This window comes from Vombatus ursinus, unplaced genomic scaffold, assembly GCF_900497805.2.
Source record: "Vombatus ursinus unplaced genomic scaffold, bare-nosed wombat genome assembly UNPS02014820.1, whole genome shotgun sequence".
In the NCBI taxonomy this organism is placed as follows: domain Eukaryota; kingdom Metazoa; phylum Chordata; class Mammalia; order Diprotodontia; family Vombatidae; genus Vombatus; species Vombatus ursinus.
The window spans coordinates 25,726,901-25,797,929 of NW_020954598.1; the positions used below are offsets into that span (position 1 = coordinate 25,726,901).

General features: G+C 43.8%; 2 protein-coding genes across 3 annotated transcripts; both read left to right on the forward strand.

The window, feature by feature from the left end:
• Positions 1–9,607: 9,607 nt before the first annotated feature.
• Positions 9,608–39,213, forward strand: SLC26A6 (solute carrier family 26 member 6). Of its 2 annotated transcripts, none has more exons than XR_003566866.1 (21): positions 9,608–9,718; positions 26,272–26,454; positions 26,800–26,939; positions 27,156–27,266; positions 27,646–27,812; positions 28,056–28,220; positions 28,360–28,512; positions 29,264–29,346; positions 29,582–29,729; positions 30,122–30,235; positions 30,649–30,726; positions 30,909–31,004; positions 31,256–31,362; positions 31,607–31,676; positions 34,313–34,405; positions 34,579–34,683; positions 35,642–35,728; positions 36,784–36,872; positions 38,018–38,176; positions 38,403–38,457; positions 38,595–38,632. XR_003566866.1 is itself a non-coding variant. In XM_027836936.1 (21 exons), the coding sequence occupies exons 1-21, from the start codon at positions 9,696–9,698 to the stop codon at positions 38,916–38,918; spliced, it is 2,289 nt and encodes a 762-aa protein (XP_027692737.1). In that variant the 5' UTR covers positions 9,608–9,695; the 3' UTR covers positions 38,919–39,213. The 2 variants fall into 2 exon arrangements, 1 of the variants encoding a protein (XP_027692737.1); XM_027836936.1 differs by lacking the exon at positions 36,784–36,872 and adding an exon at positions 38,904–39,213 and having other exon boundaries at positions 38,595–38,731.
• A 7,647-nt stretch (positions 39,214–46,860) lies between these two features.
• TMEM89 (transmembrane protein 89) lies at positions 46,861–59,436 on the forward strand. Its single transcript, XM_027836903.1, has 5 exons — positions 46,861–46,900; positions 46,931–47,014; positions 47,448–47,687; positions 58,528–58,844; positions 59,224–59,436. Exons 1-5 carry the CDS (start codon positions 46,861–46,863, stop codon positions 59,434–59,436), a joined length of 894 nt encoding a protein of 297 aa, XP_027692704.1.
• Positions 59,437–71,029: the final 11,593 nt, after the last annotated feature.

A 71,029-nucleotide genomic window follows, 5' to 3' on the forward strand; every position in this document is an offset into this window, starting at 1 on the left:
AACAAAGGGCCTCCAATGGTACTGCCCTGCTCAAGTCAGTCTCTCCCTCTTGAGTTAGGGTGAAGTCATTTCATTCAGCTCCCATTTCCAGTTTCAATACCTCCTGAATCTTGGGGACATTAAAAGGATATTCCATTTGCCTTTACACTACTGTCTGTTTTTGGGACAGCTGGCTAGGCCATACAAATTGGCCTGGAACAGTTTCAAGAAAGAACTGGAAAAGAGAGAAGGGAACCTCATTCAAAATCGTTTTAATGGTCTATAGGTACATTGCGGTCCTAAGATAGCTCTCAAACTTCCTCCTTTGCTGAGGGCCTAGGAAACTTGGGTTATAATGACATGTTCATAGTTTCATCACTGGGGAAAATAATCTTTTTTTTTTTTTTTTTTTGCATTCTTCCTCAGGATGAACTATCAAGACAAGGGCAGCAAATTGCTTTTCCAGCCCTGTACTTCCCTCAGTCTCTCTCTAGCCCAATGGGCAATATTTCTCTATACCTGCCACATTTAAAAATGCTAGGGAGAGTGGCATCTCCCTCAGAAAGCCCCTTTTCCTTGCCCATGATTTCATTTTCAGTATTTTGGAGTGACTTAGCCAGTAACCTTAATTAGCAGTTTTTCCTGTAATTGACATCACTTGAAAATTATAGGAATATAAAATGTCTGTGAGAATAAGAGCAATGCAAATAATGTTACTGTCAAATTTTAGATGGATTCCTCGGATAATTAACTGTGACTAAATATAATCCTGGCCCTGTTGAGAAGGTAGGGGAGAGAGTCTGTGTCTTGAGTCTGTAATACGACATTGTAGTCAAAAAAATCTAAGGTTGGATCAAATGAAGTGTGGAGACCTGGGGTGGCCAAGGTTGGAGTCCTGCTGTTTTGTGCTTTAGCCAGATCACTGGAATATCACATTCTGTTCTGGGTGCCCCATTTTAGGAAGGAAATTACCAAATTTGAGCTTGTGCAGAACAGGGTGGCCAGGATGGGGTTGGGGGTTGGACTGAAGATCCTGTAGAAGGATCCATTGAAAGACTGGGTTGTTTATGCTGAAGAGAAGACTGGTGTGACAAGATAGTTATCTTCAAATACTTGAAGGGTTGGTTCTGGGGAATAGGAATCTGGCTACTTCTACTCTGCCCTAGACAGATTCTGCCTCATTAGAAGGAAGCACTTTCTAACGAAAGCTTTCTCAACAATGGAAGATGTGGTGTTGCTAAGTAGTGAACATTCTTTGCAGAAGGCCCTTCCTAGTTCCCTTTAGCTTGTGCCTTCCCCTTGGAGATTACCTCCTATCTACTCCATGTATATCTTGTATATACCTTGTTATTTACATACTTTATTCTCTATTAAAATGTAAGCTACTTTAGGACAGGGAACATATAAAGACTTCTTGCACATAGTAAATATAGTAAATACTTTTTCTTCGATTGGTTGATTTGACATGTTCAAGCTTAGGCTAGGTAGACATTTAGATATCTTTGAAGGTTTAGGGAGTGACAGGGTTCTGTTTGAGATCCCTTCCAATTCAGATGTTTTGGTTTCTCCAGTCCTGGGATCTCAAAACAAGTTTGAAAGATGAAGTCTTTGATTAGCTGAAGAGCTCTTTGTCTTCCTCTTACCCCTGCAGTACCCCTGGGTACCCTAACCTCTTCCTCCAACTAGTTCTGTGAAGGCTGATTTTCCCTCAGCCTTGCCGTCTAATATCACTCCCCTCTCTACATACAGGGGTTAGTGCTAAGAGGCTAAATATTGTGTGCCCAGCTGTTGAGGTTTAGGGGTGTTGGGACCCCAAAATCACAACATGCAGGCCCTGCCTGAAAGAATTTGACCCAAGCCTTTCAGCCAAAGACAAGGTTTATTAGAACATCTGTCATAGTGGGCAGACTCTTTTTTTTTTTTTTTGGCTAGGCAATGGGGTTAAGTGACTTGCCCAGGGTCACACAGCTAGTAAGTGTTATGTGGCTGAGGACGGATTTGAACTCAGGTCCTCCTGACTCCAGGGCCAGTGCTCTATCCACTGCCACTTAGCTGCACCTGGGCAGACTCTCAAGGAGTCTGAATGTTAGTAAGCTAGTGGCTAGATTATAAGAATCTGAGCAGTGGCTAGATTGTAAGAATTTGAGCACCTTAATGGAGACAAGATGGACCTTATATACAGAAAGACTGTGGGAGGGATCTAGGAGTGGCCAAGTAGTTTGGGGTGACTGGAGGAGGGGTTCTAAGGAAGATCTGGATGGGAGTGGCCAATAAGCTGGGGTGAACTGAACTCCTGGGACCTGGACCACATGGCCAAGGGAGAACGGAGCCCAGCTAGGATTAAGGGTAGGAAACGGCCTGGGGCCATAGGGAGGTAAGACAATGGAGGGCTAGGCTAGGTTAAGGGTAAGAGAGAATTGGGAGACTGGGTGTAGCCACAAGGAAAGGCCAGTTGATGGGATTATAGCCTCAGACAAAAGCCAGAGATTTGGCCATGTGGGAAAGTCCAGGGTTTTTCCTTTTTGGGGCCTAGATCCCATCCTCATCATTCCCCCCTCAAATAAATGGGACCCAAATTCTTTTGGGGTAAGGGGCAAAGGTCTAGGCTTCTGAAACTGCTTCCTGCTGGCAAGGGGCATAGAGCTGTTCCTGCCTCAAGGGGTCCCAAAGAGGAGGTTGACTGGCACTTAGCATAGGCTGCATCTAGGGAACAATGGGGGGACATTGGCTAGTATTCACTGTTTGCTATCAATTGCAGGTGAATGGCCTGTAGTCTGGAAGACACAAATCTGACAGAAAAGACTGCAGGGCCCAGATATGACAAGATAAAACATCCTTAGCTCTGTTTGGATTCAGATAATTCAGTTTTCCAACCATGCGGTATCAAATCCACCTCATAGCCAGACTCAGGAATAGCCAGGTGGGTAACATTCCTTTTCAAAGGAACATAATGGGGAAACTGAGCCAGGAGGATCCCATCTTAGACTGAGGCTAAAATTGTCCTCTCAGCTTTTCTTGACCCTGACTTCTAACCAGTATCACATTCTCTGAGTAGCTTGTGGCATTTCTCTCAGATGGTGGATTACTGATTATCAGTGGATTATTATGATCCATTAGACAACTCAAAATAAAATCCTATGAGCTTTTACCTCATGCAGCAAGTGTCACTAATCACAGCTTAGGAAAAACTTTTCCAGGATTTATATCTCAAACTTAAATTTGTCCTGGTATAAAAAGCCAATCATTAGAGATTTCTATACACTTGCAAATTCTCAGCAAGCCATAACCCAAAAAAGCTTTTTGGCAAGTTTACACATTAAAACAATAACCAACAATAGCCAAATTATTTTAGTGGTAATCAAATTATGAAAAGTTGCCTGACATAACTGATACAAAAACTTCACCAATTTGAAACTTGAAACAAACCCATTACCAATCAGGTGACTTCAGTTTTGTTAAATGCACTTCCAAATTACTTAACACAGAGAATCAACATTTCATCATTAACAGTTAAAACTACAAATTTAAAAGAGTGTGCTTACCCAAGTTCAGAGGCCAGCTTCTTTACCTTGAGCAGGATGTGCTGAACCTGGGTGATGCTTCCAGGCAAAGATTGCCTCAGGACCCAAGGCCATTGCCCGGGGGCCCATACTGTAGCTGCTGCCACTCCCCCCTCCTACCTTTCCCAAGGTGGGGAGGGCGAAATCAAAGGTGAGGGGTAAAGGGTGAAACTCTCTTCCTATGAGAGGGGTTAACAGATACCCTCTTGACTCAAGGGAAGGGAGTGGGAGAAAGGAGTGACCAGGGTTGTAAGGAGGAGTTTCAAAACTCCTTAATGATCAATCACAAAACCTCCAGAATCTGCCAAGATATTTTTAGCTGTTCTAACTTTTCCCTGTAATCTCCATGAAGGAGGATTCAGGGGTGTAGAGGGAAGGGAGTAAGCAAGCCTCAGGGAACTAAAAAGCAACTGCAGTTTTCCCCAATTCCCTAGCACTGAGAGAATTGACAGAATTGCGCATACACTTCCTGATAGGGCATCAGTCCTTGTCCTCTATGCTGCTGAAGGTCTACCCACGTCCATGGCCTCAAACTGACCTGGTGGACCAAGAGCCTGAGAGCCTCGTAACTGTATGCATGAGAAGCACCTCCAAGCCTTGGTGCTTGGAGAGTGACCCTAACTGCAGAGCAAGAAAAGGGGTGGAGAGCTTACATACCTTCCAGTCTTGGCTGGAGAAGAACTTGGGGTTAGGCAGTTTCCCTGTACGGGCCACCAAAATGTTAAAGTTTAGGGGTTTAGGGGTGCTGGGACACCAAAATCACAACACGGGGATCCTGCCTGAAAGAATTCGACTCAAGCCTTCTTTCAGCCAAAGACAAGGTTTATTAGAACATCCGTCATATTGGACAGGCTCTTAAGGAGTCTGAACATTAGTAAACTATTAGCTAGATTGTAAGAATTTGAGTACCTTAATGGAGACAAGATGGACCTTATATATAGAAAGACTGTGCGAGGGATCTAGGAGTGGCCAAGTAGTTTGGGGTGACTGGAGGAGGGGTCTAAAGAGGATCTGGATGGGAGTGGCCAGTAAGCTGGGGTGAACAGAACTCCTTGGTCCTGGACCTCATGGCCAAGGGAGAATGGAGCCTAGCTAGGATTAAGGGTAGAAAATGGCCTGGGGCCATAGGGAGGTAAGACAATGGAGGGCTGGGCTAGGTTAAGGGTTAAGAGAGAACTGGGAGATTGGGTGTAACAATGAAAGGCCAGTTGATGGGATTATAGCCTCAGACAAAAGCCAGAGATTTGGCCATGTGGGAAAGTCCAGGGTTTTTCCTTTTTGCGGTCTAGATCCCATCCTCATCACAGCCACTGGATAAAAGCAAGAGGGGGAGGGGACCTGTTGAAAGCATTAAAAGGAGGAAAGTGTGGGTATCCCAAGTCCCTAAAATCACAAATTTATACCCTGTCTCTGCTTCTAGGCATAGTGCCCAAGGGCAGAAGTCAAGGAGTATGGCCAGAGGGCTTGGGGCCTGGCTGAGACATAACACTGAATTCCATAACCATGACTGACCTTTCCTTTACTCCCTTAGCTCTCCAAGCCAAACCAAATCACCCCCTGGCCCTTTGCCTTTCCTTTCTCTTCCTAGGGCAACTCTGGTCTGAATTCCCACCTCTAGAGGCACCAGCTCTTGGAGGTCTAGGGCTCCTTCCCCGATCAGGTTTGGCCCTGAAGCTTCTACTCTGATCTGACTGTAATTATAAGTAGTCCCAGTGCAAAGTCTGATGGTGACCCACTGACTACCTAGCTCCATGCTTCACCTGACTGGCAAAGTTTGGCCTGGGAATGGTCTCTTCAGCCTCCCTATAGCCAAAGACTCATGGAATTGTGGGGCAAAGGGGTAGAAGAGGGCTGCCTCTAACCAGAGTTATAGAATTTCAGAATTAGAAAGGATCCTAAAGATAATCTAGGCAGCTACTCCTTTACAGAAGACACTAATGCAGTGTCTGGGGGCACCTCCCACCATTGCTCACAGGGAAATCTGATGGATATTCCAGGTTCTTGGTACTACTAGCCCCTGAAACTAATTAACTCCCACTGATGTGTTTACCTAGGCAGGCAGCTAGGCGGCATAGTGAGTCGACTGCTGGATCTGGAGTCAGAAAGACCTCAGTTCAGACCTGGCATGAGACCCTTAAAGAGCTGTGTGACCCTAGGCAAGTCACTCAATAGTGGGCAAATAACCTCTGTCTGCCTCACTTTCCTCATCTGTAAAATACGGCTAACAATAGCATCTACCTCCCAGGGTTGTTGTGAGGAGAAAACGTGAAAATATTTGGAAAGCCCTTTGCAAATAGCTTTTATTATTATCATCCCAGACATTAATGCATTAGCTAGAGGACAAAATTAATTCAAAACCAAGATGTTTCATGAAAATGCATACCAAGGAAAGTCAACAACAAAATATTTCTCCCATAAACCAAGAGGCACGTAATACACATTGCATCAATGAGAAGAACGCACACCCATGGGGAATACTTCACAAAGGGAATGGGGGTGAGGGTGGTGGGAGGGTATAGGTAGGGACAATAAGGCCAAGGTCCGCTTGCTCCCAGCCCTCTACCAGTGCCCAGGGCCCCTGACGTCCACCAGGGGTGTTGCTGCTCTATTCCCACAAGGCAGCTGCTGGTCTCTGGTCTCAGCTGGACACAGGATCTCTGCCAGCTACTGTCCTGTTGGACTGTGGTGTATTATTTTTTTCACAGGGAGAGTGGGCGCTGTCCTACTTTCTTAGTTTAAAGCTTAAAGGGGAGGCTTTTCTCTGGCTCTTTTAGAAAAGGCAGAACTTTTGTCCCAGAGCTGGCAGAACGCCTCCCCTGTTTTCTTCCCTGAGTCTTGGCTACTGAGGCCTTTCACCTTCCTGGCAGGAGAACCTCAGACACAAACTGCTGAGCTGTAGCAAAAAACTCTTTGAACTTCTCTTCCCAGGACTTGAGGCCCTCATCAAGGTTCCGTATACTAGTTAATAGTGAGTAGTTCATATATTTCACAATTTTCATGGTAAGCCCAGTAATTACCAAATTACCAGAGCTCTTAAATTGGAAAGCCCTGTTTTTTTCAAACCCTTATTCTCTTCTTCCAAACAGATAAGTGAGTAGAGAAAAGCCCAGAGAGAAGTCATCTACCCCAGGGGGCAATTGTCTCTGCAACAGCCTTAGGTACCAGCTAAGCTACGTTCCTAGCCTAGCCTCCTTCTATGTTGCAACAGACAAAATGTGAAAAGGACATTTTCCAAGGTTATTCAGCTGACCAATGACAATCTGGACCAGAACTCAGAGCCCCAGACAAAGTGTTTCCATTGGTGGCTTTTCCTTTCCCAGTTCCTCTGTCACTTGCCCCATCTTGGGCTCCCAGGAGCAACCATAGCCTGTGTTCTCTAGGAGACGGATTCCTGGGAAAGACTGACATATTTCTAATCATTGGTAGGTATATGTAGATATAGAGTTGGGGGGGGAGGGAGAAGGGGCAAGGGGTCCTGTTTTGTGCTCTGAAGGGGAATGAAAGGGGTGGGTGATTAATCAGACTGAAAGTTGGACATAAGGGAGGCACCCTTATGGAGTCCCCCTTTTTCCAGCTATCTACCTTCCCAGGCCTCTCTTCCAGACATCTATGGATAACTGATGTAGGCTTGAGCCCAATCTGCATTTTTCTTTGAGGTTTTGCTTACAGATGTTTTCAAATCATTGTCTTCTTATGTATTTGTGTCTTGAGCTTCCCTTTCACCTTACTAGCTCTTTATGGCCAAATTCTTTACTTTCTCCCTCATTTTCCATCCTCATTCTTGTATTTTTTTTTTGTTACATATTTTATTTTTTTCTAATTACATGTAAACCCATTCCTGCTCTGAGTACTAGTTTAGGTATCCTTTTCAGTTTCTTTCAGTCCCAGTGCTTCCTGCTCTGGTGTTTTCAGTTCCTTTTCAGTTCTGAGTGCAGCAATGTTTCCAGCCCTGCTGCTGCCACTATCACTACTGGGGTCCTGGTCAGCACCCATTGCTCTCCGGCTGTCTTCCCAAACTGTTCTGGACTGGATAAAATGACTCACTGTGACTTTTTCTTGGTTTTCCTAATCAGAATTTGATCTGGCACATTTGTCTAGGTTGTTATGGAGGTGTGTTGGGAGAGCTAGGCAAAAATGCTGACTCTTTTTCCTAGGTAATTGATTTAGAGCAAGGGTTCTTATTATTGTTTTGGCACTTCAGTTGTGTTGACTCTTTATGACCCCATTTGGGATTTTCTTGGCAAAGATACTGGAGTAGTCTGCCATTTCCTTCTCCAGCTCATTTTACAGATAAGAAAACTGAGGCAAACCAGGTTAAATGATTTGCCCAGGGTCACACAGCTAGTAAGTATTTGAAGTAGGATTTGAACTGAGGAAGATGAGTCTTTCAGACTTCAGGTCGGGCGCTCTATCTGATGAGGTCTAGAGGTTTAGGGGTGCTGGGACCCTGAGATCACGACACATGGCGGGTCCTGCCTGAAAGAATTTGACCCAAATTTTTCAGTCAGAGACAGAGTTTATCACAGATAAACCATACAGGCCAGACTCTTAAGGAATCTTAATTAACTCTTAAGGAATCACATTAGTGATAGGACGAGTGGGCTTGAGAAAAATCTCAGCGTTTAAATGAGGGCCAGGGTGGATCTTATATACATTCAAATAATTTTGGGTGTTTAGAGAAGGAGCTAGGAGAAAGATCCTGAAGTGGAGGTGACTTTAGGGGGAATTCTGATTGGAATGTCTGGGAGGTTGAATAGACAAAGGGAATAGATAATGAAAGGAACTGGAAGGAAGAGGTTTGAATCCAGTCTGGATAAGATCAAAGTTGGCAAATATACTAGGGCTTCCTTAGATTTTCAAGAGAGATAGGGAGAGTGGATAAGGAAAAGCCATTGAGTGTAATATAGCCTCAGGTAACCGTATGAGACCAGAGTGAGTTTAAGGGTTTTCTGGGGTTCCTAGACAAATGAGACCCAAATTCTTTTTGGGGCAAGGGGCCAAGGTCTCAGCTTGGGCCCCTACCCCATCATATCCATTATCTCACCTAACTGCCCCATAGGGGTTCTTCCTTCCTTCTATTCCCACTGACACCACTGACAGTCTGGTGAACCCTAAGGACCCTAGCTCACATTAATGTTTCCAAGTGTTAGAAAGAAAACCAATATATATATGGAAATATGGTTGTTAAAGTATTTTTAAAAATCAAGTCCACACTGATGCTGAGTGAAGGGAGCAGAACCAGGAGAACGTTGCACACGGTAACAGCCACATTGCTCCATGACTAACATTGATAGACTTAACCCTTCTCAGCAATGCAAGGATCTAGGACATCTCCAAAGGCCTCATGATGGAAAATGCTATCCACATCCAAGGAAAGAACTATGGAGTTTGAATGCAGATCGAAGCACACTATTTGCTGTTTTTGTCTTCTGTTTTGTTTTGTTTTCTCTGTCTTATGGTTCCTCCTATTGGTTCTAATTCTTCCTTACAACAGCACTAATGTGAAAATATCATTAATAGGAACGTATATGTATAGCCTATATCAGATTGCGTGCTGTCTTGGCAAGGGCGGTGGGGAGGAAGGGGAAGAAAAATTTAAAACTCAAAAGCTTATGGAAGTGATTGTTGATAAATTAAAATAAATTAATAAAAAAAATCAAGTCCACAGGTATCTGCGTTAAGGACCCTCACACCAGGGTCTGAGAAGAAGCAAGGGATGCGGATGGCTACCCTGAGGCAAAAGCGTGCTTGGTAAGGAGCACGTGATGGGACCGCAGGCGTCCCACCGCTACGGGTCTCTGGGAGGGACAAATTAGGGCGACCACTGCCTGGGCTGGAAGGAGCCCGGAGCTGTTGCCCGGACTCCTGACCTCCCTGTCAGCCCCTCACCTTTACCCAAAGAGGGTCTCTGGAGAGGAAGGAGTTAAAGCTCCCCTTTGTCAGCCCCGCCTTCCCATTACGTCACGGAACCCGCCCCAGACCTGAGCTCTGATTCGTAGACGTCCTACCGTGAGGTGCGTTGATTGGCCATTGGGAGGGCGCAAAGCACACCGCCGGGTCCCGCCCTCTCCGTGGCCGCCAAGGAGCCCAAGTGAAACGAGGCCGGGTAGAGCCCAGGAGGCCACTCTGAACCTTGGACTCAGACTCCGCCCAGCCATGGGGCCGCAGGAGCCGCCCGGGTGAGTGGTACTTGCGGCGCCGGTGCAGCCCCTGGCCCTGCGGGTCCGACTGGACTGATCTTTCCGGCTCCGACTCCGACTCCAATGTGACTTGGCTTCTCACCCGCGAACCCGGGTCACCCTAAACTTGAACTTTGACCCCCGAGCCGGCAAAAGCCCCTCCCCCACCCGCTTGGACCCCCAGTCGCTTCCTACTCTTCTCCCCAGAACTAGTTATCAGATCTCTGACCCCAGCTGATCCCAACCTTATTCTCTGTATTTTTTTTGACCTCTGATTCCCAACCTTGATAACCCAATCTTTGCCTATGACCCACAACCCTAGTTTCAGACCCTGGCCTGACCTTTGACCCCCGCCCGCTTATCGGATCCCCATCCTAACCTTTGATCCCAGCCCTCTTCTCGGGGTGTTAGTGTCCCCATTCGGACCTTTGACCTTAAGCCTGACCTTTGACCGCACCGAAAAATTTTTTTTAATTTTGATTTTGTTGTTTTTTTTTTTTTCCGGGCTTACCCAAACTCCTTCTTCGAGTGTTTCCTATGGTTCTCTTTCCCCTCCCCCCAAGTCTGTTGTTCTGGTTTGGTGTATCTCATGTGGGAGGCAGGTCCCATCCAGACCTAGAGATGTTCAGGCTTGTGTGGATTGTCAGTGGTAGGGGAACCTTGTTGCAGGGTGGAGAGGGACAGAGACAAGAGAACAGGGACCCCATGCTGATAGAGTCTCCTTGAGGAGACACAGGAGGGTGAGTCCCCACCCTCACACCCTCCTCCTCCTTCCTTGTACCTGACCTAAGTGTCTCCTAGGCTCTGCCCTCTGCCCTGGATTACCTTTGCCCCCTCCCCTGACCTCCAGGATCACCTTCCTAACCCCTAGCCCTTAGCATAGTGCTTTTCACATATGTCCTAAGACTTGAATAAATGTGAATTTGAAGCTTTGTCCCATGGAAAGGGGATTAGACCTGCTCTGCTTGGCCCTGGAGGACAGAGTTAGGATCAGTGGGAGGAGGCTTCAGAGAAGCACATTTTTTTTACCCCAAAGTGGACTGGGCTGCCTCAGTAGGTGGTAGGTTCCCCGTCACTTTGAGATCCACAGGCAGAGGCCAGATGGCCACTGCTAGGACGTACAGTAGGTAATAGGGGATTCCTGGTCAGGGAACAGGTTGGACTCGATAATTCTGTGATTTTGTCCCTCACCTGTCTCTGGGCCCATCTTTGATGGACCTTTAGTCCATCCTTGATCTGTCTTTGGGTTCCTCCAGAGCCTTTTCCCATGTTCTTTGTTGGGAATCTCGGCCCTTTCCTCACCAGCTGTATAGTACTAGAAGCCACCAGATAATTTTAAGCCAGATCATCAGCATGTGGCCAGTGAGCTATGCCCACCTAGTTTCTTTTTCTCTCCCTGGGGTCCTGTCTTGATGACAGAACTCTTACAGGATCAAGGAAGAATCAGTTAAGGACTGATGCTGAGCCATAGACTAAGGACTCAAGAGGCTCAGGAGAGAAGAGAGCACTGGGGGCTCGAGGAATGCAGTTCAATTTTTGGAAACGTTATTCTTTACTAAGTATCTACTGTGTGCAAGGCACTGTGCTAGACATTGGAGATATACAGACAAAAAAAGTAAACAGTTCTTGCCCACAAGGAGCTTACATTTGGGGAGAAGGGATACATCATAGCCACAGATGAGTTAAGAGAAAGTAATCAGAGGTGGGAGAAAACGCTGAGGGTTGGGGGCTCAGGAAAGGCTTCACTCACATAGGATGGTACACCTAAGCCTTGCAGAAAACTAGGGCTTGTGAGAGAAGGCCTTTAGGGTGGGGTGCATTCTAGGTGTGGGGGCTGGCCTTCACAGGGGGATAACAAGGAGAAGGCAATAGGGTGAGGGGATGGCAGGGTCAAATGAACTTTTTTTTTTCAGGGTCTGGGAAAATGGGTGAATTTGTAGGTGGCAGGGAAGGAACCAGTGGATAAAGAGAAATTGAGGTCTCAAGAGGAAATGGTTGAGACAGAAAGTGAGAAGAAATGAAATCATACACAGAGTCTAGCCCAGTGCCAGACGTATTATGGGTACTTAATAAATGCTTGTTGATTGACTAATCAGTTGAGAGGCTGGGTTTGGGAAAGATCCTTCTTTAGATCTTGAACTGAAAGGGACCTTAGAGATCATCTAATCCAGTCTCCTCATTTTAGAGATGAGGAAATTGAGGCCCAGAGAAGAATTTAAGGTGGGAGGAGGAGAGGGAAGGGAACAAGCATTTATTAAGTGCCTACTATGTGCCAGACACCATGCTACTATGTTTAGATTTCATTTGATCCTCACAACAACCCTGTGAGGTAGGTGCTGTTAGAGGAAACTGAGGCAGACGGAGGTTAACTACTTGCCCAGCTAGTATCTGAGGCCAGATTAGAACACAAGACTTCATAAAGCCAAGTGTTCTATCTCCAAGGTCATATAAGAAGGAAATTGCCTGAGGCAAAATCCAGGCCCACGTTGTTCGGCTCCAGAGTCTGTGCACCAAAAGCCACCCTTCTCAAAGACTGGAACTAAGGAGAGGAGAGAGAGAGAAAAAGAGAGAATGTGATATAGAGGGTTTTTAAGGTGTAGAATAGGGGAGAAGAGGTTAGTAATGTATGGGTTCTATTTTTTCAGTGAAAAAGGGGGCAAAGTCCTCCACTGTGTATGTGTGGGTGATTGGTAGTTTATGTTGAGGTGTCAGACTCATGGCCCACCAAAGCTCAGAGTGTTTAACAAAATAAATAAAAACACAATGCAACATAGATAATGCTAATTTGTGGTTTTCTAAGTGAAAATGAGGCTGCAGGGATCTGTTTTTATTTGAATTTGACACCACTGGAAGAATCTTGAGAGAAGAGAAGGTTCAGAATAGTACTTTCTATGGAGAATCTTAGTGTATACACACAGGGATGTGATATGCATAATGATTCAGCAAAAAAAAAACCGGGGAGTGGTCAGAACCAAGTGGAGGAGAGCCAGGAGAGAGCAGTATCACAGAGATCTGGACGTGAGAGAGTTATCTCAGAGCAAAGGGTAATTAGTTATTAATGTCAGATGCCAGAGGGTGTGATAAAAAAATCAATCAAGGAAGGGTTCAGCAGTGAGGCTCTGTTTATGATGAGTTAAGAAGTTTGTGTGATGTGAAAATATGTTTAATAGTATGTAGAGCCTATAACAGATTGCCTGCTATCTTGGGGAGGGAGGGGGAGAAAAATTTAAAACTCAGAAAGCTTATGGAAGTGATCGTGGATAACTCAAAATAAATTAATAAAAAAAGATATTACTTTAAAAAAAAAAAAGAAGTTTGTGGTAGATCCTGTTTGCAAAACTTAGTGATTTTCTCTTATAGAATTCAGCCCCATGGGAGGAACCGATGGTGGGAGTAACTCAGGATTAAGGATTAGCAAGGCATGAATGGCAAAAATACCAGGCAAAGGGCAAAGCATTTAAGGGTAGACGGCAGTGTCTTGTAGCAATGGCTAATTAGAGAGTGAGAACTGAAGAGAAGGGTGTCATGTCAGGAGTGATGGGCTGGGAGAACAGGGAAGAAGTGAGGTTTTAGGGAAAAGAAAGAATCAGTTTAGGAGGAGTGAGGCATTAGGAGAAGTGGAAGGACAGGAGGTTTTGATTAGAGAGGAGAATTTCGGAGTTGAAGATTCATGGAAATTGAACATGGCACTGGTGAGATCTGAAGTGGGACCATTTCCCTTGGTGTCTGATGTAGAGGGGATGTCAGAAGAGCCAAAGAGGAGTTAGAAGGGCCTTCAAAGTAGATATTGAAGTCTCTGAGGAGAGCGGCAGGAGAAGACAGATCTATGAACTAGAGGCCAAAGACTACTTGGGGATGATTGGAAAGCAACCTGTAGTTCAGTAGATGGCAGTGTCAGGGATGGAAGAAGAATGATCTGGATGGAATGAACCTCAAAAGACCACAGCTTCCTGAGTGCGGGTAGCAGGGTTGGAGTGGGGCCTGGGAGTGATAGTGGTGGGGCCGGGGAAGGGGAGCAAGGAGTATGTCCACTTCTCTTCCTGTCTCAGAGTTTTGAAGGACATGAGAAAAGGAGTGACCGGTAATGGAGAAGATGATGAGGGATGAGATGTCTTTAGGAGAAGACAAAGTCTCCGTGACCACACAGAGACAGAAGGAGTGTCAGAGAAAGAGCTCTAAGGTGAAGGCAAGTTTTGTAAAGGATAGAGTGGGGTCACAGGGGCAGAGTGGAAGGAGAGGGGGAACAGAGAATGGGGACTTGGGAATGGATGAGAATGTGGTGTAGTGAAAAGAATACTGGCCTTGGGTTCAAATCCTGCCTCTCACACTGTCTGAAAATGGGGGTAATATTTCCGAGGGTTGTTGAGGTTCAAATGAGAAAAAGTGTGTAAATCACATTGCAAATTTTAAAGTGCTATATAAATGTCAGTTGTTAAGTCATTTTTATTTTGAGGATGAGAGTTTAGGGACAGGTAGCAGGAAAGTAATGTTTTTACCTCAGCGGAGTTCCAGGTCTAGAGTCAGGAAGACCTGAGTTCAAATCCAGCCTCAGACACTTACTAGCTTTGTGACCCTGGGCAAGTCACTTAACCCTGTTTGCCTCAGTTTCATCATATGTAAGATGAGTTGGAGAGGGAAATGTCAAACCACTTCAGTGTTTTTGCCAAGAAAACCCAAAATGGGACATGACTAAAACACACCTAAAAAATTGACATTTTCTTTTTCTTTTTCTTTTTTTTTTTGGGCAGTGGGGGTTAAGTGACTTGCTCAGGGTCACATAGCTAGTAAGTGTTATGTGTCTGAGGCCTGATTTGAACTCAGGTCCTCCTGAATCCAGGACCAGTGCTCTATCCACTGCCACCTAGCTGCCCTAAAAATTTACATTTCTAAAGGTCACAAAATGACCAGATGAGGTAGGTAGTGTAAGTGTCATTATCCCTGTTTTATTTATGGGAAAATTAAGTCTTCAAGAGGGGAAGGGGCATGTTCAAAGGCACAGAACTCATAATTGTTCATTATTTTTTCTTTTCTTTTTCTTTTTCTTTCTTTTTTTTTTTTGGCTAGGCAGTGGGGTTAAGTGACTTGTCCAGGGTCACACTGCTAGTAAGTGTTATGTGTCTGAGGTCAGATTTGACCTCAGGTCCTCCTGAATCCAGGGCCAGTGCTCTATCCACTGTGCCACCTAGCTGTTCTCATTATTTTTTAAAAATTAATTTATTTTTAGTTTTCAGCATTCACTTCCGTAAGATTTTGAGTTTTAAATTTTCTCCCCCTTCCTCTCCTTTCTGCCCCCTGGGATGGTGTGCAACCTGATGTGGGCTCTACTTATGCATTCATATTAAACATTTTCACATTAGTCATGATGTAAAGAAGAAGAGCTAATGGGAGGAACCATGGGAAAGAAGAAACAAAACAACAGAAGAAAAGGAGAACAAATAGTATGCTTCCATCTGCGTTCAGATTCCAAAGTTCTCTCTCTGGATGTGGATGGCATTTTCCATTGTGAGTCTTTTGGAGTTGTCTTGGATCCTTGCATTACTGAGAAGAGCTAAGTCTGTGAAAGTTAGTCATTGCACAACGTGGTTGTTACTGTGTGTAATATTCTCCTGGTTCTGCTCATTTCACTCAGCATCAAGTCTGCTTGCTCATCATTTCTTATAGCATAATAGTATTCCATTACATTCATATACCACCACAACTTGTTCCACCATTCCCCAATTGATGGACATCCCCTCAATTTCCAATTCTTTGCCACCACAAAAAGAGCTGCTATAAATATTTTTGTACATGTGGGTCCTTTTCCTATTTTTATGATCTCTTTGGGATACAGACCTAGAACTGCCTTTGCTGCATCCCATAAGTTTTGGTATGTTTGACCCACTCATTCTTTAGGATTATTTAGTTTCTAATTAATTTTTAGTCCGTATTTCCATGGCTCTTTATTACACGTAATTTTTATTGCATCATGATCTGAAAAGTATGCATTTAATATTTCTGCCTTTCTGCATTGGATTGTGAGGTTTTTATGCCCTAATATGTGGTCAGTTTTTGTGTAGGTGCCATGTACCTCTGAGAAAAAGGTATATTCCTTTTTATCTCCATTCAGTTTTCTCCAGAGGTCAACCATATCTAACTTTTCTAAAATTCTATTCATCTCCTTAACTTCTTTCTTGTTTATTATGTGGTTCTAGTTCTGGGAGGAGGAGATTAAGGTTCCCCCACTAGTATAGTTTTGTTGTCTATTTCTTCCTGTAACTTCCTTAACTTCTCCTCTAAGAATTTGAGTGCTATACCACTTGGTGCATATATGTTTAGTAATGATATTACTTCATTGTCTATAGACCTTTTAGTATATACTTTTAGTATAGACCTTATAGTACTTTTTAGGAGGATTTAGTTTCCTTCCTTATCTCTTTGAATTAGATCTGTTTTTGCTTTTGTGTTGTCTGAGATCAATCAGGATTGCTACCCCTGCTTTTTTTTTACTTCAGCTAAAACATAATATATTCTATTCCAGCCTTTTACCTTTACCCTGTGTGTATCCCTCTGCTTCAAATATGTTTCTTATAAACAACATATTGTAGGATTATGGTTCTTATCATTGTTCATTATTAAATGTTAAGAAATGGGACTAGGTCTTATGTCTTCAAGTGCAGCATGCTTTCCTAAACACCACACTACCTCCCTCATCTCACCACCCATCACATCTACTATTCTCCAGTCTTTTAGTTTTTATAAGGCTGTTGTAAGGAAATTAATTTGGAAGTTGTGAAGAGCAATAGAAAGGGAAGCTATTATTGTCGTCGTTAGCTCCTTACTTCTTGCTGGGACTCTGTCCCGATTATTGGCTCCTTCTTTCCCTCTTCAGTCCATCCTGTACAACCTGCCAGAGGCATCTTCCTCATCATTCATTGGTCTGAACACATTACTCCTCTGGTCAGAAAGTTTCAATGATACCTTTTTCCTGTAGGATAAAATTCAGATTCTCTGGTCTGGCATTCAAGGCTCTACCAGAGCCACCCTACCTTTCTCGTCTTGTTTTACAGTATTCCTACCACATACTTTACCCTCAGACCAATTGGACTTCTCTGTAACACTGATATGTCGTAGACGTCCCAATCTCTGTGTCTTTGTTCATGCCATTCCCTATGCCTGGAGCGCCCTCTTTCCCTTCCGCTGCTCATCTTTTAAGGTTCAGCTCAGACAGCATTTCTTCCATGAAGTCTTCCTTCCAAAATTACCAGTGATCTCTTAATTGCCTAATCTGATGGCCTTTTCTAGGGTTTCAGGCTTCTTGACTTCTCTGCAGCGTTTGATGATATTAACTATTCTCTCCTCCTAGGTAGACCTTTCCACTTTGGGTTTTTGTGGCCCTGCTTTCTCTTGACTCTCTTCCTACCTGTCTGACTCTTCTTTCTCAGTCTCCTTTGCTGGCTTTTCATCCATGTCATGCCCCCTAATTGTGGGTATACCCCAAGACTTTTCTAGGGCCTCCTCTATTTTCTCTCACTTGGGGAGCAGATCAGCTCCCGTACTTTAATTATTATCTATATGCTGATGACTCCCAGATGATATATTGAACCCCAGTCTCTCTCTGAAGTTCTAGTCTCTGTTCACCAACTGTCTATTGGACCCTTCAAGTTGGATGTCCTGTAAGAATCTCAAACTCAACATGTCTCAAAATTTTCTCCAAAACTCATACCTCTTCCCATTTTCTGTTGAAGATACTACCGTCCTCTCCGTTTCCCCAGTTTGCAACCTCGAAGTCATCCTCAGCTCCTCACCCTCATCTCACTGATCAAGTCAATTGCCAAATATTATTATTTCTGCCTCCAAATAATCTGTATCTGTCTGCCTGCCTGCCTGCCTAGCTAGCTTAGTTTTCACAGAAATCTCTGAGGTGGAAGCTTTCTATTCCAAAGCTGTGCCTCAGCGGGAAGCTTTCCAGTGGTGGGTAAACTCACAGGCGTTTCGCTTTTGTATAGGTCTGCTTTTGAGGAGGCTTTTCCTAAGCTGAGGTCTGCCTCTCTGCCCCTTAGATGCACCATGCCTGTGTTTGCCCTCTGGGCAAGTAGAAGAACAGAACAAATGTCCATTTTTTCAAACAGCCGGTTTTCAGATCCTTGAAAACATACCAAGTCAGTTGCCAAATAGTGTTGTTTGTATCTCCAAATAATCTTACCGGTCTTCTCTCTAGTCACATGGCCACAGTCCTCCTTCCAGCCCTCGTCACCTCCTTCCTGGACTATTAGAATAACTTGCTAATTGGTCTCCTTGCTTCAAGCCTTTTCCCATTCCAGTCCATCCTTTACATAGCTGCCAAAGTGATTTCCCTTCATTATCGATCTGACCATGTCGCACGCACCCCTCCCCCTGTAAACTCCAGTGGCTCCCTAGTGCCTCTAGGATCAAATATAAGCTTCTTTGTTTGGCATGTAGAGCTCTTCCTAACCTAGCCTTTCCACCTTTTTATGTATTGCTTCCTTCTATGCACTGTTCTCTTCATCCAGACTGTCCTTGCTGTTACACACACACAAGCTTCTCCATCTCCTGTCTTTGTATTGGCATAGGCTTTTACAGAACTCCTGTTCGGTCTCCTGCTGCCTCCCAAACCAGTGCCTGGAATACACTCCCTCCTCCTCTCTGACTCTTGGAATCCCCGGTTTCTTTCAAGACTCAGTTTAAGGGCCACCTTCTATATGAAACCTTTGCTGGTCCTCCTAGCTGTTAGTGCCTTTCTCCCCCAAGGTCACCTTGTTTCTGTTGCTTCTACATGCCAGAAATTTGCATGTGGTCTCCTGTGTAAGAATGTAAGCTCCCGGAGGGAGGGCACGGACTGTTGCACTTTTGTCATCCCCTTCCTTGAGCTATTCACTCTTAAGTTGGCTTCCTTTGACGCTGCTGTCCTGATTACCCCCTTTTCTGTCAGACCACTCCTCAGTTTCCTTTGCTGGTTGATCATCCATTTCCTGGCTTCTAAGTGGAGGTGTCCTACCAGACTCTGTCTTGAGTCTCCTCTTTTCTTTCTGTTCTCTCTCACTTGCTGAGCTCATCAGCTACCATAGGTTGAAGTTGTCATTTCTATGCTAATGACTCCTATGTCTATGTATCCAGCTACTTACTATCTGCAGTTGAGTCAGTCAGTAAGCATTTATTAATTAATTCACATTACTATGTGAAATGCATCAAGTGAAGTTCTGGCAATGCAAAAAGAGGCAAAAGACAGTCCTGTCCTCAAGAAACTTATAATCTAACGGGGGAGCAACAAGCAAACAAATATGTATAAATAAGCCATATACAGGATAAATAAGAAATAGTTAACAGAGGGAGGACACTAGGATTAAGAGGAATTGGAAAGACTTCCAAGAAGTCTTTCTAGAACCCCATCTAGAAGATGGGATTTTCTTTACTTTTCTTTTAATTTTTAGTAAATTTGTTTTGAATTATCAATAAGCACTTCCATAAACTTTTGAGTTTTAAATTTTTCTCCCCTTCCTTCCCTACCTTCCTCCCCAAGACAGTGCACAGTCTGATATAGGCTATACATATATATTCCTATTAAACACATTTTCACATTGTGATATTGTAGGTAAGAATTAGAACCAATAGGAGGAACCACAAGAAAGAGGAAACAAAACACAACAGAAGAAAAATAGCAAATAGCATGCTTTGATCTGCATTCAAACTCCATAGTTCTTTCTTTGGATATGGATAGCATTTTCCATCACTAGGCCTTTGGAGATGTCTTAGATCCTTGCATTGCTGAGAAGGGTTAAGTCTATCAATATTAGTCATTGCACAGTGTGGCTGTTACTGTGTACAACGTTCTGCTGGTTTTGCTCATTTCACTCAGCATCAGACCATACAAGTCTTTCCAGGTTTTGCTGAAGTCTGCCTGTTCATCATTTCTTATAGCACAATAGTATTCCATTACATTCATGTACTGCAACTTGTTCATCCATTTCCCAAATGATGGGCATCCCCTCAATTTCCAATTCTTTGCCACCACAAAAAGAATTGCTATGAGTATTCTTGTACATGTGGATCCTTTTCCCATTTGTATGATCTCTCTGGGATATAGCCCTAGAAGTGCTATTGCTGGGTCAAAGGGTATGCACATTCTGATAGCCCTTTGGGCATAGTTCCAAATTGCTCTCCAAAATGGTTGGATCGTTTCGCAACTCCACCAACAATGCATCAGTGTTCCAATTTTCCCACAAAAAGATGGGATTTTAGCTGGGACTTGAAGGAAGCTAGGGAAGTCAGGAGGCAGAGATGAGGAGGGAAAGCATTTTAGGCATGAGGGATGGCTAGAGAAATTGCCCAGAACTGAGAGATGGAGTGTCTAGGTTGTAGAATAGCAAGAAGGCCAGTGTCACTGGATTAAAGAATCAGGGGTCAGGTGTAACAAGACTAGAAACAGGCTGGGGCTAGGTTATGTTGTTTGGTCATCTTTCAGTCATGTCTCATTCTCTGTGACTCCATTTGGAATTTTCTTGGCAAAGATACTGGAGTAGTTTGCCATTTCCTTCTCTAAGTCATTTCATAGAAGAAGAAACTGAGACAAAAAGGGTTAAGTGACTTGCCCAGGGTCACACAGCCAGCAGGGATTTAAACTCACGAAGATGAGTCTTCTTGACTTCCTGATCTCCTCTGCGCAGTGAACTCTAGAACTTCAACTTTATAGTACTACTTTCCAAATATATTTCCCTCTTGATATGCCGCTGGCATCTCTCACTCAACACATACAAAATGGAGCTCATTGTCTTTCCCCACCAAGAATGCCTGGAAGACATGCAGCAAAAGATGAAAATTGAAATGAGAGCTCTGGAGGAGGAAAAAATGGAAGGAGAATTAAAAAAAAAACAACTTTGAGCAGACGGTGGAAAATCATACTCAAGTAATGGGCTCCTTGAAAAATAGACTCTGAGGGGGCAGCTAGGTGGTGCAGTGGATAGAGCACCAGCCCTGAAGTCAGGAGGACCTGAGTTCAAATCCAGCCTCAGACCAAACACTTGACACTTACCAGCTGTATGACCCTGGACAAGTCACTTAACCCCAATTGCCTAAAAAAAGAAAAAAGGAAAGAAAAATAGACTCTGAGACATTTCTATTTCTCTTGGTGACAGTAGAAACTTCGGCCATCTTTGATTCTTCCATTTCTTCATTTTCTTCCCCATCCAGGTCCTGTTGATTGTATCATCTACCATCTCATGTGTCCATACCATTCTGTACACTCATTGCCACCATACTGCTTTGGGCCCTTATTCACTTCTTATCTAGACTGTATTAAAAATTTCCTAGCTGGGTTCCCTGCCTCCTCTTTCCAATCCTTCGCATATTTGCCAAAATAATCTTTCTTACGCAGGGTTTGAAGTCTTTAGGATAAACTGCAAAGTCCTTATCTTAAGTTTCCGTGTAGAGTCTTGGCCTGCTCCTTGTCATGTTGTCTCTATTCAGAAACCAGTAACCTGGACGCTGCCTTGATTATAATAGGTAAGATTTTTTCACTGTCTTCTTCCTAGAGCAGGCTTTCACACACTTATCTTACCTCCCCAAGCTTCCAGGTCCAATTTATATGTTAGAATTTAAATTCCTTGAGGGCAGGGATTGTCTTGTTGGCTTGTGTGTTTGTATTTCTAGAACTTAGCTCATAGTAGGCATTTAATGATGCTCTGTTCGCCACTCCCACCCACAGTCTACATCTATATGTCTGACTGCCTACCTATAGGTAGCTTAGCTTTCACAAAAATCTCCAAGGTGGAAGCTTTCTATTCCAAAGCTGTGCATGAATGGGAAGCTTCCCAGTGCTGGGTAATTCAGTGATTTCACTTTTGTATAGTCTGCTTTGGAGGAGGCTTTGCCTAAGCTGGTCTGTCTCTCTGCCACTTGGACACACTGTGCCTACTTCTGCCCTCTGGTCAAGCAGAAAAGAAGAACAAATATCATCCGTTTTTCATACAACCAGTTTTCAAATCCTTGAAAACAGCCATCATGGCCCTAGTGAAGTTGTAGAAGAAATGGATCAAACCTGTATACTGTTGAGTTTGGAAGGAGTATTTTTTCTCTAGAAAAAGTAATCTTAGAGGTTAAAGAAACACAGGATTGTATAGAGACAGACCGTTAGTCTGTATTTTTTTCAATAGTAAGGTGAGCCCACTGATTCTATCTTAAAGATCTCTTGCCCCACCAGGATACTCTGATGAGATTAACCAGAGAGAAAATATCCCCATTGGAATATCTCCTGAGACCCCAAAGTTAACCTATTCTTCCCCATATCATCTTGTCCCAATTACTCAACCTCTCAAATAAGTTAAATAACAGAGTTTAGCCACCTGGTAGGCTGATTTGAACCTTTCCTTTTGCCATGAAATGTGAACACATAACTGTGTAACACCATAAGTAGGTGCCTATCTCTCTTTTTTTCTAGACTTAAGAAAGTGATGGAGAATAGTGTTAGCAATGCAGATGGAACTTAAAAGTGTGTTCTCTACAATTCAGAGAGCCTCAGGGTACTGGTTGCAGCCTTTGAGCTAGCCATCCCCCCAATCATTCACTCTTAACTTCCAGCCAAACTGACTATTCACTGTGTCCTCACTGTTAACCTGCTGTCTCCTGTGGTGCTTTGTCTGGGATGTACTTTCTTCTTATCCTCACCTTTGGGCAGGTGAAACACATTTCCCTCCCAGAGTAGAACATGCTTCCCTTTGGGGCAATGCATGCAGGATGTTAATATGCAGCTTAGTACATTTTTGTTGAATTGAAGTTTTAGTGGGCCGGACTTTGGCAGCTGAGGCTAAGGGTGATTGAAGGAAGTGGGATATCAGAAGAGACTGAGAGTGAGGAAGGCTGGAGAGGCCAGTGACAGGGAGGATGAAGACCAAGAGAAGGGATTCATCCTGGTTCTGCTCCCTGGCTCCCCCCTGCATCCTTCCTCCGTCCTCCCCTCTTTCACTGAGTGGTGGGGGGTGGGGAAGGAGGGTGGAGAGGGGCTTGGGCCCTCAAAGATTCATCATTAGGCTAGAGGAGTAGCAGTGGAAGGCACTAAAGGGGAGAACCCAGGCCACTTTCCATCTTCTATCCCCCCAGCTGGGCTTGGTCTGGGAGAGGACTCTGGGCCTTTAAGCACCTAGTGTGAGTCATGTAGCAGGAGGGGATGTTTCCCCTTTCCCCCCATTCTTGTATTCTCTAGGGAACCTTAATCCCAAATGGCTAATTATAAGCCAGGGAGTGATAGTGACAGTGTCTGATAAAATTCTTGATAGTTGAGACCTGGCAGGTTCTGGGTATCTGTGATAGGGAGCTATGGGTCAGGCCCTTCCCAGCCCTTAACCTTCAGGAAATCTCCGCCTCCGGAGAAACCTTGCTCCCCACATTCCTCCCCCACCCCAGTCTTTCTTATATAGGAAGAGTATTTTTCTTTTGCTCCTTATCTCAATTCCTCCCAGTCTGAGCATCAGGGACAGCCAGGTGGTTGGGGGCTCCAGGTATTGCTGTGGCTGCCTCTCCCTTCTTCCTTCGTGCGGGTGTGGTAAAGCTTCCTGGCAGGGGACACAACTCCCCTTCCCTCTATCATGGAGTGGAGGGAAACGAGCATTCAGACTCTCCTTGGTGCCTGTGTGTCCTTGGATCCTGAGTGCATGGCTGGTGACTGGGGGGACCCAGGATATTCTAGGTTTATTTGTTTTTGTTTTGTTTTTAGGCATTTGGGGTTAAGTGACTTGCCCAGGGTCACACAGCTAGTAAGTGACAAGTGTTTTGTCTGAGGCCAGATTTGAATTCAGGTCCTGCTGACTTCAGGGCCGGTGCTCTATCCACTGCGCCACCTAACTGCCCCTTTATTCTAGGATTAGAAAGCAGTGTTTGTAGGAGTGGGGAGTCCCGTTTGCATAGAAAGCATGATGGAAATAGTGTGAAGTAAAGAAGGAGAGGTCACTTGACCTTTGGGAAGTCTTGACTGCCTGACTGAGGAGTTTGAGTTTTATCCTGCAGGTAGAAGGGAGGCATTGAAGGTAATTGAACGTGGAAAGGATGAGGTCAGGAAGCTGGCTTTGGCAAGCTGTTCAGAATGGATTGGAGAGGAGAGACTAGAGATGGGGAGACCAGCTAGGAGGTTAATGCAGTAGTTCAGGCAAGATGATGAAATAATGGTAATGACTCCTTTCTATAGAGGAACTCAATGGAGGTTTGCTCCATTTGATCTCATGGATTTGTTAAGGGAGGAGTGAGAGAGGGAGGGACAGCATGGTCAAGGGGCCTAGGGCTCTTAGTAGCAGGGGCCCTTTAAGAATGAGGATGACTCACCTAGTAGGGGCTGGGACGAGGGATTCAAAGATCTGTCCCGGGACCTTCCTTTCAGCTCTTGAGAGGAGTGGTTGCGGAGCCTCTGCACTCTCTATGTGCACCTAGTACTCAGGAGCCTGAGCTCACCCTCTGTGCCAGGACTGTCCAGCAGGACCTCCCCTTCTCCGGTGAGATGGGCCTATGCTCCACCTTCTCCTAGTCTATCTGGGGCACCAGTTTATGTGGACGTGGCATCTCCGCTCCTCTTGCACGTCACCTACCTTCCTTAGAGCTTGGACTTGGGCTCAGGGTAAGAAGGAGACAATGCTTTTGGGGTTCTTTTGCTCACCTATCCAGGGTATGGGTAGGGAAAGCCTCCTGAGTGGCAGACAGCTCTCCATCAGCTAGATCAGTTCTTCCTCTCTGGGTCCTTGCCTTTAAAGGGCTGGTCATGGAAGAGGTTACTGGGTTCCTCTGGTCTCGGTTCTACTAGTGGGGTTGGGTACCCCTTTCCCCCCGCTCACACACTTGGGTTAGAGATGAGATAGAGCCCCTGCGTGGTCAGCATCTGGGGGGAGTGGAGCTCTTTTGAGAACACTTGGGACACAGATGAAGACTGGGCACAAGGCTGGGTATATGGCTTAGAGTTGTACTTGAGGATAGAGGGGAAAGATTGAAGGGCATGGCTGAGGAGAGGTAACAGTTGGTATTTGGGGTGTGGGGGATAGGATTGAGAGATGGGACTATGGGGCAGAAGATCATGGAACATCGCTGATAAAAAGCAGCTGGGGCACGAGGGGCTCGGCTGAGCCTGAAGATGGGAAAGAAGGGGTGAGACTGGCTGTGGGCCAGGGCTTCAGAGAAGCATTTCATCCCACTGTCTGTGGGGGACTTTGTTCCCAAGGAAGCTCCATCCTAGCCAAAGTCCGTGTCTTAGCTTGGCTAAGGAAAGGGGGGGTGGGGTGGCTGGGAGGGAAGTCTGGAGGCTATACCATTGGGGTCAGCTGGGGTTCTCCCTGATAGGGCCTGGGTTAAAGGCAGTGATTGTGTTTCCAGGGCTCTGCAGGAGAGGCAGTCTCTTGGTGTCATTCAGCATTGGGCAAGGGTGCAGGGCTGGGCTTGATCATGGTTCACTGAGTACTCTTCCCCCTGCGTGCCCCCCTAGCCCCCGCTGTGAGACTGTAATCTTATGGTATAATAATAATAATAGGTAGCATTTGTATAGCATTTCAGAGGTTACAGAGCACTGTATCCTCACAAATACCTTTCAAGGTAGGTGTGATTATTATCCGTTTTTTACAGACAAGGGAACTGAGGCAGCAGAAGTTAAATGACTTGCTCAGGGTCACAGACCTAGCAAGTGTCTAAAGACCGATTTGAATCAAATCTTCCTGACTCTGGGCCCAGCACGCACTCTGTGTCCTTTACCACCAGCTGCCCAGACCCTTTGTCTTGGATTCAGGAGACCTAAATTCTAGTCGTAGGTCTTTACTTGTTAGTTCTGTAATCCTGGCAAAGTCACTTACCTTCCAGAGCCTCAATTTCCTTATCTTTAAAAAGAGAATGTAATCCTTAATCTCCCTCCATTGAGGGAAATTCAGTTCAATTTAATAAGCATTTATCAGCTGCCTCCTCTGTGAAGGACGCCATGCTGTGGTAGGTGCTGGAGATACAGAGACAAAAACTAAACATTCCCTGCCTTCAGCTAACTTTGTAGGGATAAAAGACGTTGTCAACCTTAAAGTGAATTATTTGAAGATGAATTTTATTGATATCTTTTGTTTTTACATCCCTTTTTACATTTTCCATCATATGTTTCACCCTTCTTTTTCCCTCCCCTCCTAGTGAGAATCTTCCCTTATAAGAAAGTCTCTGTTTTATACAGAGACAAACAGCCAAGCCAACACATCAAAAAAGTGTGACATCCCATAGAGTGTTCTGTATCTGTGCCCCATCCCCTCTTTCTACAAAGAACAGTAGAGACCTTGGGGGGTGGGGGTAGGGAAGAGGGGAGGAGAGGAGAGGTGCCTTCTTGTAGCTTGTCACTGGGGGCCAAACTTGGTCATTACAATGACCTGGCATTTGGTTTGGGCAGTTGTTCTTTCTTTTACGTTGTGTATATTTCCTTTCTAGTTCTACTTACTTTACTTTGCATCCGTTCACATAAGCCTTCTCATGCTTCCCTGTGTTCGTCATTTTTTAGTGCTGTGCTGTAAGAAATTATAAATATTACTTTTATTATGATATCATCTTTTTACCCTTGACCGCAGGCCTCGGGACACACTGGCCTTATTGGCTTCTCAGGACCTGTCGATGGAGAAGCTGGAGGTGGAGCTGGGTCCCCTGCAATGTGACTATCGGGTGGACAGGCGGGTACTGAATGAGCAGGAGCTGGAGGAGACGGGGCAGAGGAGCCAGAGCCCAAAGCCTTTCCGATGGTTTACTCTACCCAGGTTGGAGAGGGAGGGTACTGAGGGGAGGGCATTGAGCAGTACTATGTGCTCCCCCCACTTCCCTAGACAAGTATCTGCATCCTACCTAGGGGAAACCAAGTCTACCTATCTGTTCTCTCTAACTGTCTCTCTGCTGATTGTCCATCTCTCATGTGTCTTTTATCCTTACCATTCATCCACTTATCTCTCCAACCATCCCCTTGATTTTCCATCTGACCAATGATCTCTGCCCTCAAGTGTTCATTTTTCTGTCCATGTTATCTAGGGGGAACCCAGAGCAGACAGTGAAGGAATAGGGAGAGTCAGTGACTCCACCTTCATCCTGAACTCCTTTCTTCCTGACAGATGTTCGAGATCTGTAGCCTGGGCTACCCTCTGCCGCATCCTGCCTATTCTGAGCTGGTTGCCTAAGTACCCAGCACGCGAATTTCTCCTGGGGGACCTGCTGTCTGGCCTCAGTGTGGGCATTGTACAGCTGCCACAGGGCGAGTTCGGGTGGGCGGATGGCTTGGTAGCTTTATTCCCATTGGGTTGTGAGCCTCAAAGGGGTCTGGGGGTGGAGGAAAGGGTTGACACTGTGAAGGGACCATAACTCTGGGATGCAAGTGGAGGTCGAGGTGGAGGGGCTGTAGTGTGCTGGGGCCTTGGTTGTAGGTGGGTAGAGATGGAGCTGACAGTGAAATTCTTCTCATCTTCCCCAGGACTGGCCTATGCCCTCCTTGCTGGGCTGCCCCCTGTCTTTGGCCTCTATAGCTCTTTCTATCCCGTCTTTGTCTACTTTTTGTTTGGTACCTCCCGGCACATTTCTGTGGGTAAGTGGGGTCTTCAGACCCGGAATGGACCATGCCTCTCCTTCTAGTCAGCAATGAGTTCTTCATACTCCACGGCCCTGAGGTAGCACGTTATGGGGAAGACTGGGAGCAGGCCTTAGGCCGTGCCTTTAGGGTCTGTGGTGGGAGATGGAGCTCACACATGAGACAAAGAATGAGCAGAGACGGGTGATTATGAGTATTTCCCTTAGATGCCCACTGTGCTTTAACTCTCTCTTTTATCCTGTGTCTCTCTGCTGGCATCTCCAGCTGTGGGTTTCCAGGGCCCTCCCTCCCCTGTCTGCCTGCAGGCCTCCCGAGGGCCAAGTGGAGTCATTGGGATTCTTGTGATGAGAGTCCCATCGTGGTCTCTGGTCTGCAGGGACTTTTGCTGTTATGTCGGTTATGGTGGGCAGCGTGACCGAGGCCCTAGCTCCCAATGATGCTTTCCCGGTCCCTGGAAATGATACAGAAGTAGATGTGATAGCCAGAGATGCTACCCGCGTGAAGCTGGCCTCAGCCCTGAGCTTTCTAGTTGGTGTTTTCCAGGTGAAGTTGGACGGGTTCTTCTTTATACCTGCTACTCTTGACTTCTCGACTTCATTGCCTGACTCTTTGACCTTCCCTTCCTTTTCGTCTGCCCATTCCTCCCCAAGATTTTCTACTTGTCTGTCAAAGCCTTGGTCATTGGTTATGGACCTCTGACTCCTGACTGTCTCCTGACCATTGGTCCATCTCTCTGTCTCCCTAACCACCCTTCCATCCCTTGCTCATTTGTTTTTCTGTACCTAGGTAGGAATGGGCCTCTTACAGTTTGGCTTCGTGGTGACCTACCTGTCAGAACCACTGGTTCGTGGCTATACCACAGCTGCCTCTGTCCAGGTGCTGGTGTCCCAGCTCAAGCATGTGTTTGGCCTCAGTACTAAAGACTATTCGGGGCCCTTGTCCCAGATCTATGTGAGTCACTAGGAGGGAGCCAGGGAGGGGCTCCTGCTTGGCCCGTGGGGCCCAGGATATGGGAGGAGGCCTCTGAGGGAGTAGGGGGGGACATCCCTGGGCTCTGGGGGCCCCTTCACACCCCCATTGCATCCCACAGATAGTGTTGGATATCCTCTGGAAGTTGGGAGACAGCAACGTGGGCACCGTAGTGACTGCTCTGATAGCTTCGATCCTGCTCTTGGCCGTGAAGATGATAAACCAAAAACTGGGCCGGAAGCTGCCCATGCCTATACCGAGTGAACTCCTCATGGTATGAGGGGCACAGGGAGGAGGCACTCCCTTTCCCCATCCTGACGGAGATCCTTAGGGAATGGTGGGCTCTGGGGGTGTGGATGAGGAAGAGCAGGATGTGGAGGCATGGGTACCGGCCTTGGGGTCAGATGATCCGGGTTCAAATCCTGGCTCTGATGAGATAGCTTTACCTCTTCTTTATTGCTACCTTGCCTCTGGGCAAGTCACTTTCCCTCTCTGAGCCTTGTTTTCCTCATCTGTAAAATAGGAACAATACAACACCCACTTTTGGGGATCATTATGAGGAAACTATATCGTATACCGTCAAGTGTACTAGAAATGGGAGTGATTGTGAGGATTTATTCTCACCCTGAGCACAGTTTGGGGCAGGGAGTGGGGCCAGGATAGGGATGAAGACTTGTCTGGAGGACATAGGACAGGGCTGCTGACCTGGTGGTAACGTGGACTGTGGCCGGAGTGGAAGAGCTTTCTTCCGACCCTTGGAGATCCAGGACCTCCATCCACACTGATGTGATAGAGGCAGTGTGGTGCAGTAGAGAAAATGCTCACTCTGGACTTGGGACTTGGGTTCAAGTCCTGCCTCTGAGTCTGACTACTTATGGGACCTTGGGCCAGTCACTCAGCTTCACTGAGCCTCAGTTTCCTCAACTGTAAAATGAGGGGGTTGGACTGGATGGCCTGGAAGGTCCCTTCCAACTCTAAATCTGTGATGCTTTGATGTTGCTTCCTGCCTCTTCCCTCCCTCCCAGCTCATCGGAGCCACAGGGATCTCTTATGGAATCGGCCTGAAGGACAGGTTTAAGGTGGACATCGTGGGTGACATCCCAGCAGGGTGAGGGACCAGCAGAGGCTCTGGCTGGCTTTTCCCATAGCTCTGGGCCCGTCCTGTCCCTTCTTTCCTCCGGGGTGCCACAGCCCAAAGGTGGGTGTGGGGATGAAATAGAGAAACATCTTGTCCTGAGCTCTGCCTTCCTTGGTCTTTGTTGGTCTGGGTTCGGTTTGTGGGTTAGCGGTTTGGGGACAGAAGAGGCCTGAGCATGGAAGGTCCTGTGCCTCCCTCTCTCAAGACTGGAGCCTCCTCGGTTGTTTGACTTCCACTTGTTTGAAAAGATCGTGGGGAATGCATTTGCCATCGCTGTGGTTGGTTTTGCCATCGCCATCTCCCTTGGCAAGATCTTTGGAATGAAGCATGGTTATGAGGTGGATAATAACCAGGTGTGTCATGGTGCAGGGGGTTTGGTTGGGATTGGGGGGACCAGGAGCCTGTCCAAGTGGGGGAGCCTGCCCTGTGTGACTAGAAGAGCATGTTGGCTGGGGATGCTTAGAAAGTGGGAGGTGTGGGGCAGCAAGGGGGTTCAGTAGATAGAGCATCAGCTCTGGAGTCAGGAGGACCTGAGTTCAAATGCAGCCTCAGACACTTGACACTTAACTAGCTGGGCAAATGACCCTGGGCAAGTCATTTAACTCTATTGCCTAGCGAAAAAAAAAGAAAGAAAGTGGGAGGTGACCCTGGATGAAAAGGCCTGATTGCTGGGAGGAGAGATCTCAGTGGGAATTGCTATTGAATGTAATAACCTCCTCTCTCCCCTGCCCCCCAATCTCCCTAGGAACTGATTGCTCTTGGCCTCAGTAATTTCGTTGGCAGCTTTTTTCAGTGTTTTCCTATAAGCTGCTCCATGTCCCGGAGCTTAGTGCAAGAAGGTTCAGGGGGGAACACGCAGGTAATAGGGGCACATGTTGGGCAGAGTGGGAATGAGGAGACATGGGTGGTACAGGTGGGAGAAACATGGAGGGCATGGGAAGGATGCCAGGGGAATCTGGAAAAGACAGGTGGAGCATGGCCAACGTGGGAATTTGTTTTGCTTGTCTATGCACGTTTGTCATAAGGGTTTTGGTTTTGTTTTTGTTTTTTAGGGGATTGGAGTTTGGAGGGAGAGAAAAGAAATGATTGTTTTTTTTATTAATTTCAGTTTTTTCAATTAACAAAGACAAGTGGGGGTGGAGGGAGACCAAACAGATATGAGAAGGATGTGGGGTGCCATGCAAGGTGGTGAGTGAGTTGTTTAGCCAGTTGAGGAAGTGGTGAGAGGAGGATTTGAGGTGTCCCATCTGCACCCTTCACATCTATCCTCAGATTGCTGGGGCCATCTCCTCCCTCCTCATCTTGATTGTCATTGTCAAATTAGGGGAGCTATTTTATCATCTTCCCAAAGTAAGTCTTCCTTGGCCCTCCCTCCAGAGTGGGGACTTGGGAGCTGGATGCAGGGTTGGTGCCATCAGCTCTGGGGTTTCTGTGGGGCTGACTGGGACTGGGGCAGGGGCTAGCATGACTGCCTGAATAGTCTGGACTAACTCGACCTCCCCTTCTTCTTCTTCTTCCTCCTCCCCACCCAGGCCATCCTGGCTTCTATCATCATCGTCAACCTCAAGGGCATGTTCGTCCAGTTTTCTGATATCTGCTATCTATGGAAGGCAAACCGGATGGACCTGGTGAGGGGCCGGGGAAGGAGGGGGAAGGTGTGGGAAGGAGAAGGTATGAGGGCAAGCTGGGAAATAGGAGGGGAAAGGAAGGACAGGAGAAGGAAGAGGGCAAGTAGAAAGGTTGGATGCAAGAGGTGGAAGTGGGAGGGGGCATAGAGGGGAAAGAGGGGAAAGAGGTGGTGAGGCAGTTAGAGGCAAGGGATGGAGGAGAGGAGGGAGGGGGAGGAAGTTTCCTGACCTCCTGACTTCCTTCCCCACAGATGATCTGGTCAGTGACCTTCGTGGCCACTATCCTGTTGAACCTGGACATTGGTCTGGCTGTTGCTATAGGCTTTTCCCTGCTCTCTGTCATCTTCCGCACTCAGCTGTGAGTGGTGGGGCGGGCAGTGTGAGGGTCCTTGTTCTCTCCTACTCACTTCCCCTCCCCAACAGAATCCAGTGCTAAGGTATCCCGTGTGTGTGTGTGTGTGTGTGTGTGTGTGTGTGTGTGTGTGTGTGTGTGTGTGTGTGTGTGTGTTGGGGGGTGGAATGAGGAGTTCCTGCAGATTCTGATACCTGTGTCTTTCTTGGTCTCTCCTTATCTCTGTCTCTTCCTGTCATCTCTCCTGCAGACCCCGTTACTCTATCCTGGGGCAGGTGCCAGACACAGACATTTACAGAGATGTGACTCAGTACAAGGAGGTAATCTGGGAAGAGTCACGGGGGTGGGGGGGGGGGGGAGGTGGCCCAGGGGTAGAGGACACCCAGGATCCTCCAGGGCAAGTAGATTGTCCTTCCTCAAAGGTGGCAGGAGTCCAGGGGAGGGAGGCTTTTCTGATAAATGGGGTGAGAGACAGTGTGATGCAGTAGAGAAGAGGAGGGCCTAGAGTCAGGAGGCAGACGGGAATCCTGGCCCTGCCACTTACTTGCTGGGTTGCTTTGGCTAAGGTACTTCCTGTCTCTTGAGTTTCCTTTTCTGCAAATGGGGCTAATGATACTTACACTTCTGTGCCTCATGGGATTCTTTTGAGGAAACTACTTTGCAAACCTTAAGTTGCTGGAGAAATGAAAAGCACTGTTGTCTTGATAACTAGAGGATGTAAACATGGTGGGGGGGAGGCGCTAAGAGGACAGTGTGCCTGGGGAGGTGACCATCCTCCAGCCAGAGGAATAATAATTTCCACTCATAGCACTTTAAAGTTTCTGTGAGGGGGGAAGGGCGTGTATTTGTAGCCAATGAGAAAACAGACTCAGAGAAGTTGAGATGTTCCCATGATCCCTCATGTGAACTACAGAACTGGCCCCAGCGTTGGGGACCAGAGAGAGAAAATCCAGAATAAGCTGATTTGGCACAGAGTGTCAGGAGTGGAGCAAAACATCTTATAGGAGCAGGGGCTGCTGGGAAAGAAGACTGGCTTCCTGGCCTAAGAAGGAGAGGGAGCACTTTACACCAGAATTCTGAGCAGGAGGTTCTGGGGGCCCTGTGAGGGCAAAGAGGAGAGACCAATGAGAATGGAGGATGGGAAAAGGTGGGAAAAAGGTAGGAGAGAGAGAGGAGAAGAGGGGTTAGGAGTGTGCTTTCTGTGGAGGAGACTACTTTCCTTTTGCACCCTCAGATGGAGGCATTGGGCAAGGTGGCTTTGGGGGGTCTTTTGGGACCCAAAGTTGAGCTGTGAGGTGGGCACACCTGATATCTGGCCATCCCAGAACCCTGTTTGGGAATCATGTGTTTGTTTTGGGTATGGTTTCTCCTCCTCAGTTTACCTTCCAACCCATGCCTCTTTTCCCTAAGTTCATTCACCTATCCATCCACTCACCCATCTGTCCATTTACTACCACTACTATTCACTTCTTTCTGCACCCACCTATCAGTCTTCTCATCCACCTTCTGCTCAGGCCTACCTGTCCATCTTCATCTGCCTGCCCAACTGCCTATCCAACAAGCATTTATTGGCACCAGTTTTGTGTCCTGTTTTGAGGCAGCTGGTGGCCCAGTGCATAAAGCATTGAGCCTGGAATCAGGAAGCCCTGAGTTCAAGTCTGACCTCAGATACTTCCTAGCTGTGTGACCCTGGGCAAGTCACTTAGCTGATATTTGCTTCAGTTTCCTCATCTGTAAAATGGGAATAATAATATCACTATCTCTCAGGGTTGTTGTGAGAATCAAATGAGATAATAATGATAAAGTCCTTAGCGTAGTGCCTGGCACATAATTAGTGCTATAGAAATGTTAACTCCTATGATGGTGATGAAGAAGATGTGGGAGAAGCCGACCTGGAAGAAGTAGGCCTGGTCCTTGAGGATCTCATGGTTTGTGCAGGCTAGGCCGGGGTGCTAGTAAAGGACATGATCCAGACAAAGACCGAGTTCTGTGATTCAGGCTTCAGATTCTAAAGGAGATCAAAAAGGGAGAGTCACTGTGAACTGCAAGGATCAGAGAAAATTTCACTGAGGAGGTGTGATTGAGGAGGCCCTTGAAGGACAGAATGATTCATTAGGAGGAAGAAAGGAAAGAATGAATTCTGTCTGAGGGTGGGTAAATAATGTGGAGAGTGATCTGGCCACAGCAGAGGAGATGTGTGCAGGCTGTGACAGATACGGTAGGAAGGATTGGTAAGAGCCAGGCTGTGAAGGGCCTGGAAGGCCAGTTTTCAGAGTTAGTATTTTATCCTCTAAGTAATAGTGAGCCACTGAAGGTTTTTGAGGAGGAGCATGGTATGGTCAGAGTTGTTCTGACAGCCTGGAAACTGTGGAAGGATGGCTTAGAAAAGGGAGAGCCTAGAGATGGACGGACCAGTTTAAAGGCTATTAAAATAGGCTAGGCAAGAAGAACTATGGTGGTACCAGTGGGGGGGTGGGGGGTGGGGAGAAGGGGATGGATTTAGGAGACCTTGGGAAGGTGGGACAACTGATTGGATGTGAAGAAGAGGGAAGAGTCCAAGATAACTTAGGAGGATTTGAACCGGCCTGACAGAGAGGATGGTGGCAGGCACTCAAGCCAAAGTGCCCAGCAGATAGTTGTCCCTGTGGTGTGGTAGAAAGAGCCAGAATCTAAGGACATGTGTTCCAATTCCAGCTTCATTAGCAGCTGTCTTAGGTTGGACAAATCACTTGTTGGATTAGATGATCTCTAAAGTTCCCTCCTGGTTCTAGGTCTGATGTTCTGAAGTGTAGGACTGGTGATGAGGGGAGCAATCAGGGGGAGATGGAGATTGGTGGCAGTAGTCATGGCTAGTTGGTACCAGGGGAGTGATGGAGCGTATGAGGGAAAAGAACTGGGAGCTCAGGATTCCAGGGCCATCTCTTTCCATCCAACCACTCTTCTGTTTGGGTTTTAGGCCAAGGAAGTCCCAGGAGTGAAGATTTTCAGCTCTTCGGCCACCTTGTACTTTGCCAACGCTGAGTTCTATAGGCAAGCCCTCAAGAAGAAGGTGAGATGGGACATGATTGGGGGATCACATATGGGAAGATGGAGCCTACTGTATGTCCATCCATACGTCTCCCGGGACATGAGGTGTGGAACCCACAGGACAGGGCTCCCAGAGCCTGCCACCTTCCCACTCCACACATTTCTCTCTATCCTTCCATCCCTCTCTGCCTCCAGATTGGTCTGGATGTGGACCACCTCATTGCCAAGAAGAAGAAACTGATCAAGAAGCAAAAATTAAAGACAGAGAAATTGCAGAAGGAAGAAAAGCGACAAAAGAAAGTAAGACCTATCCTCAGCTCATTCCACCCCCGATTCCCACCCCCGATCCATTTGGTCCCTCTGATCTCCTATTGCCTTCCCTTTAGCCTTTGACCACATAACTTCCATCTTTGATTTCTGCTTCTCTGACCCTTCCTGGTCCCTCACCTCCAGATTGGATCCACCTTCATGGTGTAGTAGAGAGAGCATGGGATTTAGAGTCACAAGACCTGGGTTCAAATCCAAGCTATTCCACTTACTACCTTGAGCAAGTCATAACCTCTTTGGATCTCAGTTTCTTCATCTGTAAAACCAGGGAGTTGGAATATATGCCTTTTGAAGTTCCTTCTACTCTAGATGTGTGTTCAAATCCCCTCTTCCCTTGTAATAATAACTATCACTCTGGCCTCTATCCACTTAGACCTTCTTTGATAGCTCACTCCTTCACCACACACATCCTAAACCCCCTACTCCAGCTTCTTTCTCAGGATCCCCATTTTGTTTTAGCTTTCTAACATGACTAACTCCCGTCCCTTTGGAAACAGTGACTTAAACTTTAAAGCTCATTACCCAGTATAGATTGACATTAGCCCAGAGGAAGGTCAGCTGAGCTAGGCTCATTGCACATGCAGCCCTAGGCTCTCACTTAGCTAAACTAATGGGTAATTTAAAACACCCAGTGAGTATAGGGACTAGACCTTTGACTTTATTGATATGAGGAGCTGGACAAATAGGACACTTTGTCTACTCGTGCAGGCTCATATCTTCTCTGCACCTTATACTTTTAGATAGCGGCCTGGGAGCACAGAGGAATGAAGAGGCTTGCCAAGGGTCAGGGAACCAGTGTGGATCACAGGTGGAACCAGAACCCAGGCCTTCCTGGCTCCGGCATTGGCTGCCCCAGCGTTGGTTCCTCTGGTTTTGCTAAATCACAAAATTATTAGGACATCAAGTTTCCTGTCTTCTTCTCTTTCCACAGGCTGCTGCCCGAAAAGTACCCTTAGATTCCTGGGAACCTAATAATATGAACATTAAAACTGAGGAAATGGATATCGAGAATGCCCAGGTTTGGAGGAGGGAACTGAGATGGAGAGCTCAGAATGGGAATGTGTGAATGAGTCTCTGTGTGCTGTCAGGGTGGGGAGGGACTTCAGAGGTAAATGTAAACATTTACTGGGCTAAAACAAATTAATTTTGCAAAGACACAATAGGGGTGGCATGGGAATTAAGAGTGTCCTGTAAGGTCCCTGGGAGTCACCAGTGTCATGGGGCAACCGAGAAAGCTAATGTGACCCTGGTCTGTGTTGCATCAAGAGACGGTAGAGGGCCCAGGGCTAGGGAAGGGATCATTCCCCCATCCTGGGTCTGGGGCAGGCCACGTCTGCAGTGCTGCGTTAGGGATGCTCCATTTTAGGAAGGACCTTGATAAGGTGGGTCTAGATTCGGGCAACCAGGAGGGCAAGAGGACCAGAGAACGTCTCCTAGAGACTCCTGGGTTCTTTCACCATTTGGGGGTCATGGGCTCCTTTGGTTGTCAGCTGAAACCTCTACGTGAAATAACTTTTTAAATGAGTTTTTATTGGTATGTTTTATTCTTTTATATCACTGTGATTCCTCCCAGGCTCCCTTCCCCTCCCTGTCCCACTTCCCAAGAGACATTCCATATAACAAATAGAATTTTTTAAGGATTAAAAAAAAAAAGGAAAGGAAAAAAAGATGGAAAAAGTCAGCACAGCTGATCCATACATCAGAACCATCTGAGACTCTCTGCAGGGCCCAACACTTGTGGATACCCCCCCCCCCGTCCTGAGCAGTGGGATAGGGGAGGGGTGCCTTCTTCTCATGTCTCTTCTTTCCAGACTTGTTCTGTGTAATTTTGTAACATTCACTTGAAAAAATTAATTTAGTTTTTTATTTATTTTTAACATTGATTTTTTTAAACTTTGAGTTCCAAATTCTTTCCTGACCTGCCACCCCTCCACCACCCATTGAGAAGGAAAGCAGTATGATAGCAATCATACATGCCAAGTCATGTAAAATGTATTTCTGTATTAGCTGTGCAACATTCATTTTTTATTTCTTTTTTTTTAACTGTGGTTCTTTCTGTTTGCATCATTGTAGTCATTGCCCCCGGTGTCTCAGGGCAGCTTAAACTTAAAAAAACGTAAACTCCACAGAGACTTTGGGGGTGCTCAGCTGCATCAGTTCAGGTAGATCTTTCCACCCTTCTCGATAGTTATCACATCTGTCACTTCTTACCGCACATACCACAAATTTGTTTAACCATTCCCCAGTTGACGGGTATCTACTTTGTTTCCAATTCTTTGCCGTCACAAAAAATGCTGCTGTCACTATTTTGTAGTATATAGCGACTTTCTTCTTATCATATAAGCCCAGTAATGGAATCTCTTTTAGTCACTTTATTTGCATAGTTCCAGACTGCTTTACCAGTAATGCACTGGTGTGCTTGCCTTCCCACATTGACTATTTTCACCTTTTATCATCTTTTTGCAGGGTGTGAAGTGAAATCTTAGGGTTGTTTGGATTTGCATTTCTTTTACTATTAGTGACTTGGAATATTCTTTCATGTAGATGTTAAGAGTTTGTCACTCTTCTGAGAACTGTTTGTTCATAACCTTTAACTATTTACCTATTGAGGATGAAAAATTGAATAAATAATTGAAAAAAATTCACAGTTGAAATAAATGTTAACTTTCAGTTAGAGGTTAGTGAAATTCAAGATGTAAATTTTTTCCAGTCCAAGTTCATGGACCCCCCCTGAAATCTAGCAACAGATTTCTTAGGAGTCCGTGGAGCCCAGATTGAGAATCCCTGCCCTAGAAGGGTCTTTGGAAGGAACTGGAGAGAATGGGGGAAATGGGAAAACTGTCTCCAAAAATTGGAAAGGATCATGTGGAAGGGGGATTGCTCTCAGAGAGCAGAAGTAGGAACAGTGGGTAGGATTTCTAGGGAAGCAAATGGAGGCTTGGCTTAAGCAAAAACTTGCTAACAAATGGGAGATGAGCTTCCCTAAAGGTGATAGTGCCTTTCCTCCCTGGAGATCTTTAGGCTAAGGCTGGAAGGCCACATGTCAGGTGTGTTGCAGAGGGGAGACCCATCCAGGTATGAGGTTGGACTGAATGGCCTTTAGGGTGTCTTCCAACTTTTGAGATTTCGTGATTTTGTGACTCCCTCACGAGTGTGTTGAAAAGGGAATTCTCACACTGGAAAGAGATTTGAGAAATCAAGTCTCTTGTAGGCCTTTGACACAGAGTGTGAGTGTAGGTGTGGTATTGACTAACTTGTTTGTCCTTCTCCTCTGGTTACCCCTGTTGTTCATCTGATTCTCTACTAGGATGGTGGTGTGGACAGGCCAGACGATGCAGTGGTCAATGACAAAGAGTTCATCACCTTGGAGACACTGGGCCTACCTCAGCCCCACTTCCACTACCTTATTTTGGATTTGGGGACTCTCAATTTTGTGGATACTGTGTGTATCAAGACCTTGAAGAATGTGAGGCCAATTCAGGGTGAAAGGGGAATTTGATTGATTTGGCGGTCAGAGGAGAGGGTAGCAAGACCCTAAGAAGATAGAGAATATGGGGGAATGATAAGGTGCTGAGGGCAGGGTGATGGGAGGTACAGTGGAGACTATGTGGGTTGAAGAGGGGAGGCACATGGGAGGGTCTGGCCTGAGTAGTCAGTCCTTTCCTGAATGGGGGGCTCTGATTCTGTTGTAGATTTTCCGTGATTTCCAAGAGATTGAGGTGAATGTGTATTTGGCTGGCTGTCATGGTGCGTGTGTGGGACTGTGGGTCCAACTCTAGGCAGGGTGGTAGAGGGAGTTATTTTGCCCTGGGGATGGGGGAATGCCAGGGGGCAGAGCGGTGTGCCTTTGGGGGCTATGGCATTTCCCTACCTTCTCACGCCAGGCAATATGATCTCCCAGTTTGAGTCTGGGAACTTCTTTGGAGACTCCATTACCAAGGGTCACCTCTTCGTTTCCATCCATGATGCTGTCACCTTTGCCCTTATGCAGTCAAGAGCCAGAACCACACAGTCTGTCCTGGTAAGTATACTGTCCTCCTACTTGGGACCCCCTTCTGGCATGAGGCCACAGTCAGGAGGAGGAGGAAGGATGTTGTGGCCCCTCAGGCCTGGGCTAGGGAGAAGGGTGTGTGAGGCAATGGGGTAGCTCTTTGCAGGTCCTGAGATCTTGTTCTCTGTGACCATCCCTGCAGGCCACTAGAATGTGACACCCCTCTCTGCTGCTGCTGCTGCGTGACCTATGCACCCCTTGATGGGGGTTAGGGGAGACTCAGAACTCGCTCTGTGGAGAAGGATGTTCTCTTCCATCCCTCACGGAACACCACCCTCCTCCTCAGCACTTAAGGATGGAGACTTTGGGGGCTGGGTTTGGGGGATGTTGTGCCAAGACATGTGGCTAGAAGGAAGTGTCCTTACTTTGGCCCAGCCCAACTGCACATTGCTGGTGAGTGGCTGGGCACAGCTTTTATATGTCTTTATGAGAATAAAGTATTTGGCTTTGTTCTTGCCCTAGTTCCATCCATGCTCCAGGGTCTTGGCCAGCCTAGAAGGTGGGGAGAGATGGAAGTCAGTGAAGCTCCATCTGTTACCCTAGGAGCACAGGATTTATCCTGTGTCCAGAGGCCATGGGCTGGTTTGGAGATGGAGGGAAAAGTGGCCTGTGAAGGTTTCGGGCTTGGTAAGGTTTTGGGGATCAGTGAGGAATCGTAGAATTTAGAACCGAAAGGTACCCCTGAGATCTATTTCAGCCTCTTCATTTTACCTTCTTTCATGAGGAAACAGATGCAGGAGCTTAGTTTTTCCCAAGGTCATGTGGGTAGTGAAGGAGTGGTAAGAAACTGGGATTCAGACCTAGGTTCTCTGCCTCCCAAAGCAGAGCTTCTTAGATGACCACGCCGTTCATAACAGGCACCCAGAGTAACTCTTGTGCAACAGAACCTGAGTCTTCAGAGGCTAGTGAATCTCCCAGTAATGCCCACTCAAGGGTCATTTGGGTACCCAGCCATTCCAGGGGCTACCAATTCCTGAATCCACCCTTCTCGGGTGCTTACTTCAGACTTGGGCCCCTGCCAGGGCCCACTAGGGGTCAGTGAGGGCAATAGGTGGGCTTTGCTCACTAGACCCTGCCTTGAGTCCAACGTTTTTTCTCCCTCAGTGCTCCACCTCGACTCCTGATCTCCTGCAACTCTTGGGCCCTGGCCCCTTTGGGATCTCATTCCTAAAGAAGTTTACATTCCTCAGGCCTGTAGTGTTCAGCCTTTACTCTCCAACATCACTCTCTTGAGATCTATGCCGGCTCAAAGAGTATGAATGTTTTAGTCACTTTGTTAATAATTATAATGCTAATAACAGCCAGCATTTACATAGTGCATTAAGGTTTGCAAAGCACTTTACAGTTATTATCTCATTTGATCCTCACAGCAATCCTGGGAGATGGGTGCTATTCTTATCCCCATTTTACATGAGGTAATGGAGGCAGAGGTTAAGTGACTTGCCCAGCGTCACACAGTAAGTGTCTGGGATCGGATTTGGCCTGAGGATGATCCTGACTCCAAGTCCAGCACACTTATCCACTATGGCACCCAGCTGCCAAAATTACTTCCTAACGTGGTTGATCCAATTCACAGCTTCACCAGTAGTGTATTAGTGTGCCAGTTTTTCCATAGCCCCTCCAACATTGACAGTTCCCATTTTTTGTCATTTGCTAATTTTCTGGGTGTGAGGTAAAGACCTTAGTTTTGTTTGGATTTAAATTTCTTTTGTTAGTGATTTGGAGCAAACCTTCATGTGGTTGTGAATAGTTTGCGTTTCTTCTTTTGAGAACTGTTTGTTCATGTCCTTTGACCATTTATCTATTGGGAAATGGTTCTTGCTCATATATATTTGTATTAGTTCCTTGTACATCTTGACCCTAAACTTAGATATTTTGATTCAAATATTTTTCCTAATTGACACGTTTCCCTTCTTCTAATTAAGTTGTTAGTACGAGAGCCTCGTAATTTCATGTTATTGAAATTGTCTGTCTTTTGTGATTGCTTCTATTACTTGCTTAATGATTCTTCTGATAGCCTTTCATACAGGTGAAAATTACCTAATCTGATTCTCTTCTAATTTTTTCTTACGGTGTGACCTTTAATATTTAGGTTATGTACCCATTCCAGCTTATTGTAGTATATGTTGTAAGCTATTGGTTTAAGCCTATTTTCTGCCAGAATGCTTTCAAATTTTCCCAGAAGTTCTTGTCAAATAGGGAATTCTTTCCCAAGAAATTTATGTTCTAGAGTTTCTTAAACATTGAGTTATTGAGTTTAGTTGTTTCAGATTCTTCCTTATTTAGTTTGTTCTGCTGGTCTAATTTTCTGTTTTTTAACCAGTGCTAAGTAGTTTTTGGTGATTGCTGCTTTGTGGTGTAATTTGAGGTCTGAAAGTATTTTTCTCTGTCCATTTGTTTTTTTTTTCCATTATTTACCTTGAGTCTAAATTTTTGTTTCTTTAAATTAAATTTATTATTTTGTCTCTGTTTATAAAATATCCCCTGTGGAATTTGACTAGTTTAGCACTGAATCTGTCATTGAATTTAGATAGTATCCTTTTTTTTATTATGTTGACACAATTCTATGAGGCAAATATATATTGTAACTTTTTGATAGGGTAGTATTTTTTAAAAAAAGAACATTAGTAGCAATGAAGAAAAACAAAGCTCGGAATTGTCAGTGCCCAGAACTCAGGGGAGCAGCTTTGAATGGTGGTGGAAAGAGCCCTGAATTTGGATTCTGAGAACCTGAGCTCCATCTCAGCCCCACCACTTACTACCTGTGTGAATTTGGGCAAATCACTGGGCCTCTATGAGGCTGTTTGCACAGCTTCTTAGTTTATTAGGTCATCAACTATTTCTCAGTTTCCATCACTCTCCTTTCCCTGCCAACTCAGTGTAAGGCTGTCTGTCTTGGGCTCTTTTCTTTGGTCTATACCCTCTTTGTTGGTAATCTCATCGATCCCACAGGTTCACTCAGGTCCAGCCCTCATTTCTCTCTGGAACTCAAGTTGCTCATCATCAGCTCCATATCCTGTTGTCTTCTTAAGGTGAACACATCCAAAATGAAATCTATACTCTTTTTTTTTTTTTAAAGTATACTCTTATAAAAGTGGTATTTCTGTAGAGGGTACCACCATCCTGCTAGACACCCTTGCTCATAACCTTGGAGATACCTTTGACCCTTTTCTCTCCCTCACCACCCCTCAGAGTCAGTTGGTTGCTAGCTCTCATCATTTGGGCTGCCACAGCCTCTCATGTCTCAATCAGTTTTGACCCCAATTCTGGTCCTCATTACCTTTCACTGGAACCATTACAGTTGGTCGTCTTGCATCCATTTTTTTCCCGTCTTCAAGCTGTCCTCCACATAACTGCCAAAATAATAATCCCAAGACACAAGTCTGATCCTGTCACTCTTATTCAAAAATTTTCATTCATCTCCATTCTTTTTATGATAAAACAAGAACTCACTGGGCTGGTACTCAGAGCCTTACATACATTAGCTGCAAACTACTTTTCCTCCTTTGTTTCATATTTCTGCCTAGCATGCACTCTCCTTATCAGTCACTCTGGCCTAGTTGTTTCCTCAAAAAATGCTCCCTCATGTATCTCTGTGCCTTCAGACAGGCTTAAAACCCCATGTTTGGAATGCCCTTCCTCCTCACTGCCAAGTAGTAGAATCCTTAGCTTCCTTCTAGGCTCACTCAGTTTAGGGGTCTGGTCCAATGGGAAGCCTTCAGATGTGACACTTTCTGTGTCTCTTTGCCTCTTTGTCTCTCTTCTCAAATTGCCTTGCATTTCATTTATCTAACATCTATTTTCATATTCTGTTCCTTCAGTAGAATGTCAGCTCTTTGATGGCAGGGACCACTCCAGTATTTCTAATGGAACCGAATGAGGACAGTAAGCCCTACCTCACAGGCATTTTGTGAGAAAAGTGCTCTAGAAATAGGAGCTTAAGGAATATTATTTTTTCTCAATACTTACCCCAGATTAGCTCATTAATGGCAGACACACCTTCTTGGTTGATAAGCCTCTTTAAAGAGCACTGGATTAAGAGTCAAGGCCTGGGTGTGGTTACCTCCTCAGACACTGTGACCTTGGACAAAGTCACTTACCTTCCTTGGGTCTTAGTTTCTTCATTAGTAACATGAGAGAGTAAAATGAGATGATCTCTCAGCTTGATTTTTAACTCTGAACATTCCTTGATTCTGCGATCTCTTTCCGGCCAGGCTTTGGCTTGACTTCCTTTAAAGTGTGAAGTCCTAGGCCCTCATAGGTCTTGCTGATAATGTTATCTTGGGACACTTACTCTACTCCTCAGGAGATTTTATTCTTAGTCCCTGACATTCCTGATTCTGGCTCCTTTTTGAATCTCGAGCCTGCATTGTACTCCAGGATCTGCTGCTTCCAATCCTAATCACCTTTCCCTTCTCCCCTGTTGCTCCCTTTATGAAGGGAAACATTAATCTGATATTCGCTTCCAGCTTTCTTCTCTTTCATCATTGTGTCCCCCACCCCAGCTTCCAAACAAAGTCTAAGGAAGCCACAAGAGCGGTTTTATTCATGAAGGAAAAAGAGTTTACACACACCATTGGAATGGAAGTCGGAGGAGGACATACTTTCAAATTATGACTCTGCCACTTGCTAGTTGTATGACTTTCTCTTTCTGAGCCTCTGTTTCCTCATATAAAAGGAGGATTGGCTGAAGAACTCCCATTCCTCGAATGCTTTAAAATTTACAAAGTAAAATTCCTTCTATGAAACAAATAGATTGGGGGGGACGGGACTGTCAACCAGTATCCCTAATGAATATCAACATAAGAGTATTGAATAAAACTAGCAAAAAACACAACTTTATTACAAAGATTATTATACAGTATGACCAGCCTGCAAGGTTAGTTCACTATTAGGAAAAATTATAAACAAAATAGACCATATTAATACCAAAACAAGAAAAATCAAAAGATTACATAAATGCAGAAAAAGCTTTTGACAAAGTGAGTTTTTGACAAAGACTCAATTAAAAAACATTGAAAAGTGTAGGAACAAATGGATCTTCTTCAATATAATAAATAATTTCTATCTAGAACCAAGGGCTAGTATTATCTGTAATGGAGAGATTCCAGGTGCCTTTCCAGTAAGGTCAGGGGTAAAGCACTGATGACATGACAGTGAATGTCTGTTGTCAGAACTATTGATATATAGTTCTGGAAGTTCTAGGTATGACAATAGTCCCTCAAAGAAATTGAGGGATTAAGCTTAGACAAAGAGGAAACAAATTATGACCTTTTGCTAATGATATGGTTTACTTTGAGAACTCTAGAGATTCAACTAAAAATTGAAACAAACTTCAGTAAAGTAACAGGCTATAAAATAAACCCACAAAAATCTTTTACCTTTCTGTATATTATTAGCAAAACCCAGCAAGAAGAGATAGAAAAAAGAAACTACATTTAAAAGTAACTATAGAATACTTAAAACACTTAGGAGTCTACCTACCCAGGTACATACAGGAACTATATGAAAACAATTACAAAATGCTTTATGGAAATAAATACAGACTTAAGTAATGACAGAAATGTTAATGATCATAGGGAGGCCAAGCCAATATAATAAAAATGATAATAATACCACCTAGATTAATTTATATGTTCAATGTCATACCAATCAAATTACCAAGGAGTTATTTATTTTTAAAAGGGGGGTATAGTAGCATGGTTTTTGATAAATATAAGGACCTCAACCACTTATAGTCAATAAAAGCTGCTGGAAAACTTGAAAGCAATCTGGCAGAAAGTGAATTTAGACTAGCATCTCACACTGTATGTCACAATAAGCTTCAAATGGATACAAAAATTTAAATATAAAAGATCATATAAACAAATTAGAGGGGCAGGAAAGGAGGTATCTTTCACAACTATGATTAGTGGATGAGTTTTTGATCAAAGGATAGAGACAAATCACAGGAGATGACAAGGAATGTTTACATAAAAATAAATTTTTTTTTTTTTTTACAAAATCAATGTAGTTAAAAGTAGGAGGGAAACAGCTGACTGGGAAAAAAATCTTTGCGGTAAACTTCTCTGATAAAGATACGATATCGGAGATATACGGTGAAAAATAGACAAAAGCCATTCACCAATAGATAGATAGTCAGCCACAAGTAGGTAGTTCTCAAGGGCAGAAATCCAACTTTTTCAACAACCTTAAGAAAAAATGCTTCAAAACAATAATGATAAGAGAAATACAAATTAAAACAACTCTGAGGTTCTACCTTGTACTGATTAGATTGGCAAAGATGACACAAAAGGAAAATGGTAGTTGTTGCAGGAGCTGCGGGAAAATATTACTAATGTCCTAGTGCTAAAACTGTGAGTTGGTTTTCAGTCTTTCTGGAAAACAATGTAGAACTATACCCCAAAAATTACTAAACTGCACTTACCCTTGGACCAGCCATATGACCCAAAGAGAGAAAAGTAAGGGGAAGAGATCCATATGTCAAAAATATTCATAGTAGCACTTTTTGTTGTAGCAAAGAACTGGAAACAAAGTGAGTTCAGATGAATTGGGAACTGACTAAGCAAATTACAGTATATAAATGTAGTGGAGTATCATGCTGTAAAAAATAAGGCAAAGGATGAATTAGGATTCTAAGAAGCCTGGAAGAACTTGCATGAACTGATGTAGAGTGATGTAAGTACAATCAGGTGAACAATTTATAAAATGATTACACCATTGTAAAGTAAAACCATTTTGAAAGACCCAGCTCTGATCAATGCAGTAGAACAACCAGGATTTCAGAAGATGAATAATGGGTCATACTTCCCAACTCTTTTTTAAAAATAATGAAATTATATATATTTTAATTCTTTGAGAATGAGGACATTTTTTTAATATTAAAAGATTACTTGCAATGAAGAATGTTATGTTATGTTTGGACATAATTAGGTTGCTTTTCCATTCTTTTAAGTAAGTCTAACCACAATTTCTAAAAAAAAAAAAATTCTGGGAGCAGCTAGGCAGCACAATGGATGGAGCACTTGAGTTCAAATGTGGCCTCAGACCAGACACTTGACACTTAACTATCTGTGTGACCTTGGGCAAGTCACTTAACCCCATTGCCTAGCAAAAACAACAACAAAAAAAAAAGTGAAAAAAATTATTCTTAACCATTTAATAAGGGTTTTTATAATTGGTATCATTATCTTGATTATTATGTAAGAGCACTTAGCAGCAGGTAAAAGTGCCAAGACAAGCCTGAAAAGTTGAAGAAAGGTGTGATTCTAACAGCTTTATGTGTTCTTTGGGTACAGATGTTAAAACATGTTAACTCACCTTGCTACTCACATTTCCTAATATAAATATAATGATACATTTCTATTGTTGTTAGAAAAAAAACAGGTATAGTAGTTTAAATTATTTAGTTGCTCTACCACTCCTACCTAGACTAACCAATGATATTCCAACTCTCAATCTGTAAGCTGAAGGAGGAAAAATGTACTTAATAGACATGTATTGTTGTAACACAAAAAGACATACATTTTGTCTTGGTGACCTTGACCAAGACAATGGCCAGTTTCCTGACATGTAAAAGAAGGGCTGGTGGTCATCTTGTGTATCCATTAAGCATTCAAATCCTATAATTCTGTAAATTTCATTTAACTTCTCCATATATGCTTTGCATTAATTTGCATGATTGCCATAACTAAATCTAATAGGAAAATGATAGGCCAATTCCCTTTGCCATCAGACTTGTCAGACAAGTTATTTATTTCACAAAGTCACGTTAAGATGATATATTCACATTATTAAATTATATTAAATCTAGGACAGCTTGAAAAGATGTAATACAGTATTTTGGTTGTGTTTCACACACACACACACACACACACACACAAAATGAAAACTGCTCACCCCCATATTATTCCAAAGACCTCATTTGCATATTTTTAATTTACAAAATTTCGGCACAAAAATACCAAAAAAAAAAAAAGCTACAGCTCAAGGGGCCGGCCACCTCCTTCAGGAGGCCTTTCCTTATATCTCCAGTTGTTAGGCTACTATTCTATCCCTCAAAATTATTCTGCATATATGGAGGTGTAACGTTAGGAGAAATGGTTCTGCAATCAGAAGACCCGGGCTCAAACCCTGCGGGTACGGGCAGGCCTTGGGCTTGGGCCTCAGGTTCCTTCTGCTTCCAGATGCTGGGGTATCTGGTACTTGTGCCTCCGTGTCCCCGTTCTAGCTCCGTGGTGGAACGTGTATCAAGTGACTGCCTCTAGGAAACGTCCGATTGAAGGACGTCCTTTTTTTTTTTTTTTAAGGCAATTGGGGTTAAGTGACTTGGCCAAGGTCACACAGCTAGTAAGTGACAAGTGTTTGGGCTGAGGCTGGATTTGAACTCAGGTCCTCCTGACTTCAGGGCAGGTGCTCTATCCACTGCGGCACCTAGCTGCCCCTAGGACGTCCTCTTTGAGTGTCACACATGGGTCCTATCTTTTTTGTCGGCCCTACACAGAAGAACCTTTTTCCTCTGACGGAGTGGCCAAGGTAAAAAAAGATGCATTTCCAACATCAAGGACACATTTTGCAAGATGTCTCTATTGACCGAATACTGATACCAAGATCTGGCCAAAATGTTTTACTCTAAAACCACGTTTAAGGCTGTCTACAAAATGTGAGGGTTTCATCCCTTTCGCAGGAGGAGCGATACTTTGTTCCGCTTCCGCCCCATCGTCTTCACCGACCGAGGGTAGGCGGGGCCAGGCGCTGCGCCTCCTCTCCTGGCCCCGGGATGCGACCAGAAGCGCTCGGCCCCTCGCACGTGACTCAGATCCGCTGCCAGTCCCGTCCCGTCCCACAAGCTCTGCCCCCAGCTCCATGACAACAGCTCTTCAACTCCGCCCCTCCTCTTCCCCTGTCCCCGCACCAGAGCGACCCGGTAACGGAAGCGGCCGCAGCCCGCCGCCGAGGGGGAGGGAGGGGCGAGAGGAAAAGGGCAGGGCATAAGCAGCCACCAAAAAAAAAAAGATGTCTGCGCATTCCACGCCTCCCGCCTCCCGCCTCCCCTCCCTACTTCCCATCTCTTTGCAGGTGGGGAATGACTAGTACCTTCTCAGATATGGCCAGTGTGTGGATTGGTTCTGTTTTGTATTTATACTTAGTACAAGAGAGGATGAGTTATTTGCGGGAAGAGGAGTAATGATAGTGATGGCAAAAAAAAAAAAAAAAGATGAAAAGAAGAGAAATAATGGAGCCCTTAGAAGAGAGCTGGAGCCATCCACCCCCTGAGAGACACAGACAAGCCAGACAGTTTTGGAGCAACTGTGTCAATTTGTTATGTACTTTAAAACCCCCCACCGGGCAGTGTATAACAAGGCTTCATAATTTCATATACAGTATTCTTTCTGTTCTTTTTGTGTGTCAAAATGATTGTTGATCTTTGTCAAGTTTATATTTAAAAAGAAAATAACGTTTATTGACAGTTTTCCTTTGAACAAGGGTAGTGTAAGAAATTTTATTTACAGATGAAGAAACCAAGACCCAGAGTGGGGAAGTAATTTGACCAGGGTCCCACAGCTAGTAAATACTAGACCAAGGGTGGGGAACCTGCAGCCTGGAGGCCACATGTGGCCCTGTAGGTCCTTGGGTCCTGCCTTTTGAATGAGGCCAAGTTTTACAGAACAAATCCATTTATTAAGGGGATTTGTTCTGTACAACTTGGGCTCAGTCAAAGGGCCGCCCTTGAGGACCTACAGGGCCACACATGGCTTCGAGGCTGCAGGTTCCCCACTCCTGTACTAGAGTAGGAATTTGAACTCAGGTTTCAGGACTTCAGATTCAGTGCTTTTCCCACTTCCGGTTGACTCGATGATCTCTTAGATCTCCTGCAGTTCATGATCCTATGAAATATCTAGGCTAGGCTTATGAGTAACCAAAATTGAATAAAAATATGTATTTTTTTACCATATCCATATTGGGTAATAATGTGAATTTGCTAAACTAGTATGGAGGGAAAGTTCTGCATTGCCTCAGTTCCTATGATTCCCTAGGCCTCTATAGAGTTCACACCTTATAGAATACAGCTGGCCTCTGAATGAGAATAACATTTCTTTTACTAGAACACTCCCTCCCTCATTGTGTACCTTACACACATTGAATGCATTGCCCTCTTAGGTAACTCAGCCCAAGTTTATTTTTCCATTCTTTCATCTGTTAACAGGATTTTTACTGATCTCTAACTTGAGAATGCTAGGAGCTGCACAAAGCAGGCCTAGGAGACAGGAGTACCAATAATCAAGTAGTTTAATTAATCATTTTCAGAATGAGGAATGTTCTCTTTGCTGAAGTAAAAGCACAGGTTATATACTTCAATCACAACTGGGGAAGGAGCGGGAAAGGTGGATCACAAACAATTATTTAGTAGTTTCCCACAAGAAACCCATAAATCCCACAAAAAAATAATTCTGCTGGAGTCCTACAGGAGCAATACTGCTCAAGTCCTTGGGGGTTGTTAATTGATGGGTCACAGGACTAGAGTTCTGTGACGGGAACAAGTTCCACAGTCTTTGGTTCCATTCACAAGGATGCCGGTGATTTTGAGCCTTGACATGGTTTTTGATTGATCAGTTCAAGCTGCATTGTGAGTCTGACTCACAAGCTGGAAAAGGCAGCTCTTGAGAAAACTAAATTATTAGTGTATTCATTCCACATATCATATAGATTAATATGAAAATGATAAATTCCTTTCTATTATATTTATAAAATGTAAATAAAATAGAATACAATTATATTAAAATGAATATATTATATATTTATATGAGTATGTTATATAGATATAAAAATAAAATATATAATAAATGATATGTTTATAATATATAAAATATAAAATAATATACAAAACATAAAATTATAATATATAATATATAAAATTATAATTTATAGTATATAAAATATAAAATTATAATTTATACTATATAAAATTATAAATTCCTTACAAGTCTTAGTCTTAAACCATCAGATCAGGAAACCTCCAGATTGCCAGTGGAACACCCCACTTAGATCACTACCTATTAAGGATGGTGTCTCTCCTTCCTTCTATCACTTTTGGCTTTTGATAACCTTTTTTGCTATCATTGTGGACAAGTTGGAGAGAGATAGACTAGACGAGAGTGCAGTTGTATTGATTTAGAATTAGTTGACTGACCACTTTTGGTCAAGGTCCAATGTCCTCATAAGTAGTTGTTTAATGAGTCAATGCTAACTTGGTGGGATTACTCTAGTGGAATGTCTCAGAGATCTACCCTTGCGGTTCAGCCTTTTTATCAATGATTTAGATAGTCATAGAAGGCATACTTGTCATGTGTGTAGATTACAGGAAGTTTGAAATGTTGGCTAATATGGACTGCAGAGTCAGAATCTAAAATGATTTGAAAGGCTAGAACCATGGGACAAGTTGAATGAGATAAAATTTAATATGGACAAACATTAAGATTTACACTCGGGTTCAAAAAAATCAACTGAAATACAGGATGAAAGAGTTGTAATTGAAAATAGTTTCTGTGAAGACAGTCTAGGCTCAAAATTGAAGATCACAGGCTCAATATGAATGAATGGTGGGACATCACAGCTAGAAAAGGTAACTCTATCCAACGTACATAGTGTGAAGGAAAGTAGAGTGTCCAGAACAAGAGAGGTGATAAATAGCTCTTTGATGCTCTGTCCTGGTTGGATCCCATTTGTGGTGCTGTATTCAGCTCTGGACACCACATTTTAGGTAGGACATAGACAAGCTGGAGTGTGTTCAGAAGAGAGCATGGTGAGAGGAGTGGAGAATACACCCTAGAAACTGTTAAAGGAACAGGACAGATTTATTCTGGAGAAGACAAGACTTGGTTATGGGGGGGGCAGGGTGAGACATAATAGCTGTCCATAATAGCTGTCTTCAGTTATTTGAAGGGCTGTCCAATGGAAAGAGTACTAGATTTGGAGTGAAAGGACCTGGACTTAAATCCTATTTTTGTTGTTGAATCGTTTCAGCTGTGTCTGACTCTTTGTGAACCCATCTGGGGTTTTCTTGACAAAGATACTAGAATGGTTTGCCATTTCCTTCTCCAGCTCATTTTACAGAGGAGGAAACTCAGGCAAACAGGGTGAAGTCACTTGCCTAAGGTCACACAGCTAGTAGTATCTGAGGCTGGATTTGTACTCAGGAAATTATGTCTTCCTGACTCCAGGCCCAGCACTTTATGCACTATGGCTCTACCTAGTTGCCCTAAAATCCTGACTGTACCACTTAACTATTTTAAGACCTTGGCCAAGTCATAACCTCTCTGGACCTCAATTTCCTTATTAGTAATATTGGGGGGAGGGGTTTGGACTAGATGACCTCTGAGTTCTGTTTGACCCCAGAGGTCAGGATAAGAGTAAAGAGTGGGAGTTGCAGAAATGCCAGTTTAGGCAAGGCCATCTTCTCCCATGAGAGCAGCTCAGAAATGGAGTGGGCTGCCTTGGGAGGCCTCTAGCTCTCAGGGGTTTCTTCAGGTGTAGGATTGTTGAGACAGCCAGTGAGGTATCTTCCAATTCTGTAATTCTGTGATTTCTCCATGGGAAGCCCATTCTCTTAGCCTCTATGGGCAATTCTCAAAGAATCAGTTTCTCCATTGCTCATGTGGACACAATAGTACTTGCACTGAAAGGTAGCATGATTCAGTGCATAGAGAGCTGGCCCTGGCTGTGGTGCTTCATGTCTCCTTGCCTCAGGCAAGCCTTTTTTTTTTTGGCTTAAGTGACTTGCCCAGGGTCACACAGCTAGTAAGTGTTACGTGTCTGAGGCCAGATTTGAACTCAGGTCCTCCTGAATCCAGGGCCGGTGCTCTATGCACTCTGCCACCTAGCTGCCCCTCACAGGTGAGTCTTAAGAACTAAGTTGGTAGAGAAGATTTCCTGGCCCTCACCAAGAACTCACTATTCAGATGAAACCACAAATCTGATAATGAACAAAACTTGTGACAATTGCTTTTTGTTAGGCAAAGGTTAAATAAACCTTAAAGAGCTGTAGTGGAAAGAACCCTGGACTTGTGTTCTTTCCAAGTCCCAGGATAGGGTTTGAGTGAATACTCTACCACTTCGTATATGAGAGGAGGCAAGCTATCCCCTTCTCTGGGCCTCACTTTTTTTTTTATTAATTTATTTTGATTTATCAATAATCACTTCCTTATGCTTTTGAGTTTTAAATTTTTCTCCCCCTTCCTCCCCACCACCCTCCCCAAGACGGCACGCAATCTGATATAGGCTATACATTTACATTCATATTAAACATATTTTCACATTAGTGATGTTGTGAGTAGAAATTAAAACCAATAGGAGGAACCATCAGAAAGAGGAAGCAAAACTCAACAGAAGAGAAAAAAGTAACAATTCGGCTTCCATAGTTCTTTCTTTGGGTTGGGCCTCACTTTTTCATTTGAAAAGGAGAGAGATGGACCAGATGAACTCTCAGGCTTCTCTCAGGTCTAACATTCTGCATTCTAAAGATTCTTTCTTCTAATTTCGACTTTCTGTTCTAAAGGCCCTCCCCCAGCTCCCACCTCTAGTTCTGATATTCCACATTCTAAGTTCCCCTTGATCTCTTAGGACCTATGGAAAAAGAAATAATTCCGTCTGACACTGTTCACAGAAGGGGCTACTCCGTCTCTTGACATCACAGGGGGAAGCCCTTTATCCTTGATATTCCAACATGCACCTTCTGCTTCTCTCTGTGACAGCTGCACCTTTGCCCTTCCCCTCACCCCCTTTGGGCACTCCTCACCCCTGTTGCCAGCAGTTGGACTCAAAGACTTGACTCCATCCAGACAGATATGTCATAGCTCAGATGACCACCTTCCTCCCTTGGGAAATCATGCATTTCATTCATTCACCAACATTTATTACACACCTGTTATGCTAAGCTCTTTGCTTGGGAAAATGCAAGTGATAATGCTAGGTTTCGCTATGGAGCTGGCAGGGTCTGTGCTCACCTCATTTGCCCCCCCTAACCAGTAAGGGGGCGGGACTGAAAGCTTCCAAGACCACGCAAGCAGAGGTCAACCTGGAGGGAGACCTTGTCCTCCAGTCTTTTCTCCTCCCTTTCTTCTTGCTTGGAGGAGGAAGGATTTAATTCCAGGGCCCTTCTGCTGCTCCTAGTGATTCCGTCACCAGATTGGGTTTGTGGACTGAGGCCAGTGGCAGATAGAAAAAAGTCCCGGAGAATCCTTTTAACTTAACACTGCCTTTGGGAGTTCAGTTATGAAACATATGAATGGATCGTGATTATGCCGTGTGTGTGTGTGTGTGTGTGTGTGTGTGTGTGTGTGTGCGTGTGTGTGTGAAAGAGACAGAGAGAGACAGAGATAGAGACAGAGACAGAGACAGACAGAGACAGACAGCGACAGACAGAGAGACAGAGAAAGAGACATTCAGAGACAGAGAGAAAGAGAAAGAGACAGAGAAATGCTCTACCCGCAGGCTGATCGTGATCCCAGCCTTACGCTGGGAAGAGTCACTGTCTTTGTGCCAGGTTTCCAAGGCTATGCACTGCCGGCTCCCGCAGAAAACCGACGGACACAATAAACAGAAATATACATCAGTGTCATCCACAGATATTTAAAAATTAGATGAATAAAACACGGCTTAGAACAGAATAAAAGAACAAGGCTTAGAAAGGATGCCAGTCACATCCAGTCAAAATGGGAGCCGGGGAATGAGATTAGTTCAGTTTCAATCGGGCTGCTGTCCGTCGAAGTATCCGTGCCTCTCTTGGCTGGCTGTCTTTCGCCTTGTTCTTTTTCCTCCTGTGACCTGGAAGAGAACTTGCACCTCCGTGCATGTCTCTTTCTGGTGGCCACTGCAGCCTCAGGCCCACACCAGCACTTCTGTTTTCTATCTTGCTGGACTTCTTGGAGAACAAGATGAGTCTCAGTCTCTAAACTACTCCCCATGAAGCCCTCAGCTCGGAGTCCCTCACCTTTGAGGTTCAAACAGCTGTTAGGCAAGGCTTAGATAAGTCACAGTCTCATTCCTCAGGGAGCTTACCATCTAATATTAGAGGAAAGGTGGAATAAGAAAGAAATACAGGTAATAATAATAATCATACATAATGCTATATGATAACTAAATCAGACTGGTGCTATGGAGCTCTTAGGGAGGAGATCAGAGAGGCTTCCTGGAGGGGTTGGCATTTGAATTGGGCTTTAAAGCAAAAACACAGAATCTCAGAGCTAGAAGGGACCTCAGGTAATTAATTTAGGACCTGGTAACGGAAGTCCCTTCTCCAACTTCCTCAGTTAAAAACCTTCAGGGAAGCAGACCTCTGGAAGCAGCCCATTCTACTTTGGGATGGGTCTAACCGTTAGGAAGCTTTTCCTTGTGCTGAGCCAAAATCTGCTTTTTTCTTTCCCCTCTATTCTCAAGTACCTCCTAAATTTCCCTAATGCCTCCTTTCCACTCATGTCCCAAGGATTCTATCTCAAGTGTGTTTCACCTACCTTCCCAACTGTACAATCCCCAACCTGGGATCCCAGGTTTCTCCTTCCTTTCTTCTTTTTCTTCCTTGGGTTCTCTTCTTGAGAGGCCTAAAGTTCCAGAAAGGGGGGTGGGGTGGGGGAGCCTGAACATAGTCCTGGGGGAATCTGCCAGCCATGGGGGTCAGGGAACATCTACAGAGACGCAGAGGTTGCAGGTGAGGTCAAGTCAAGTCAAAAAACTTATACGAAGTGCTTTCTATGTGCCAGGCAATGTGCTAAGTGCTGAAGATAAATATACAATCAAAAAGAAAAATAGAAACTCCTCTCAAGGAGCTTGTATTTTAATGGGAGAAAATAACACATTAAAGGGAGCTGAAAGTGTGTCTATGTGTGAGTGTGTGGGGAGAAGGTAACCATCTGGGGGATATGGTGATGATTATTATTTTTTTACACAGCAAATGAAAACTTTTTATTTAACTTAAATTTGCTTAGTTTTAAATTTAGGATAAGTATAAAGGTCTTTCTTCCAAATAGAGATTCAAGGAGAAGCTCACCAATGGGAGAAAGGGGCCAAGGAGACTGAGGACAAGACTTGCCTTGCCCCTTCTGGATAGTGAGGGAGAAAAATGGAGATAATTACTTATGGGTCAGTCCAAGGATAGGGAGGACTTCCATAGGGAAAGGAAGTTTCCATGGGGATGCTGGGGTCTGAGAGATAGAGAAGGAAGAAAGATTCAGGGATTCAGTGTCAGGATGCTGCTGTTATATCCCCACTTCTCAAAAATCTGCTAATTAATGCATAGTACCTCATGTATGTTATATGGGCAGTCATTCAGTTTAACTGTTCTCTGCACACAGGAGGTATTTGTTTTGTTTTGTTTTGTTTTGTTTTAAATTTTATTTTTCAATGAACAAACCTTTATTTTCTCTCCCTACCAATCACCCACTCACATTTAAAAGAAAAATAAAATCCTTGTGACCAATATACATAGTCAAGCAAAACAGACCCATATGTCATGCCCAAAAATGTATGTCTCACTCTGTACAGTGAGTCTGTCACGTCTCTGTCAGGAGATGGATGGCCTGGCTCATCATGAGTCCTTTGAAGTCATGGTTTGTCTTTGCATTGATCAGAGTTCTTAGGTTTTTCAGAGTTGTTTGTCTTTACCATGTTGTTGTTATTGGATAAATTATTCTGGTTCTGTGCACTTCACTCTGTATCAGTTCATACAAGCCTTCCTTCCTTCTGAAACTCTCCCTTTCATCATTTCTGATGGCACAATAGTATTCCATTACATTCATATGCCATTGTTTATTTAACTATTTCCTAGCTGGTGGACACCTTCAGTTTCTAATTCTTTGCCTCCACAAATAAAGCTGCTATAAATATTTTTGTACATGTGGATACTTTTCCTCTGTCTTTGGTCTCTTTGAGGTATAGATCTGGTGGTGATATCACTGGATCAAAGGGTATATACAGTTTAGTGACTATGGGGTATTGTTCCAAATTACAGTAGCAGGTATTTTTAAATTGTTGAAGTCAATTAACTTCTGCAAAGCCTACTCTTAAATTTTCAGTGTGAACATTTACCCCTTGGAAATGGGCAGTTTTTTTTTTTTACAAATCAGAGCTTGATTTATTGTCTTGTTGACCACCAAGACTTAACAAAGTGGAGAAAATGTTAATAATGCAGATCAAACTTAAAAGGCTGTTCTAGAGGCAGCTAGTCACTACAGAGAATAGAGCACCCACCCTGGAGTCAGGAGAACCTTAGTTCAAATCCAAAGTCTGGACACTTACTAGCTTTGTGATTCTGGTCAAGTCACTTAACCCTGATTGCCTCTGAAAAAAAGTGTGTCCCATATATGATTTTGTCCCCCTGGAGAGCTGGGTGCTAAACATTTACCTTCACACCCCTGCCTATATCACAGATTTCCTATATACCCAACCCAAAGTGCCCCCTCTGAGTTAAGCCCTAGGATTCCATTGCCCTCTCCAGTTCCTACTCACTGACAACTAGTTTCCTATCAGAGGCTCCTTGTGTCTCTCTAGATTCCTGAGGCCTCACCCTGGAGCTCCTTTTCCAGGCTTGAGTATGTTCTTAATTCCTGAGGTAAAGTCCTTATCAACTGCACTCTATTAAACCATGTTGAACTGACATGCAGAACTCTGTAGACTTCCTTGCTGAAGTCATTCATTCATTTGACCAACAAATATCTATGAAAACCCTACTGTGTGTAGACTGATTTCAAATCCAGCCTCAGACACTTACTAGCTGTGTGACCCCGGGCAGGTCCCTTAGCCCTGTTTGCCTCAGTTTCCTCATCTGTAAAATGAGCTGGAGAAGGAAATGGCAAACCAATCCAATATCTTTGCCGAGAAAACCCCAAATGGGGTCTCAAAGAGTTGGACAGGACAGAAATGGCTGAACAACAACAGCAGCACCATGTCTAGAACATTGGGCTCTGTGTCTTTCCTCATGCAGTCTCCCTTAGAAGCTCCCTATCTTTACCCACTCCTCCCTTACCTCACCCACACTCTGCACCTCTGGCAGTCCCATTCCCTAATTTCTCCTTCCTTTAGGTCACTTCTGTGAAGAAGGAGTCCTAATTCTTGGAAGGAAATAACTCATTCTGGAACTCACTCCAGGATCCATTCCCCTGCAGTCAATCCATGGGTTTGGAGATCTATTGCTATTTGGAGTTGGGATTTCAGATCTCTGTGCTGGTCATGGAGTTTTCGACCATTATAACCAAAACTATTCCTGTGCAGGTTATCAATTGGCCAAAGATTATCAGACCTGGAAGAGATCTTAGAACCCATCGAATCCAACCCAGTCACTCCCTCTCCGACCCCAGTTTTACAGAGGAAGAAGCTGGTCTAGAGGGGAAGGGAACTGTACAAGGTCATATAGCTAATAAGTGACCTAAGTAGGATTCACACCCACATCCTCTGATTCCAAGAATAGGGCTCTTTCCCTTGCTCCTTGCTGCCTCCAAGTGGTGAAAATCATTAGATCACTCCTTAGCCCAAGGTCAATGCAGGTCCTCTCCTGTGTCTCTCATTATAATGTAAGCTCCTTTGTATTTGCACCCCAGTGCCTAGCTCAGTGCCTGGAACAGAATAGGTATCTAATTGTTCAGGTACTTGTTGATTGATTAATGCTAGAGAATGACCACCTATGTCCTTGGTGCCACCACAAGCTGCTGGGGATCAGGGTGTCTCTCTTGGCCTCTAGATAATTAGACTTATTTCCTGGAGTCTTCCCTTGTGTCCCTAGTGACCTGTGACCCTGTGGAGTTTTTGTGTTGAAGGTTAGTGTTTGAGGGACATGGACAGACAACATTGTTGCTGATCAGGAAATAAGAAAGAATCCCAGGGGTCTTATTAGGTGTGTCCACATTCTCTTGGGTCAGGATGAAGTGGGGAGTATAGGGAGGTGGCTCTGGGGTCTGACCCTGTTTGGCCTCGACACCTACCTAGGATCATTGGAACAACGGACTTAGAGCTGAAAGAGACCCTTGAGATTAAGTAAAGCAATGGATTTAGTGTGTCCATTACAGTTATGGAAATGGTTTGTGGGAGAATAGAGGAAGGTCAGTGGGAGGATTGGTTGGAAAAGTGATCCACAGTGGAGGGCCACTGGAACGTTTAGTGGGCAGGGAAATGGTCAACTGAGGCCTGGGCAAACAGATTCTGGCAGGAGGCCAGTAAAATAGTCAGGAAGGGGGTTGATTCATGATGGAAGGGTGGTCAACAGAAAGGGTGACCTGGGGTAGCAGTCAGTGGGAGGGGCTGAGGGAGCCTCTGGGGAGTCAGTGGAGTTTGGAGAATAGTCATTGAGAGATTACCCTGGACATGAGCTGACGGGGAAGGGACTTGTCTGACCATGGGAAGAGTCATTCTTTGAGCAACTGAGGACATAACAAGGTGATAGTGAGAGAAATTTAGGTCAGAACATATGGAGAAACTTCTCAGCAGGTTGGTGCAATGGCCAGAGATTCCACCCCCTGGGTCACTGCACCTTGGTCCTCAGTTTCCTCATCTGTAAAATGGGGTGACTAATACTTTCAAGACTCACCTCACAGGACTGTGATGAAGAGAGCTTTGGAGCACTAGAGAAATGGGATTTATCATGATTCTTCTCAAGTGGCCTTTGGACAAGATGGCTAAGGTCATAGATGCTCAGACAGGATGGAGAAGGGGAGGGGGAGGGGATGTTTGCCTGGTTGCTAGGTGATGGCAGAGGGTTCTAAGGGGAGGGCTGGGGGGGCTAGGGTATAGGGCATTGTTGGTGATGGGGTCTGGGCCTCTATGTCTGTTTCTGTTCCTACTGCTGACCCTGTGGTTGCCACCCCCGAGCCAGGCTTTGAGCAGGCCTGTCTGGTACCAGGTGGGGCTAGACTTGCAGCCCTGGGGATGCCAGTCACCAGGTCTGGTGAGCTGTGGGGGGGGGCTGGCCTGCCCTGGCAGATGGATGGGCCTGAGCACCATGGGCACTGTCTACCCCCTGGCGGCTGTCACAGTCACCGTTTTGATAGTGGTTACCCACTTTGTCTACCAAAGACGCCAAATCATCTTCTCCCGAATCCCGGTGAGTGTGGATAAGATCCTGGCTCCCCCACTACTCTGCTTTTCTCCCACTCCCAACCCATCACTTGAAACTTTTCTCCTGCCCTGTCCATTTCACACACCCCTTGGTTGTCTTAGAGAAGCTTAGTGGAGAGAGTACTGGACTTGGAGTCAGAAAGATCTGAGTTCAAATCCTACTTCTGGCACTAACTAACTGTGTGACTATGAGCTACTTAACCTCTATGAGCCTCAGTTTCCTCATCTGTAAAATAAAGGAGTTGGATTAGATAGTCTCTAAGGTGCTTTCCATCAACAAATCCCTTGACTCTCCACTCTCCCCTATGACTCCTTGATCTCTTGGTCTTTCTCTCTTCTGACCCTCACATTTCTCCCCCCTCCAGACCACCCAAGAACAATCGATTGTGCCATCAGAGCTCCTTTTGCCCCCGAGGTCGGGCTCACCGCCTTCCGATCATGTCTTGCTCTGCAATGGACTGCATATGCTGGAGGCTGTCCTAAACCACATCGAAGGCCACCTTCGGCAGCAGGCAAACCATTCCTCCTCCTCAGCCTCTGCCAACCAAATAAAGGGCCCCTCTGCTGATAGTGCGTAACCCCCTGGTCTCCTGCCTCCCTTTGTGCTTCCCCTCCCAGCCAAGAGCAGCAAGCTCAGCAGACTCTCTTGGGAGTCCTGCTTTTCCCTTTTAAAGGACCTCCAGGAGTCTTAGGGTCCAGAGTAATCCCTACTGCCCCAACCTTGGGGAAACAAGCATTTATTAACCCATCCCCTCTCTCAGGCCTGACCCCGACTAATTGGCTTTATTCTGATGTCTGTCTGTCTTTAGGGCCCACCCTCCTCCATCTGAAACTCCTATCATCTCAGTAATCTTCCCATCCTTCCTCCCCAACCACTTTCCCTCCTCCTACCCTGCTCTTTGAGCCTGGAGAGAGCAAGGAAAAATTATAGCTCAGGATCTGGGCTCGGGGTAGGGGGTGGGGGGGCAGGGCAGGAAGGGAACAGAGAAGGGAAGAAGGGACTTATTTTTATAGGCAGAACAGGTCTTGATCCCCGAAACTTTCCCATTTTTGCAGCAAGTAACTAGTGTATGTATATAGAAATTCGTGCTAAAGATGGAAGAGATGTGAGATCTATGTAAGACATAGCCCCTGCCATCATGGAATTCAGTCTAGTAGGGGCCAAGACATAAATATTGACAACACTATGAAATATACAATAATGCTTGATAAGTGCATGAAAATACTAATGGTACAGGACTTGGAGTCGGGGAGATCTGAGTTGAAACCTGGTCTCATACAATTACCGTAAATCCCTTAACCTCCCTCAGCCTCAGTTTCCTCATTGGTAAAATGAGGATAATAACATTGTTTAGAAAGTAAACAAGCATTTATTAAGTGCCTACTATGTGTCAGGCACTGGGCAAAGTGCTTTTCATATATCTCATTTGAGCCTCATCACAGCCTGGGGAGGTAGGTGCTATTATTATCATCCCCATTTGAGGAAACTGAGGCTGAAAGAGGTTAAGTGACTCGCCCCAGATCACATAGTTCGTAAGTGACTGAGGCTGAATTTGAACTCAAGTCTTTCAGACTCCTGGACCAATGCTCCACCCACTGGGCCACCTAGCTGCCACTAGGTTTGTTGTGAAGATCAAATCAGTTAAAATACAGAGGGCGTTTTGCATACCTAAAGTACTGTATAAATGCTTACTACTATTATTATTAAAGACAGTGTGGCCAGTGGATAAAAGGACAGTTCTGGAATCAGAAAGTGCCGAGTTCAAGCCCCGACTCAGACACCTAACTGTGTGACCACAGATCATTCAATCTCTTATTGCTCCAAGCAGTTAACTCCATTCTCTAAGACTATAAATAGAGATGAGTTCTGGATTGGTTGGGGGTAATTTTCACTCTGGAAATTCCTTACATTTATGAAATCATAGATCTAGAACAACAAAAAAGAATGCTATACGAGAATTCCAATATATTGGCCAGAGATCAGATAAGACTTCCTGGAGAAGATAAAACCTGAGTTGGGCTTTAAGAGGGTAGATAGAGACAGCTGGTATACTGGTCAATGTTTAGCAACAGGTATCCTCCCCCAAAATGGACTTAGTATGCACTTTTAAGTTTACTCTGCATTACTAACATTTTCCCCAGCACTTTCTTGTTCTAGACAATCAACAAAACAATGAATCAAGCCCTCATTTGTTGCATTTGTTGATTCCATATTCACATGTGAGTTTAACAATTGGCTGGAGAACTGCTCAGCACATCCCTAGATAGGGATACAGCCAAGGAAAACAGGGAGGTGGGGGCCTCCTAAGCCTTAGAGAGTTGCACAGAGCTTCAAAACAGATGGCATATTCAGGGGCAGATAGTAGTACAATCTGAGTGGAGTTTAGAGTGCATGGAGGGAAGAAATAGGAGATAATATTGGAAGGATTAGTTGTAACCAGATTGTGGAGTGCTAAGAAGTTAGAACTTCATTTGACAGGAAATAGCCGCTGAAGATCTTGATGTAGGGGAATGACCTTATCATATATGTGTGTATAAACCCATGGTACAGAACCAAAACTCTGGATTTACAGGGATAAGGTTCAATCTTGGGTGGGAGAACTTCTCATGCATCACTCTCTGGCTCATTCTACCATCCAGGTTTTTCCTTGGAGCATCAGAATATAGGTTATGTCTAAAAGAATCAGGAGGTGAAGCCAAGATGGTGGAGAAAAGGCAGAGACTTGCCTGAGCTCTCCCCTAACCACTTCAAATACCTTTAAATAATGACTTAAAACAAATACTAGAGTGGCAGAAGCCACAAAAGGATGGGGAGAAACAATTTTCCAGCCCAAGACAAGAAGATCAGTAGGAAAGGTTTATTGCACCAGGGTGAGAGTGGAACTCAGTCCAATGCAGGCTTTGCCAGCACAGCCCTGGGCCCCAGCTAACCAAGAGCAGGCCAATGGAGTGACTGAATCACTGGCAGCAGTGGTGGTTTCTGGAGTTCTCAGCCCATAGATGTTAAGGGGGTTGGACAACAATCGGAAGGAGATTACAGGGGTCTCTTTGCTGGTACCAGGGGCAGGACTCTGTTGCATTGCCCATACTTGGATCTGGGTTGAAATCCTGAGTCTCAGTCCAAGGGCATGGAGGAGTACTAGCACACCAGAGCTTGTGGGCACAGGGGAGCAGAGACCCTGCTCACAGTTCCAGGGCAGAAAAGAGTGCTTATGGTTGCTCACAGACCAGTGCACAGTACAGGAGAATAGTGAACACATACCGTCTTGGAAAAACAGAAAACTTACAGGTCCCCATAATTACCTCTGAAAACAGCTGCACAAAATATCTGAAGCTCAGGACAATGCCTCCTCTACTCCAGAAGCAGAGCCCCACTTTAGCATAGAGTTAAAGGTCAAGAAATAGGCTGGAAAATGAGCAAACAGCAAAAAAAGATCCTGACAGAAAAAGAAAGTTACTATGGTGACAGGGAAGATCAGAACACAAACTTAGAAGAAAACAATAAAGTCAAAACTCCTCCATCCAAAGCCTCAAAGAAAGGTATGAATTAGCCCCAGGCCATGGAAGAGCTCAAAAAGGAGGTAGAGGAAAAATTTGGGAAGAGAAATTGATGCAAGAAAATAATGAAAAAAGAGTGAACAGCTTGGAAAAGGAGGCACAAAAAAAATACTGAAGAAAACAACCTTTAAAAAAAAAAAAATCCTAAAAACCAGAATAGGCCAAATGGTAAAGGAGGCAAAAAATCTACTGAAGAAAAGAAGTCCTTAAAAAGTAGAGTTGGCCAAATGGAAAAGAAGGTACAAAAGCTCACTGAAGAAAATAATTCCTTAAAAATTAGAATTGAGCAAGTGGAAGCTAATGACTTTATGAGAAATCAAGAAACAATAAAACAAAACCAAAAGAATGAAAAAATAGAAAACAATATGAAATATCATTGGAAAAACAACTGACCTGGAAAATAGATCAAGGAGAGATGATTTAAGAATTATTGAACTACTTGAAAGCCATAATAAAAAAAAAAAGAGCCTAGACATCATCTTTCGAGAAGTTATCAATGAAAACTGCCCTGATATTCCAGAACCAGAAGATAAAATAGAAGTTGAAAGAATCCACTGATCATCTCCTGAAAGAGACCTAAAACAAAAACTCGCAGGAATATTAGAACTAAATTCCAGAGCTCCCAGGTCAAGAAGAAAATATTACAAGAAACCAAAAAGAAATAATTCAAATATCATGGAACTACAGTAGGGTAACACAAGATTTAGCAGTTTCCATATTAAAGGATTGGAGGGCTTGTAATATGATATTCCAGAGGGCAAAGGAGCTAGGATTACAACTAAGAGTCACTCATCCAGCAAAACTGAATATAATCCTTGAGGGGGAAAAATGGATATTCAATAAAATAGAAAATTTTCAAACTCTGCTGATAAAAAGACCAGAGCCGAATAGAAATTTTGACTTTCAAATACAAGACTCAAAAGAAGCATAAAAAGGTAAACAGAAAGAGAAATCATAAGGAATTCAATTAGGTTAAACCATTTACATTCCTATGTGGGAAAATGATACTTGTAACTCCTAAAAACTTTCTCATTATTACGGCAATTAGAAGGAGTATATACAGACAGAAAACACAGGTGTGAGTTGAACATGATGGATGATTATCTAAAAAAAATAAAATTAAAGGGTGAGAAAGAAGAATGCACTTAAAGAAGAGGAAAGGGAAAAGTAGAATGGGGTAAATTATCCTGAAAGAGATTTTACATTGTAGGGAAGGGTGGGGGAAAGGAAGGTGAAAGGCATGTGAACTTACTCTCATAGGAATTGGCTCAAAGAGGGAATAACATATACATTCAGTTGGCTGTAGAAATTTATCTTACCGTGCAGGAAAGTAGGAGGGGAAGGGGGATAAGAGAAGGGGGGACTGATAGAAGGGAAGACAGATTGGGGAAGGTAAAAATCAGAAGTAAAACACTTTTGAGAATGATCAGGATGAAAGGAAAGAGAGTAAGATAAATGGGGAAAATAAGATGGAGGGAAACACATATTTGGTAATCATTTTTGTGAAAAAAAACTTTACAGCAACTTTCTCTGAGAAAGACCTAATTTCTCAAATATATAGAAAACTGAGTCAAATTTATAGAACTAAGAGCCATTCTTCAATTGATAGTTAAAGGATGTGAACAGGTAGTTTTCAAAGTGATCAAAGCTATCTATAGTCATATAAAAAATGCTCTAAATCACTATTGATTAGAGAAATGCAAATTTTTTTTTTTTGGTGAAGTGATCAGGGTTAAGTGACTTGCCCAAGGCCACACAGCTAGTACGTGTCAAGTGTTTGGTCTGAGGCCAGATTTGAACTCAGGTCCTCCTGACTTCAGGGCCAGTGCTCTATCCACTGCGCCACCTAGCTGCCCTGAGAAATGCAAATTAAAACAACTCTGAGCTACAACCACACACCTATCAGATTGGCTAATATGACGAAAAAGGAAAATGACAAATATTGGAAGGGATGTGGGAAAATTAAAACATTAATGCATTGTTGATGAAGTTGTATGCTGATACAATCATTCTGAAGAGCAATTTGAAACTATGACCAAAAGACTACAAAACCGTGCATGCCACTACTAGGACTGTATCTCAAAGAAATAAAAAATAAAAAGGAAAAGGAGCTATATACACAAAAATATTTATAGCAGCTCTTTTTGTGGTGGCAGAGAACTGGACATTGAGAGGATGCCCATCAATTGGGGAATGGCTGAACAAGTTATGGTATATGATTCTGATGGAATATTGTTGTGTTATAAGAAATGATGAGCAGGATGCTCTCAGAAAAACCTGGAAAGACTTACATGAACTGATGCAAAGTGAATGAACCAGAATATTGTACACAGTAATAGCAATATTATATAATGATGTACTGTGAATAACTTAGCTATTCTCAGTAATGCAATGATCCAAGACAATTCCTGAAAGACTTTTGATGAAAAATTCTATTCATCTCCAGAGAAAGAACTGATGGAGCCTGAATGTGGATCAAATATACTTTTTCTTTACTTTTGTTATTTTTCTTGTTTTTTTTTTTTGGTCTGTGTTTTCTTTCACAGCATGACTTTTTGTATTTTGCATGACTACACATGTATAACCTATGTCAAATTGTTTGCCTTCTCAATTGGAGCAGAAAGGAGGGAGAGAGAGAATTTGGAACTCATAATTTGAAAAAAGAATGTTAAATTTGTTTTTACATGTAATTGGGAAAAAATAAAAAATAAAAAAATATAGATTGTATCTGGATTTTTATAAAAAAAAAGTTTTAAACCTTTTCAGTTTCCACATGAGCACTAGGGTTAACAGTACATTAAATATAGGACAGGTTTTATTTCATCCTCCAGTAAGCAGAAAGGATTCACTCTCAAGTCTGTAAAAAGTCAAAGCAGCTCTTCTCTCTATAATGATGTTCACCTCCCCCAGGACCTTCTATAGGTAGTCGGACTACCATGATTGATCCCAGTCACCCTGACCAAGAGTCTGCATTACTCACAGGAGTAGCAAAAACAAGGTTTGGGTTTGTTCCTCTACATTTTTACTCTGTCCCCTTGCTGCTCCTTGGTTCCTGCTCTTGCGTGGTTCAGGAACTCCATGTCTAGGAGACTTGGTCCAGAAATTTCTCTCCTTTACTACTTCCACTGACATCTCTGTGGCCTTGTGGGTCTGGTTCATGTGATTCTTTGAGGGGGTGACTCTAGGATTTGAAGGCTTTCCCTCTAGAGAAAGAGATACTAGACTCCTATGTGTTTATATAGAATCACAGAATTTCAGGGTGGGAAGGGAGCTCGGTAGCTACAACTTATTTTTTAAAATAATCCTTTTTTTTCTGTTTTTGTTCTCTCTGATTTAGGTATCAGAATCGTATTTGAGTTTTCAAAGGAATTTGGTAGGATTCCTTCTTCATGCATTTTTTTCAAATAATTTATATAGTATAGGTCAATTTCCCTAATAAATACTGATGCAAAAGTTTTAAATAAAATATTAGCCAGGAGATTACAGCCATATATCACCAGAATCATATACTATGATCAAATGGGATTTATACCAGTGTCAGGAGTGAAATTCAACAAAAGTAGACTGAGGCACATTCTGAACAAGATAACATTTTATTAACAGGGGCACTACCTATCGATACAATGGGTCAATGGTTCTGCCTCAGTTAGCTAAAAGACCCTGAGCAGAAGGACAACTCACCTTTTATAATTTTGGGGGAATACAGAACAAAGAACAGGACTTTGTAGGTGGAGAAAGAATGTAATAGACTATAGGGTTGGTGACATCATAGGGTTGGGGGCAACATGATTGGTTACATTAAGGAAAGTGGGCATACACACACATGGGATCACGACCAACCCTCTTTGTATTAGAGGAATGCTCTATGTATTTATGGGACTCAGCTATGTTCCTAGGCAATTGTTACTGAAATAAGGATAGCAGATTCATTGGTGCCTGGGAATGAGAGAAGACCACTTTTAATTGGGCAAAGCACAGCAAAGGATGAGACCAGGTCAGCTTGTGGGCATGGAATTTCTTGGGAGCTGAAGTTATGAAGGTTAACAAGCTTCCTCGGCATAGAGTGATTTGCAGGTAGTGTTAGGATAACAGTTCCCTTAATGTTTTATGAGTGTTTTATGAGAGTGTTAACTTTAGCTCAGAATTTTTCTTTAGAAGTGGTTGATAGGAAAACTGAACTATGACATCTAACTTTTGAGAGAAAGACTGAACTTTTGAATTCATGAACTTCTTCACTCAGGGACATAGAAGAGGTATATATATATAGAATACAGAATATGATTACAGAATAGAATCAATTACAGTGAAAATATTAAATACAAGAGCAATAATTAATTTTCACACCAGGAATTCAGGGCTATTTCTATGTTAGGAAAACTATGTGCATAATTGACCATATTAATAACAAAAACAACAAAAATCACGATTATATCAATAGATACAGAAAAGGTTTGACTAAATATAACACCCATTACTATTAAAAACACTAGAAAACATAGGAATAAATGGAGTTTCCCTTAAAATGATATGTAGTAGCTATCTAAAACTATCAGCAAGCATTATCTGAGATAATGGTAATAAACTAGAAGCCCTACTACTAAGATCGGGGTGGAGGAACGTTGTCTATTATCAATACTGTACTAGAAATATTAACTATAAGGAGCAGTTAGATGATGCAGTAGATACAGCACCAGCCCTGGAGTCAAGAGGACCTGAGTTCAAATCTGACCTTAGACACACGATATTCACTAGCTGTATGACCCTGGGAAAGTCATTTAACTCCAATTGCCTTGACAAAAAAGAAATAAAAGAAATATTAACTATAGAAATAAGAAAAAGAAATTGAAGGAATAAAAATAGGCAATGAGGGAATAAAGTTATCATTCATGGCAGATGATATGATGGTATACTTAGCAAACCCTAGAGAATCAACTTAAAATATATATATATATATATATATATATATATATATATATATATATATAACCAACAAAATTCAGCAAGGAGAGATAGAATGAAAAATTCCATTTAAAATAACTGCAGACATTATAAAATATTTGGGAGTTGATCTGCCAAGACAAACCCAGGAACTATATGAACACGTTTACAAAACATTTTTCAGACAAATAAATACAGATCTAAACAACTGGAAAAATATTAATTGCTCATGGGTAGGCCAAGCCAATATAATAAACATTACAGTTCTACCTAAATTAATTCATTTATTCAGTGCCATACCAATCAAACTACCAAAGAATTATCTTATAGAGCTAGAAAACACATTAACAAAATTAATGCATTGTTGGTGGAATTGTAAACTGTTCCAACCATTCTGGAGAATGATTTGGAGCTATGCTCAAAGGGGAAGAAAGCTGTGCATAATCTTTGACCCAGCAACACCACTCCTAGGTTGGTATTCCAAAGAGATAAAAGAAAAGGGAAAAGGACCTATTTGTACAAAAGTTTTTATAGCAGTTTTTTTGTGGTGGCAAAGAATTGAAAATTGAGAGGATGCCCATCAGCTGGAGAATGGCTGAACAAGAAGTGGTATATGATTCGATGAGCAGGGTGGTTTTGGAAAAAGACAAAACAAAACTGAGAAGACTTACATGAACTGATGCTGAGTGAAGTGACAAAAATCAAGAGAACATTGTATGCAGTAACAGCAATATTGTAATGATGATCATCTAAGAAAGACTTAGCTATTCCAATCAGTATAATGACCCAAGACAATTCAAAAGGGCTTGTGATGAAAAATTCTATCCACCTTCAGAGAGAGAACTGATGAACTGAGTATAGATAGAAGCATTTTTTAATTGCAACATAACTAATATGGAAATGTTTTTCATGACTCCAAATGTATAACTGATATATTGCTTGCCTTCTCAATGGGTGGGAGAGGGATTGAAGGAAGAGAGAGAATTTTGAACTTGAAAATTTAAAAAATGAATGTTAAAAATAAATAAAGGTTAAAAAAAAATCCCTGCTATATAATGCTCTCCCTCAGTCTTCTCTTCTCCAGGCTAAACATCTTGAGTCCTTTCATAGAATGCCTTCATGGGAAGATCTTGAGGCCTTTCCCAATCCTGGATCTCTTCCTCTGGGAGCTTTCCAGCTTATCCAGGTCCTTAGTAAAATGCTGTACCCAGAATTGCTGACAATACCCTGGGTAAGGTGGAACTATCACCTCCTTGAAATCCAGGATATTCTGTTGACTTTTAGGCAACCTTAAATCACAGTGGTTCTGTGGGCCATCATTTTACACTGCTATATAACTTAGAGTTTGTGGTCTAATTAAATCCTATGATCTTCCTTATGTAAACTGCTTGGCATATAATAAGTGCTTAACAAATGTTTTCTAATTCTATTCCATTCCATTCGAACCATTCTGCAGGTTGATTTATGAAATTCTGCTAAGAAAGTCATTATAATGTCCCTATAGTTTGACTCACACAGGTTATTGTTATCCATATGTTCCATGGAGGCCAACAGTTTAAAAAAAAATAAAAAACCAAAAACCCAAGCCTCTCATATTCACCAAAATATTTATAGCTTCCCTTTTTGTGGTAGCAAAGAATTGGAAACAAGATACATGTCCATTGATTGGGGAATGTCTAAATAAATTGTGGTAAAATGTAATATTACTGTGCTGTAAGAAACGATGAGTATGTTGAATACAGGGGAGCAGGGAACAGTTTATATGAACTGATCCAGAGTGAGGGAAGCAGACACCATTAAAAAATATGCACAATGACTATAATAATGTTAATGGAAAGTAGGGGCTTTCCCTAGTGTGAGTGTGAGGACAGGGAAAATGTTTTTTGTGGTGGCTCCTGTCTATAAAAAACAATTTGATTTAAAAATATATTGTGAAATTCATGGGCATATGTGAGGTATACTGATTTATGGACGAAGATTTAGAATAATAGAGAGGGAAGAGATACTTCTGTATTTGTTTATCGTCCATTCAGGGCATTGGAAGATTCTTGGAAATGTTCAGGTGGGGTGGGTGGGACTTCAAGCTGCTGCTGAGGGGAGGGGAGGGGCAGGGCAGTCCGAGCTGGGTGGTGGATGGAATCTCAGCTCTCCCTCTGCTGGTGGGTAGGGCTCCCAGCTGTCCAGTCAGGATCCCAGGATTGGGGTCAGCAGGTGGGCATTTCTATGGTTCTTGTCAAGCAAAGTACAGAATCTTCCCACCTCTCACCTCCACTCCCAGCGGAAATCTTGGTGGGAAATGGGTCAAGTATAAGTGAAGAGCTCCTTCCCTGAGGCAGGGCCCTTGAACGGTGGTGGAAGTCAGTGAGGACCCCGTAGCCATCTCCCAGGGTCCAAGCCAAAACCCCCATGGTGGCCAGGATATCTAGGATTCTCCTCTCTCAGCCACTCGATGGGCACCAGGGCATGGATTTCCAGGGTCAGGTTAAAGATAGAGCCAATTCTGAAACTTCTAAGTTTGGTGGTGGGTCTCTGAATGACTGCAGGTCAGTCACTGGGGGCTCAGAAAAGCTGCACCTGTTTTTCTCCAAAGCACTGGGCCCTGGGCAGAGGCCAATGGGTTTTAGTTTATGTGTGACCACATCCTGTGTGCTACAAGGAGGGACCTCTTCCCCTTTGTTTTGTGACTGCTAGTTGGTTTAAAGGGGGCACTTTGGGATGAGTTGCTTCCCTCTGTTCACTGGCTATTTTGGCCATCTCTCTCAGCCCACCTGACTAGGTGAGATACATTCCAAGCAGAGGAAGTTGCTTAGACAAGAAAATGTTATTGCAGAAATAATAATGCCAGGAAAAAAATGCATGGCCTCATCCCTATGCCTAGTTTCTGGGCTTTGATTTTTGATGTTACTACTTCTGATTTTTTTTAAAAATCTAGGTACATTCATAAAAATACTGAATTTTTAAAAAATTCGATGGTACTTCAATGAAATAGGAAATGTGTTGGGTTTTTTTAAAAGCTTCTTCCAAGAGCAATTTCCAATAATATCAGCTGTAAATCTATGTGAATTCAGTCTAACTCTACCGAATTTAGGGGAATAAGAGCTGGAAGCATGTTCAATGTGTCTAGATTTCACCTGGCCCCATTTTCTTTCAGTCCCCATAAATTATCCCTGTTTTCCTTGGCTGTTAAGATAACTTACACATTCCATGCCTTCTCCATCATTGACGTTAATAAAGTTACATAGCGCAAGATTCACTTTCAGCAGGAGAGCTGTTTTGCTCTGTGAACTCCGAATTTCATGTTTTATTTTTTGTTCAATAAAACTTTAAATGTCAAAACTGTGCATCATTGGGAATCTTGAATTTATTACCTCTTTTCCTCGAGTTGTGTAGCTTATTTCACTAATGGTCTTCAAGAATTATGACTGGTTATTGCATTGAACAGAGTTCATGAGTTTTTCAAAGTGATTTGGATGTTTGGTTTTTTTTAACCATGTTATTGGATAAATTGTTTGCCTGGTTCTGTACACCTCAGTCTGCGTCATTCAAACAAATCTTCCCAGATTTCTCTGAAACCATTCCTTTTGTCATGCATCACAATAATATTCCATTATGTTAATATACCATTACTTGCTCAGCCATTATTCAATTGATAAGCCCTCCCTCCCACTTTAGATT

Bases quoted from the DNA above. Each gene is read 5' to 3' on its own strand.
- SLC26A6 (XM_027836936.1), top strand. From the start codon at position 9,696: ATGGGGCCGCAGGAGCCGCCCGG. The intron at 30,236-30,648 runs GTAATAGGGGCA...ATCTATCCTCAG, and splicing joins GTTCAGGGGGGAACACGCAG to ATTGCTGGGGCCATCTCCTC. The intron at 30,727-30,908 runs GTAAGTCTTCCT...CTCCCCACCCAG, and splicing joins TATTTTATCATCTTCCCAAA to GCCATCCTGGCTTCTATCAT.
- TMEM89 (XM_027836903.1), top strand. From the start codon at position 46,861: ATGGTTCTGCAATCAGAAGACCCGGGCTCAAACCCTGCGG. The intron at 46,901-46,930 runs GTACGGGCAGGC...CTTGGGCCTCAG, and splicing joins CCCGGGCTCAAACCCTGCGG to GTTCCTTCTGCTTCCAGATG. The intron at 47,688-58,527 runs GTAACGGAAGCG...TGGGGGGGCTAG, and splicing joins CCCCGCACCAGAGCGACCCG to GGTATAGGGCATTGTTGGTG.